Source organism: Phyllostomus discolor, chromosome 6, assembly GCF_004126475.2.
Source record: "Phyllostomus discolor isolate MPI-MPIP mPhyDis1 chromosome 6, mPhyDis1.pri.v3, whole genome shotgun sequence".
In the NCBI taxonomy this organism is placed as follows: Eukaryota; Metazoa; Chordata; class Mammalia; order Chiroptera; family Phyllostomidae; genus Phyllostomus; species Phyllostomus discolor.
The window spans coordinates 113,262,256-113,334,344 of NC_040908.2; the positions used below are offsets into that span (position 1 = coordinate 113,262,256).

At 39.6% G+C, this 72,089-nt stretch overlaps 1 long non-coding RNA gene across 1 annotated transcript; it reads left to right on the top strand.

Annotated features, from left to right (window-relative positions):
* The first annotated feature begins 15,029 nt into the window (after nucleotides 1-15,029).
* LOC118500992 lies at nucleotides 15,030-33,211 on the top strand. The gene is made up of 2 exons (XR_004903564.1): nucleotides 15,030-15,070; nucleotides 33,054-33,211. It is a non-coding gene; the product is annotated as an uncharacterized LOC118500992 (long non-coding RNA).
* The last annotated feature ends 38,878 nt before the right edge of the window (nucleotides 33,212-72,089 follow it).

Sequence of the window (72,089 nt, forward strand, 5' to 3'; positions counted from 1 at the left end):
CTACTCAGGCTAAAATGTTTCAGACCTACTTTCTAAGGCTTGAGCACTTGGAGAGTATCATTTATACTCTGACTAAGTTTAGTGATAAATTTCTGACACCTTTTCTGATCCCATAATCTTCATTGTAAAAAAATCATTATTCAGATAGTATAGATCTAGAGTAGCCTGTAGTAGCCTCATTTTGAAATTCCTTGGAATGTACTCATATGAAACATGAAGAACAAAGGTGTAGTGATCACAAATACTTGAAACTTTCAACCAATTACCCAATACATACAAGTAAAATTTATTTATAGTAAACAAGTGAGGGCTTGATGTCCACATAAAAGACAGTTCCATACTGGAGGACAAATTTTGTTGTGGGAGTAGATGTTTAACACAACAGGAGTATGGCAGTTATCTTTTCCTTTGAGAAGACAGGTTTTCTGAGTGGAGCTGAATAAACTGTAAGGATGTTGGAGAATCTCTGGGTAGAAAAGCAGCCTATGACAGAAAATACAACCCCAGTATTTGTTCCTACCCTAATTTTGTTTCTGGCTTCTGTGGATAGCCCTGTAATAATTTATGTAGAAGTTTTTTACCAAGTCCAATTTTTTATATGAGTAGATGTTATAGTCAATTGTGTGATTATATTTGATCTACTAGAAGGGTCCAGTGGAATGACTCTCTGGATATTTAGGCAGACAGTGATTAAATTTTTATCTGAAGTACTAAGTGCTACATGGGAAACCCAAGTCAGTTTGATTTAGGGCTACAGCCAAAATCTGTAAGAGTCTTATGATAGAATTGATAATTCTATCCAGAACAAAACAGTGCATGAATATACTTAGAGGAAGTCTTTTCAACATGGCAATGGTGCAGAAATTTTTTTATCAGCAATTTATGACTGAAGATCATCCAAATTTCAAGAAACAGGCAAATACTAAGTAACAGTTCTAGATAAAGAGTAATATATTACTTCCAAATATCTTGGGTGGAAGCTGTCTACATTATGTTGTTGACAGCCTGATTAGCCCTCTCTTGAAGATTGCTGTTTCTGGAGAATTCTTAAGAATTCTTACCTTGAGGTTGCCAGCTGGCATGGTCTGCTATGTTTTTTTTCTGATTAACTTTTATTTTTTATAGATCTTTGCATATTATTTATTTGTTTCTGAAAGTTTGTTTTTTCTATTACCATTTAGTTCCCTTATACCCCTCCACAATCACCACACTGTTGTCCACATCCATGAGTCCTTCTACCTTTATGCTTGATTCCTCTACCCCCTAAACTCCCCCCACCCTTAACTGTCATTCTGCTCTCCATTTATGAGTCTGTCTCTATTTTGCCTGTTAGTTCAGTTTGTTCATTAGATTCCACATATGAGTGAAATCATGTGTGGAATGGCTTATTTCACTCAGCATAATGTTCTGACTGGCTTATTTCACTCAGCATAATGTTCTCCCTCTGGTTTGAGGATAATTTGTGACTTTGTGACTATTAGACATGGATCCAAAGAACCACCCCTTGGAATTTTACTGCTTTGGTAGTTAACAGAACTTGATAATGTCCTTTTCTTTAGGGTTCAAAGGATGCCTTTCTCTGATATCACTTTGAGAAGACAAATTCTTCAGGTTTTAAGTTCTGCAGTGATTGCTGGATGGAATTTGAGGAGGGATAAATGTATCTGTGGACAAAACAGAGTATACTGCTTGAGTCCCTTGTTGGGAACTGCCCTGCCTGGTATCAGAAGCTGTAACCCCTGCCTAGGCTAAGGCTGAGGGAGTGGGATTGGACTGTAAACCAGCAAGGAGGCAAAAGCTTATCTCTCTGGCAGGAGCGCTGCTTCTGCTGCTTCATTCATAACTGAACCCCAAAGCTTGGTGGGTTAGCCAAAGACGGGTAAGATTCCCCAAGGGGGGGACGACCTAAGACAGGCACGATCACATGGGAGGCCCCCAAAAGAAGGATTTTGGGGGCTACAGCCAAAGGGGGTGATGGACCCTTGCTCCTCGGCTTTGACATAGCCTGAGTCCTCATCTGTGGGAGAAAATCTCTTTATCTCTTGGTTGCCTCAGTTCCCTTGCTCCACCTAAGCCTGAAACAATGACAGGGTGGTGCAGCTCTGTGATGAAAAGGGCGGATTCCCCGGGTGATTAGGCCTAAGAAAGAACATGTAAATTCCTGTGAAAACTTCTTTGTTTACAATGCTCTCAGTTGAATGAGAAGGGTCCAAGGAGGAAGTTAGCTTGTTCCTCAAAGTTTTACAGCTCTTTGACCCTGACTCAAAATAGACCCTCAGAGTTCCTTGTTATCTATTGTTTGATCCTTACTTCCTAGCAATGAGTAATGAGTTTTTACCTGAATTCTTATTCAAAGGAAACCAATAAAAAGCCTCTCCAGAAGGGGAATGGGGCGCTCTCCCCACCTGGGAGGGTGGCCAAGTGGCACTCTCCAGGAGAGAGGGTGGCCAAGGTGCTCCCTGCAGGAGGAGTGGCCCTGCTGTTCCTATTCCCCCACAGGACCTGGTTGTCTCTGTGTATGTTTTTCTCTCATTTCGACGAGCCATCCACAGTGTTCCGTGATCACTGCTGGCTGGTGACCCACGCATCAGTCCCTTGCAGTATTTTGGCCATACTTACTTGCATCAGGACAGAATCTAAGATCGCAAGTTGTATTTCTAGTGCATGTTTGGCTTGTTATTAAATCATAAGTGAGTGATGAACTTTTAAGGGAGTTGATATTATTGTCTTTAGACTAAGGGAAGCTCCTTGGCGCATGAAATTCGTACTTTGACTAACTTTGATAATTTCATTTGTCCTTTTTATTTTGCCTAAAATGTATGGATGCCTCAAAATGAGTGTAATGCCTTGCAGAGCTTTTTGGTGGTTGTCTTAGTGCAGTTATTACTTGAAAGGTAGTTGAGATTTCCCAAGTAAGAAACACAAATGAAGTAGCTTTCTGCTGTTAAGATAGTTGCTCGTTAACAGGGAAAAATTTTAATGACCCTGAAAGCAAGCATCCAACAACCAAAATAAAAAAAATAGAATTCCATTTTAAGGGTCACATAGACCTTAGAGTGTTATGTCATTCATGCCCCACCTTTACCATTTTGCCAGGATTATGTTTTCATAGGTAAGACATGCAGTAGAGATATCTTGAGTGATTTTCCCTGAATTCCTCCAACAGGGTTGGTGTGTAATGGTGACCAGGTTGTATTTGCTGTGGTGTGAATTTCATGAAGGACCTTAGCAGGAATCCACTTGAGATTATCTGCTGCTATCAGTCAGCTATCTTGGGAATTCTAGAGATTATCTTTATATAATTTACATGCATATAATTTCCAGTATTTGTTCTTTGTTGTCAGGGCTGAATTTTGACAATCTATGTTGGCTTATTTAAACCCTTTCAAACCCTAGGTATTTGGGGGACACCATAGGGGCAAAAATCTTTACAAGGACTATCTGAATAACATAATAATGAGCCAGAGTCTGTTAGTTTCTAGATCACTTATTTTTTATTTATTTAAAGATTTTATTTATTTATTTTTAGACAAAGGGGAAAGGAGGGAGAAAGAGAGGGAGATAAACATCAATGTGTGGTTGCTTCCTGCACACAGCCAGCTAGGGACCTGGCCTGCAACCGAGGCTTGTGCCCCAACTGGGAATCAAACTGGTGACCCTTTGGTTCACAGGCCAGCACTCAATCCACTGAGTCACACCAGCCAGGGCTAGATTATTTATTTTTAAGAAAATTTCTGTCTTCAGTAAGTATTTCCTTTGTCAACATTAGGGTGTCCAGAAGTTCCTTGACTGCTTAATCATTTTTGGTAGGAATCCATCTTGTGTTCAGAAAGAATTACTCTATTCAAAGCATCCCAGATCATGGATAATCCCAAACACCTATCATGTTGTCGGTGTATGGGTATTTTTACTTGGGGAATTCAAAATGCCATGGAGGCACTTAATTGTTTTATTTTTTAAAGCCATAACTACTTTCGGAGCCTCATTCTGTTTTTATTCCAAGACCCACTTAATATGTTTGGGCAAATACTAAAGGTCTGTTAGGAGAACTGTTTCCAATTCTGGTATTGGTTTATATACTAGTCCAGAATTTTTAGCTTAAGGCTATCATAAAAAACAAGAAGAATGAAGCAGAAGCATCTGCCTGTGGATCTACTCCCGAATGTTGGCTGAAGTTATTGAAAAAATTATTTCTAAAATCTCTGATTAAATTCCCCCCCTCTTTTTGTTTAGCTCAGAAGGCTGTGTTAATGTTTAGATATTCTCCGCTGGAATTATAACAGGGATAACTCTGAATAAGGGTTGCCCAAAATTATGTGCTTTTTAAAATTCTTATTCTGTTTGGTGGACCTCAGGAAAAAACTTGTATCTTTAGCTCTCGTCTCCTCAGCCCATTCCTTTCAGATTTTTTTTTCTTTCTTGACAAATGAGCTGAAGTCTGAGTCACCACTGTTATATATATAAAGCACATGAAGGAACTTACATAGTACCTGATATATAGTTGGCATGTAGCACCTGTATACCATTCCTTTTTTTATCTTTTAATACTCTTAGCCACAAAGCCAGTGATATTGTTCCTCACATTTTAGATATGGATTGAAATCTAAGTAGTTAAGGAACGTGTCCATGGTCACACAGCTGGTCTCTGAAGTTCATCCCTTGATGGGAATAACAGGGAGTGTGAGTACAATTCACAACCACAATGTCCTATTGGTAGTTATGAGTCACTTGGAGTGTTTATGCCAATCAGCAATGATTAAGGAGGAAGGTCTTATTTTATGTTAATGATGAAATGTGGTATTGCACAAAATTACAAATAAAAATATAATCAATGGGAGTGCCAGCTGCTTTTCATGTATTTGCTGTCAATAATGACAATTTGAACTTTGGTTATAACAAGAACTCTTTAGAGACCCATTCCACCCCCCTGCCTCAGAACTACTGTATCTCTTTCAAGTTGAAATGGTGATAATTTTCTTCTCTCTTTTTATGTAGATATTTACTTATTCAGCAAATGTGGTTTTTGAAACCCTATAATACTGTATGTATCTGCAGCTTTCCAATTTGGGGATTCTTTTCCTCAAGGAAATTATCTGACATATATAAAAAGCTTTATGCATAATGATTTTATTTATATTATTGTTTATAGCAAAGAAAAATAGAAAACTACCAAAATACCTATTATTAGAAAACAGTTAATGATACATTCCTATGACCAAATATTATGTAAACAGTTAAAACAAATAACATTTAATTACTTAGGAAATGCTTAGGATATAGTGTCAAGATGAACAGTTATGTTGAAAATTTAGAAATAGTATGACTCATCTATGTGTAATAAGTGCATAGATTGATGACTTGAGGGAGCATTCTGTGATCCGCCAGACTAGGTTCAGTCCTTCCAATATAAGCTCTCAAATTTTCCTTTATTATACTCATCACATTTGTAATTACTTGTTCAGTGTCTACCATTTTCACTAGAATACAGATTCTGTGATGGCAGAGATTGCACTTACTTCTATGTGTCAAGCATCTAGTATAATGCCTGGCATAAAAATGTAATTAAATATTATTTTAATGAGCTAATAAATTAAGAAGAGAGGGAAAATAGGCAACTAGATGAAGTGGCTGTGGACTTATGGAAGATGATTGAGTGCAAGAGCTTTGGAGTCAGATGCCTTGCTATCTGCCATTTCCTGGTGCTGCCGTCTCTAGGTCTTTTTAAGACTCTTTCCTATGTGTAAAATAAAGATGATTATAATGCTTATCTCATAGGGCTGTGATTAGGATTGTATGAGATAATTATATGAAAGCACAGAAAAAGTGTTCAGTAAATGACAGCAATTATGATCATTGTGTTTTACTGCATTTTCCTAATATTCTACAGTGTGAATTTATTCACTTATGATTAGAAAAATCAAATTTAAAATGAAAAAAATAGCAAAATTGGTATATTATGTGAGTTTTCTTCCTTACTTGTCATAGCTAGGAATTTAAAATGTGTTGACTATTCTCTGGAATGTCTTCTACTTTTTGAAAGTATTGTGAGACTTTTTCTACACAAGAATCCTCACATTTCATTGTTTGGAAGGCCACCCCAAATCCCATGTTTGCCAAATGTGTAGACAATTCATTTCTCAAGTCAAAGTTGTTATGACACAGAAAATAATTTGTTGAGTGTTTCCCAACATATACAAAAATGTGTTGCAAACCCTTTAGTCAATATGTGTAAAATATAGGAAATGAAATTTGGCACTTAGCACTCCTAAGGAATCCATATTGGGAGAAATTTTCTTTAAAATCAAATAGTGTAAGAGTTTCTAGTCAGGAAAATGGCAGCACACCTGTCTCCAGGAAATCAGTCACCTTCATGGGTTGTTAATTGTGTGTGCATGTCTAGAGAGTCATATTAGTGTGCACAGTAAAAATAAATTGCACATCAATTGTATGGTTGCATCTAAAAATAAAATTTCTGGCAAACTTTAGCTCTTTCCTCAAGACTGAAGTTAAATGTTATCCTCACTGAGAAGCCTTTCATCATCTCCATGCAGTGTTAACTTTATTTTGTTTTTAGGTTTACTGTGTTTGTGGTATTTATCTGTTTCACTAAAAATGCCTCTAAGGAAAAGTGTTTATCATATATATTTTTTAACATCTGTGCATGGCAAAATGGCTGATATGGAATATGGTCAGGAAATATTTATTAAATGAATGAATGAAGAAGTGAATTAAAGTATCTTACAGAGGCATCTTTTTAATCAAGCAGAATCTACAATCATACACAAAAGAAACAGACTTCTATGGCTCAGCACAAAAATTGCTTATGATCACATGTGTATGCCTGCAGAATGTTGATCAACACTGATGATTTCATTTCTTCCTTGTTACTTACTAAATTCAGCTTGCCAAATCCTTGAGGGCAGGAGCCATGTCTCGGTCATCTTTGGATCTCCTGTATCTAGCACTCTGCTTGGATTGTGAAAGACCTTCATTCTGCAAGTGCATTCTGCAAAAGTCCCCCTAGAAGATATTTTCTTGATAAAATGGCTCTTGGTTTTTAATTCTCAAATATGATCTCCCATTACAATGTGAGCATCTCTCATTAAAATGCTTTCCATGTGATATTCATTTAAGGAAAACCATACTTTCATCCTTCAGGCTAAATACATTTTAAACAAGTTGATGTGAGGTAAGTCTTGATTCCAGATACAGCTGGTAGATTGTCAGAATCACAAGAAATGTGCTTGAACTAGTGTCAAAGTCTCTTCCTTGGAAAATTACTTAGTCTACTGGGAAAGATAGACAGATAAGTCAGACAGATAAGTCAGTGGATGGATGCACTGGGTTACAATGGATAGAATCTATCCAGGCAGAGATGAAAAAGGGGTTTCTAAAAAGAAAAGAAATTGAGAGAGATTAAAGGCCCATTTTGAAAGACTGAGTAGTTCCACATGAATAAACTACAGGCTGTGTTTTTGGGAATGGCAGAAGTTGCAGCTTAGAGGTGGGCAGACGTGGAACAGAGATGGCCTTGTATGGCATGATAAGGTGGTAAGACTTTTTCTGAAGACCATAGGGTATCATGAATGGCGTTAAGGTAGCCTTAGCCTGTAGAAGAAAATTTATACCTTTTCAGGGGAGAAGAAGGGGAGTAAACTACCAACAAAATAAATATTATAACAATGGAATCTGTGACTATGACAACCAAACAAGCAGAGAATAATCTAGGATTCAGGTTTTGGGCCTGAAAGATTAGATGACTGGTGATGCCATTCACTCCTTTATTCTTAAAAAATCTATTCAACAGATATTGATTTAGCACCTGCCTTTGGCAGAGCACTGTTTGAAGCACTATTGATATATGGTAAATAAGTTATGGGCCTTCTAGGAGCTTATAGCATGGAAGGCAGAAATCCAGACATATAGTGACAATATGGTGTGTTAATTATAGTAATGTATATAATGTGTGTGTGTGTGTGTGTGTGTGTGTGTGTATTTAGTTACAGGTAGGGTAGTTTGGGGACTTAGAACAGGGTGTGATTAATTTTTCTTGAGGAGTCACTAGGAAAGTGTGAAAAAGGTGATGATTCTTGGGTTCAGTCTTGAAATAGGAATAGAATGCTTTAATATATGACAGGAAAAGTTTATTTCAGAGAAGAGAACATTATGAGCAAATGTGCAATGCTTCTAAGAAACCATGGGTAGCTTGGTAGTACGTAGGCATAAGTATTGCAGTAGCTTAGAGATGGTGCTGGTATGCAAGAAAGAACTAGACAGCATGACTTTAGAAACTATGCTATAGATTTTGGACTTTACCAGACAAATTAGTGGTTCTCCACTAGAGGTACTCATTAGACCTATATGAAGACTTCAAATACATTTTTGATATCAGGGCTCACCCTATATCTGAATAAGAAAGCACAGATGAGTTTCCAGTGTGTAACATTTTCAAAAGTCTGTGGACCAATACGATGCAAAACCACTGTAAAGAACAGTGGGATACCTGAAAGTTTAAGCCCTTTTCATTGCCACATGAAGTGTTCTCTTGCTTTTTTATTATTCCTGTCTCACAAAACACAAATTGGACCATAATGTTAATTGGCCAAACTTGTAATAATCAGTTGCCATTTTCCAATCAAACTCACAGAATAAATAAAATCTCATGATTATGGAATCAGCCTTCTTTGTGGATGCAGCCATGCCAGATCTGTATCATGTGAAAATGACCATGAATAAATTTTTCAAACCACTTTAGTTATAAATATCTTCCCAAAGTATGTAATTGAACAATTCAGTGGATTTTCTTTTTTATGAGAGAATCAAGTACTGAAGGGTGGTACTTGTCTTTTTTTTTACAGACATGGAAGTCAATATTTATTTAGAATGAGAAAAAGGTGAATAAAAATTACAATTTTAAAAGAGTTCATAAAAACTTCATCACAAAGACATTGTCTTTTTTACCAGTAGGAATGCAAATATTCTTTTTTTCCTGAAGTCTTAAAAAATGCAAGGCAATATATAAAATCGACTAGAACTTAAATAGTATTTTATGTCATATGTGATAAATGAAGAAAATAACACAGTAAAGGAAAAACTGGCACACAGAATTTCAAAAGAACGTTTAGTAGCCATTTCTGAAACCTCAAAAACATGATTTAGTACAGTTTACATTTAGTAAGTGCAAGCAGTCATGTAATGGTTTTAGAAAAATGCCTTTGGTTATAATCTTTTGAATGTGGCAATTTAACTTTGACATAGCTAAGAGGTAACATTCAAGTTTTCACATTTTAAAGAAATTTAAGAAACTTCACAAAATTTGGACAAATAATTTTTTCTAATTACATAACATGTTCATATAGAAAGTAATACAATAATTAATAAATAATAATACAAGAATAAACTGTGTTTTGTGTACTCACAACTGTAAACCTACTTTTGCCTCACCCTGTGTAAAAAAGGAAACTCTATCATTTGCGACAACCTGGATAAGCCTGGGTAGCACATTACACTAAACGAAATAATTAGGTCACAGGACACATACTGCATGATTCCACTAATAGGAGCATGAGGAATCTAACATAGTCAAATGCATGGAAGCAGGAAGTAAAATGATGGTTGTCAGGGATTGGGAGGAGGGGGAAATGGAGAGTTGCTAATCAAAACCTTCAGAGTTGCTATGTATAAACTTTCAGTGAAGATAATGTCTTGAGAGCTGCTATACAGCATAGTGCCTATAGTTAACAATACTGCATTGTGCACTTAAAATGTGTTAATCACGTAGCTCTCATTTTAAGTGTTTTTTATCATAAAAAAAGAAAATCCCTATATTTTAAATTGTCACTTGTCTTATTTCTTCTTCCTTTTAATTTGCTAAGTAATTAGTGGAGGAAATGTCTTCTAAGGTTTGGTAGATAGAGCAAACAATAGCAGTATGCTATCTTTTGTTGTCAAAACAGATAAGCTATCTAGCCTGAAGACAGAAAATGAAGTGATGTTTTCAAGCAGAAAAGTAGATAACCTCCCCTCCCTGATGAAATAGTAGTGAGGGCATATGAAATACTTGGGAGATGGGGCAATTCATGCTATATCACAGCTTGAAGTTTCAGCCTCAGTTGTAAAGGGCTCAGTAGGAATGCCTGAATTTCACTTCACAATTTTAAGTGGCATCAAAGCTAATTCAAATCAGCATATTGAATAGGGGAGGGAGTAAAGATATTGAGAAAGAAAACTAATCAGGTAGTTGAAGTCACAGTACATTCTGTTTACATTGCTTTGTGAACTATTGGCATTATTTGAATAAGGGAAAGAGTTACAGAATTACATGGCTAGAGAAAATAAAGTCTTTCAATTCAGTTTTCTACCTTGCACTTAAATTCACTGTCTTGGAACAACCTTTTAGTTAATCCTTAACTTGCAACATGATGTGGTGGGCAGCTAGACAGACAGGAGCAGAGCAAAGACAATGGGCCAGGTACAGAAGGTCACCAGGGTGGAAAGCCCCAGGGGCCTTGCAATGGTCAGAACTGGAAAAACAGGACCTTGCCCCCAGGGTGACCTTTCCTCCCTAGCATATTTCTGGCCACGTGGTTTCATATTGCTGGTCATGCCCTAAGGACCCTCTTCTGACCTTCCATATTCATGCGGTTTGGAACCTCCCCTGACATTTCCTTCCCTTTCATGTCACTAGTCCTGTGGTAGACCCCTTTAAAGGAGGAACAAGGGGGCCAGAGAATAACCTCAAATGACTCCTAACAAACCCTTGCAAGACCACGCCCATAAACATTAACCCCTAGAGATAACATCTAGGCCTCAGGTGTGTTTCAGCCCCAGGCCCAGAAAAGCAGCAATGCCAGGAAGAGAGAAGCCAGGGCTGACATCAGGACCAGCTGCTTTGACTAATGACCTCCTGTCCTGGTGCCAACTAATCAGTGGAGACCACAACCGTGACAGGACACACCTGGAAAGCTGATGAAATTCCTGTTAAGGTGCTCCCCTGTGACCTCCCCTAAGCTACTCTCCTTTAGAGAGGGGGTAAAAACTCTTAGGAAGAAGAGAAACAGTGTGCACTCTTTCTTCCTGGAGCACTCCCACACCTTTCCCTCTCTCCTTCCCCCAGGCACATTTTGCTTATCTTTTTCCTAAACTCTAGGGACCTTCTTTTGCCTCTGTAACTCCTTTCCTGAGCCCCCGCAGCCCCACTGGTTCACCTTTTCTAACTCTGAGACTTTCTAAATAAACTTTCTCTTACAATTGAGTTCCTTAGTTCTGAAGTCTTTCCTGGCCAAAATTCAAGAACTAAGATTGCTGAGCCGAGGTCCAACATCTGGTGCCATTCGCTGCTAACAAATCTAATTCATCTTTCACTACAAAGATGTTCAAATATTTGCAGATGATTACCATGTTATTTAATTAGGGAGAGGTAAAGAGGATGAAGTAGATCATTTTTTAAACATGAATGTTATGCCTTGGGATTTGATGTTCTCATACTGTATTTCCCACTCTTAATATTTGTCATAGTCACCATAGTGTGCATATATTTACTGAAGGGCCCTGAATAGGTGTTAATTTCTCTCTTGCATCATGCAACAGTGATCTGGTTCTCAAATAAGAGTAAACATTTATAGTAAAGTGTTCTAAGTAAATTGATTTGCCTAAAATTTGAATTAAACTTTTTTCATCATTATTAGGCCATTTCTTAATAATGACAGTTGTCTGGAGAAATTCAGACTTTCTTTCATAGTAAAATACAGCATTTTTCAGAATTTATAATCAGATAGGCTTAGGGAGTTTATAACTACTTTGTGATATAGCCTTGGGGCAGTTACTTACTCCTGGCAGCTTCACTTTTTCCATCGATAAAATGGGAGTGCTATCACATGGGATTGCTGAAATATTATGAAATAATAATAATTAACATTTATTAACCACCTATTATGTGCTAGTTATTATGCTACATACATTATGTTGATCATCCTGAATTTTAATAACTACTTTGCAGATAGAAGCTATGTTTACAAACGTACAATGAGCACAGAATTCAAAATATAATTTTCCATGGTCTTTCTTGTTGCAGAGAACCACAAGCACATTTCAACTTCGTAATGTAAAGAGGAAGTATTATGGAGTGGTTAGGAACAGAAGCTTTGTTTCAGAGAGATTGGGTATATACTGTAGCCCTGCCATATTCTAGCTGCGTGATCTTGGTCAATTATTTAAACTTTCTAAGGCTCTTGCTTATTTGTAAAGTGGGAATGATAATAACATTGATACCTTATAAAATTTTGTAAGATTAAATGAGATAATGTATTATAGTGCTTGACACATAGCAAGTTCCATGTAATAATAAAAGCTAACATTTTCATTGTGCTTATGATGCATCAGGTAGTATTTGAATCATTCTAAATATATTAACTCAATTATTTCTCTAAACAAACTTATTAGGTAGTATATTAGTCAGGGTTCTCAAGAGACACAGAACCAATCGAATATCTATAAAGAGACACTTATTTTGAGGGATTGGCTCAGTGTGATTATGGAGACTGAGAAGTCCCATGATCCGTCACTCATAAGCAAGAGGCCCAGGAACAGCAGTGCTGAAATTCCAGCCTGAACCTGAAGGCCTGAGAACTAGGGAGGGCAGGGGTATAAGTCAGAACCTGAGGGCCCAAGAACAAGGAGCACTGATGTCCAAGGGCAGGAGAAGATGGATATCCCAGCTCAAGGAGAGAGAAAATTTGGCCTGCTGAAACCTTTTTTTTTTTTTCCTATTTAGGTCCTCAGCAGATTGGGTGATGCCCATTACATTAGTGAGGGTGATCTTTACTTAGTTTACTGATTCAAATGCTAATCTCTTTCAGAAACACCCTCATAGACACACCCAGAAATAATATGTACTCCTGCAAGTATAAGAGGATGCGGCATACCATAAAATTAAGCTTATTAGATGGAAAAAAATCCTACTTTGCATGTATAATGTAACCAGCAACCATAGACCCTTGTTAGTAAAGCTGTGGTGAGCTGAATTCTGTTCCTACTCTGTGCAACCTCACTGTAGCATCCTTTGCTGCATAAATAAGGAAGTGGGTGTATGTGTGTGTATGTGTGTTCCCGTGTTCATTTTTAAACAACCACTGGTTCACCTTGTACATGCTGCCACTGAAAAATACAAAAATTAAGAAAGACACAGGACCAGACAAGGATACAGAGTAATTAATACAAAGTTAAAATAGTCTGAGTGTCCTTTTAACTGGTGCTTTCAAAATGCAGTGGTGATTCTGAAGCAGGAGAAATCCCATCCAGCTAGCAGGAAAGAAAAGGCTTAAGATTTCATAGCATTTTCTTCTCTTAGTTAAACCTGTTGGACATGCTCTCACACCTCTCCACAGTTCTTTCTTCAGAGGCAATCCCCGGAAATGAAAAGAGCATGAGTTTATAAGTCAAGATAGTTCAATTCTGATTCTCATGAGTTGTGCTTAAAATTCACAATAATAGTTGAATAACCTTAGAAAATTTGCTTTGCCTCTCTAAGCCTCAATATTTTCATGTGAAATGGGAATATTAAATATATCTCAAAGGGTAAATATTCTATAAAAATTAATGCTTGGTACATATTAGGTTAGGTGCCCCCCCCCCCACACACACACATACACATGCACCTTTACAACTTATTTTTTCTTTTTCCTTCCCTAGTTATACTTAGTATCCCATACTTTCCTCAGTATTTTGGTCTGGCCTCTGAGGCATTCAAGGCTGCACTTTTTAATCAATGTGTCCTAACCCCCACTGTTGCTCATTTGGCTTTTTGTTATCTAATTCTAGTCACTTCTGATGCTTCCATTCATATTCAGCTTTTCCCTTTGGTCTTGACATTTTTCTATTGATTGAGAATATTCCACCTCTACCAGCCATCTCCTCAGTTTAATATGTGGAGAGAAGTATTACTTCATTCACTGACTTACTTTCCGCTTATTTGTAGTTCCTTCTATCTGTGTTGAGCTGGATTTAACACAGACTTCTGTTAGTTTTTTTTTTTTAATGTCACCCCAAAAATTCTGTTTGTTGGAAATCATGCTAGATCATTAGCCATTGTATATATTCACACTTCATGTTTCTAGCCTTGTGTTATATACATTGGAGAAATACATTGTATAATACTTATCTGTATCACTAAGGGATAATAGTTAAGGGTGAGTTCGATGACCTTAGATAAGCTATTTAGCTTCTGTGTAAAATCGGAATAATAATAGCATTTTCCTTAAAGGGTTATTGAGATTGAATTAGTTAACAGCTTGGCAGAATGAGTGCTTGAAACATGTTAGCTATTATTAGGCTACTCTGATATATGGGGAATTCTAGTAATATGCAATTTTAAACTTTAGTGTAAAAATTGGAGTTACCATTTATTCAATAACTACTGTATGAAGATCCTGAACAATAATAGTAATAGCTACCATTGCTGATTTTCCACAAAGTACCAGGGGCTGTGTTAGGTGAGCTGTTTAAAACCCTTAACCAAGATTAGTTGGGTAAAAATAGCTCAAGGTCTAAGATCCTTTTAGATATTTGTGTTCCATCATTCTCATTGTAGCTAACATTTCATCTCCACCTAAAAGTGCATCTAAATTGAATGCACATTTGGTGTATCCACCAAAAAGTTATTATCTATTCATTCCCCTGCTAGTTCTCTCCAATCCCAACTCACAGAGCCTGTCTCCCTTCCACATTTCATATTCTCCTCATTAGAAATTCTTTAAAAATTTTTGTTGTTATTATATTACAGTTATCCCAATTTTTCCCCCTTTGTCCTCTTCTGCCCAGCCTATCCCCTGCTCCCACGGTCAACCCCACACCGCTGTCTATGTCCATGGGTAATTTATACATGTTCTTTGACTAACCCTTTTCCCTTCTTTCCAACATTGTCCCTTCCCCCCTCCCCTCTGATTGCTTAACTATCCACAGGATGTTTCCTCCATAATTCTTGTGAGTTAAACCTGGTGTTCCCCATAAAAACACTTTCCTTGGAATCTTCCTAGTGGATCTGCTCCTGTACTGATATGCCAAGGATTTGGAGGTAATGCCAGCATCATCCAACCTCACAGAGGTGCTTCCGGACTATTATTCCTCTGCTCTTGGGAAGAATTATCTCTGTTCTTATGAGGTAGAGATACATAGAGAGTGCTGGAGAAATAGAAGACAGGTATAATTTAGAGGGTGATAATTTCTGGTTATTGAATCAGATTTAGAAGAAAATCCTGGTCATATGTTCTTTGAATTTTGTGACCTGGGGCAAATTAACTTTTCTAAGCTTCAGATACATCATCTACAAAGTTGGGATAAAATTAATATGGACTCCATAGGGTCATTGTAAGAACAAATTGAGATAATTTACTTACAATGCTGAGGGCTGTGCTAGCCTATATGAAAATTTTTGTGTCAGTTGCAATTATTTTTTATTACAGTTTTTACTAATGTTTTAATAATTTATTGAACATCTGGCATAGATCTGACCTAGTGAAAGGTGTATTATATATATTGGTTTCTTTTTTCTCATTGAACTATAGTAGATATCTTTTTTAACTTTTTTGAGAACTTTGGTTTTGCAGAAAAGTAGAACAGTAGCTAGAAACAGATTTGGGAGCTAGAGAGGATTATTTTTATAAGTCTGGGAAAAGTGAAAACAGATTTAATGGTGATGTAAAAATCTATTAGAGAACGAGGGACAAAAGATGCAAAAGAGAAAAGAGTAATTGAGAACATGAGAGAAAATAAAATTCAAAGCATATGGAAAGGGTTGAGGGAGGGACCATTGCTAGCAGAAGGAAAGTTTCATGGTTAAATAAGAAATAGAAATGGCTGAAGATTAGGTATTTCTGTAGATTTGAGGGGAGGAAGGTGGCTTTTTAAAATAAAATAAGGTGAGACCAACTAGTCTAAATGTGACTGCAGTATGGAATCTTTGAAGAAACTGAAGAATTTTGTGTAGGGTAGGAGACAGTCTATTAGAACTCAGTAACATTGCCAGGCCATGTTGAGTTTGGGGTTGGTGATCATGAATATATGGTGAAAGCAATTTTTCCAGTTGTATGATGTTCTTTAGGAAATTCAGCTGCTTAAATGAGGCAATGAGAAGGCAGAGGGTTAGGTTCATATAGGGCTGGGATGAGCAGAGGTTAGGGAGATGGAAACAAGGGAGTTATCCATATTAGTATGAGCTTGATAATAACCAAGGGCCATGGGTTTGGGCTGTGGTCTACATGACAGAATGCTGGTAGTTAGATCAAAAGTAGAAGCATCAGTGGGTAGGTGATCTCGATGAAGCTGAATAATAATAGGTACGGGGTAGTAAAGCAAGTGAGCTGAAAAAAGGGTAGGAATTTGTGGTTGGTTAGTAGGAGATTGAATTTATAATTTTAGAGGTAACACAGTTTCTGGAAATTTTATTGTCCGGACCATATGTCAGGTGAGTGAAGTATAAAGTTTTGTTGTTGTGAAGCCCAGGGATTTAGAATTGTTTGTCCCTGCAACAAAAGCTGATTAATGTAGGGGATTACGTGAAGGGCTTGAAGTTCCTTCACGGGAGAAGTCTCTGGGGCTTCAGGAGCAGTGTTTGACAACCACTGATCCAGGCAAAACTCCTTAGTGTTTACTGAAGTCTCAGTTTCAGATTTTTTCAATTCTATCAGAGATTGAAATTAAAATGCAAATAATGTCATTCAGAGAAGTCAGGCCTTCTGCTTTGTTAACCAGTTCTCCTCCTTCTCTGTAACCTGCAGCATTTATAGAGACAGACAACGAACGTGGCGTGAGTTTTAAGTCAGACAGCCTTGAATTCAAATTCTAAGTCTTTCACTTACCAGCTGTGAAACATCAGGTCAGCTATCCTCTCCAAGCCTCAGCTTTTAATTCACAGTATAGGCTTTCATGAGGATTAAATTGGTGCAGGCATTTGGGGGTCTGTGACCCGCTGTGGTTCTTGGCTTTGCACAGGAAAGAATACAAATGGGAACCAGCATAGAGTTTAAAGTGAAAATGAGTTTACTAATAAAACAGTGAGACCATATGTCAGGCTACTCCATAGGCAGAGTGACCCCTCTGTAGTGGAATTAACTTTTTTTAATTGAGGTTCATTTAATTATGGGGTAGGGCATTCAATGAGGGTGAGGAATACTCAGAATCTTTCCAGGAAAGGAGTAGAGACTTCTCAGAGGACCACTGTTGGCTGTTTTGTGTCCTCATATGGGCTTTCTGTTTCTGATCATGGTGATTGGGGTGTGCCATTTAACATGCTAATCTATTACTGTGAGTGTATACTGTGTCTATGGATTACTGTAAAGTGAAATTAGTTGCCATGTTGGATTCAGCTGGTTCTAAGCCATTCATCTGTTGGGGGTTTTTCTTACTATCTCCTTGACAGTTCCTGTAGCTCTTATTGGTTACAGCCATTTTACCACATATTCTATCTCCAAATGATACAATTTTGTCATAGCATTGGGTACATAATATGACAGAGTAATTGTGTCTACTGTATCAATGAGGCAAGCTGCATATTTTATTCTTAAGAGCAAAGTCTGCAGAGTCTCCTGCCTGAGTTCAAATGTCAGTTTTCACCACTTATCAGCAAGTAAGTGAGGAACCATCTATCTGAGCCTCAGTTTCTTCACCTGTAAAGTAAGACAGTAATAGGACTTGCCTCACTGGACTCTAGTGAGGACTAACTCCATTAATGTTTGTGAGGCAATTACAGTCATAACCAGAACACAGTAAGTGCTACATAAGCTGTGGATATCATTTCTAATTCCTTTCTCAGCTTCTTACTTGCAGTCTTCAACTTGAGGGTACAGAAGGTTATAAATGTTAATAAAAAGTTTAACAGCTAATATAGTAAATGTTTATTTTCTTCACATTGTTTAGAGACAATTTAAGGAGTATGTTAAACCAACTGTTTAGTGTTTATCCGTCACTACAAAGAATTAACATGGATAACATTGCTTTTCTGTGAAGAGCCCCTCTGGGGCACTGGGGCCTCTGAAGAGGAGGGTCCTGTTTGTTGGGCTGTGTAGGCTCCCACGAAAAGAAGCTGCAGCACAATGTAATGCATCAGAAATAAGAGGTGCCCCACTTACATCTTTGACCAGGAAACCTGTACTGAGACAGCAGTGCAGATGAGATGTGGCTGGTGCTTATGGTAGGGGATTACTGTCCCTTAGGAGGCTGGTGACAAGTCTCAGGAAACCCAGAGAATACTTTTCCTTTCCTTTATGTTCCTTATCTCCAAAGTTTTTGGGCTAAGAGATGTAACTGAATGTTTATGTTCCTCCACTCTGATTTCTCTCACTTTTTTGTGTATTTGACCATGCAGTTCACCTGGCCTGGAATGCTCTTCCCTGTCTGAAAAACTAATTTCTCCTTTTGGATTCAGCTCCCGTATCACCTCATCTGTAAAGCCATTCTGACTTTCCCAGGGCAACTATCTGTGTACATTCAGTATCATTTCTTGTGTTCCCACTGCTTTTCGTAACCCCCCTTTGACACAACTTAATATCTTTAATTGATTCAAAGTCTGTTTCTTCCAACAGACCCTCATATCTATTGAAGGCAAGGTCATATTTATTGACACCAGTATTGTCAGCCTCTACTTCAGTGTCTACAGTACTTACTGTTTTTATTTAAAAATGTTTTATTGTATTTTATTTTATCCAGCTTCATTGAGATATAATTGACATATAACATGGTGTAAGTTTAAGGTGTACATTGTGTTGATTTGATACACTTATATATATATATCTCAATGTGATTAGCACTGCAGTGTTAGCGAATTTCTTCATCATGAACAGACCCCAAGGGCATTATGCTAGGTGAAGGGAGTCAAACAAAGACAAATATTGTATGCTATTCCTTATATGCAGACTCTGAAAAAGCCAGACTTACAGAAACAGAGAATAGAATGGTAGTTACTAGGGCCTGGGAAATGGGGGAAATGGGGAGCTGTTTTTTCATATAGAAAATTATTTAGATAGGACATAAAAATAAAATCAGTCTTCTAAAGACTGATTTTTAACACAAAAAGTTACCGAGCCCTGGTCAGGTGGCTCAGTTGGTTGGAGCATCATCCTATATACCAAAAATGTTATGGACTCATCCTGGTTAGGGCATATACCTAGGTTGCAGGTGTGATCCCCTGTCACAGTGCATACAGGAGGCAACTGGTAGATGTCTCTCTTTCACGTCGATGCTTCTTTCTCTTTTTCTCTCTCTCTCAAATCAATAAACATATCCTTGGGTGAGGATTTAAAAACAATGACAACTTCAATTATTTTTTTAAAAAGTTATGGAGAGACCTGAGAGTAGAATTCAGCTATCCTGATACCATTACTTGTTACATTAATTTTTAGACTACTTATTTAACCCATTCATTTACCAAGTGATTGTTGAATGCTTAGCATGTTCAAACCTAATGCAAAGATGCATAAGACATAGTCTCTCTCTTTCCTTAAGGAACACAGAGTCTCATGAGGAAAAGTGAAGAGAGTTCTGAAATGACAGATTGATATAGGCTAGGTTTTATAATTTAAGGATGTACAAGGAATAGTGAGTGCTCAAAGGTGAGTGATAAACTTTCCCTTCAACATGCGTAGGAAGCTTCATGAAAGAACCACACTGAATCTAGGTTATGAGAATGCTTAGGAATTTACTAGTTGGAAATGTGTGCATGTGTGTTGCAGTATGTGTGAAATTACAGGTGTGCTGCAGAATAATGGTGATATTTTGATATTGTTAGAGTTAAGGTTTAAGAATGAGAGTATGAAGAGAGTATGAAGAGTATGAAGGGAGAGTATGAAGAGACAAGGGAGGACTCAGAGCCCAGAACATGGAGAGCCTTCCATATCCTGCTTAACATTTGGATGTGATCAAGTAGTTGAGGGGTTTTAAGCAGGTGAGTGACATGTTCATATTTACATTTTGGAGCCACATGTTTGAATTTAGTGTGGAGTATGGATTGAAAGACGGAAAGGCAGGAGGCAGAGAGACCAACCAGTTAGGAAGCTGTCAAGTATGAGAGATGGTGAGGCCTTTAGTTAAGACAGTGTCAGGGGCCTGGAAAAAAGAGCAGAGCTAAGAGTGGAAGAATGGAAATGAACAGAGCTTCCTTTTGGGACCCTGGAATCGTTTCTGGAATGCTAGTGAATTTCAGTCTTGTGGTGTCATGGGAAAGAACCTTGGTGAGTCTGAGAAATTGGGATGAGACACAGATGGGCAGAGAATAAGAAATCTTTTGTGCTTAGAGGTGAGGAAGCACCACTCTCAAGAACTATCACATAAGCTGTAAGCCTGAGTAGGAGCTGTGGAATAAAAGACTCCCTGCTTATTCAGAGAGTTCATCCAAGTCTACCCAAAACCTCAGGAGAGTCAAAAGAATAAGAACCGTTGACTTGGATGTACAAGGATTGTAACCTTAGTACTATCACTGGTTTTCTGCGTGATCTTAGGTCTACTAATCAATCATGTTCAGCCTCAGTTTTTCTCAGATACAAAATAGCTATAAAAAATTCTTCCTGGTATTATGCTAAGTGAAAAATGAGTCAGAGAGAAAGAAAAATATGGTATGATTTTACTTATATGTGGAATCTAAAAAAATAAAAACAAATTTATACACACAAAGAGTAGATTGGTGGTCACCTGTGGGGTGCCAGGGAGTGAGCAAAATGGGTTAAAGGAGTCAAAAAGTACAAACTTCCAGTTACAAGATAAATAACTTCTGTGAATGTAATGTACAGCATGGTAGTTACAGTTAACAGTACTGTATTATGTACTTTAAAGTTGCTAAGAGAGTAGATCTTAATTTCTCATCACAAAAAGGATTAGTAACTATGTATGGTGATGGATGTTAACTAGACTTATTGTGGTGATCATTACATAATATGTGTGCATGTCAAATCCTTGTGTCATGCACCTTAAACTATTATAATATTTTACATCATTATATGTCAATTTAAATAATTCTCCTTTACAGACATATTGAAAGATATGGTGTCTGAGAGACTTCTCAATTACATTGGGCCATGGAGTGTGGTGGTAAAGGCCCTGGATTGGGAGGGAGAAAGTGTGGGTACCAGTCTTACCCTAACCCGAACTTGGACTCCTTAATTGCAGCTTAGTCAGGTTAGGCAGCCACACTGGTCTTCTTGAATGTCTAAATGACAGGAGAGTCAGAATCTGGTTGTTTTTGAAGCAGAGCATAGGTAGAAGTGATGGTTGGCATTTAATTTTGTCCTTGGGGCCCTTAAACATTCCAAGGACACTTAAACTACTAGTCATCAAGAGCAGAGATGGTACAGAAGAAAATAAAAAACATAGAGGATATTCCCTATTTGACAAGGGTTTTCCATATGAAATTCAGGTCAGTAGAGTAAAACTTAATTGAGCAACTGTTTTTAAGGTACCAGGAACCTAATGTGGGACAGGAACAAATAGTCCTTGTCCTAGAGAGAAGTCTTCAGTTCAAAGGAATGTTCTTAGGCCTCAAAACCTAGACCATGGACTGTGCTTTCCTTGTGCTTTTGTGTGGAAATAGCTGCAGGGTCCAATAAAGCATGCTGTATGAAGGTGCTGGAGTTTCAGGCTACTGACCACAAGTTATGACAGAACCAGAGGGGAAAAAATGTACTTCTAGTACTGAATTTCTTAGATAGACTGACACTGGATCTTTCAAGATGTATACCCTTCAAGAATAGATAATCCATTACTTATTGTGAAAGCCCCTTCCCGGACATGAGAGAGTCCCAGTTTAGGGCTTGCCAGCCCTTTTTCCTCTTTCCGCTATGAGCTTTACTTACTCTTCTGATGATAAAAATGCCAAGGCGGATACATTTCAAAGAAATGAACAATTTAAAATGTTGCCTGTTTAAAAATTAAAATTAATTTGCCCTGTGAGTCGTGAGTCTCATTTTAATAGTGTCCTGAATAATTCAGGACCTAAAGAATTTGTTTGGAGCTTGTGCTGCAGCTTTTGGCTGTCTTGCTTGGGAAGCAGCCCATGCAGAAATGCATAGCTTGTACAGAATGAATTCTCCTGGGGTCTGCATAACAGGATCTTAGGGATATTGTTATGGAAGGTGCAGCTTAGGAGATTTTCGAGAACAGACTGGAAAGGGCATGCAGACTGATCCCAAGTGTTAAGTTTATCTGAGAGAGACAAACTGGTCCAAGTTGTGATGAAGGACAAGATTCTTATGGAAAACCCATTTTGGCTTCAACCTTTTCACTGTCCTGGAGATCCACAGGATAATGTCTAAACTTCTTAGCATGAGACACAAGGTCTTGGTTTTCTGGCTCTTGCTTACTTTTCCATATTCAACTTACATACTGCTCCTTTGCAATGTGTACACCTTGGGCTGTAGACACAGTGAGTAGCTTGCAATTTGTAGAGGTATTCTGCTAATTGAACTTCTAAGCCTTACTGCCTGGAAGACATTCCCATTCACACTTTTCGTCTTGGAAAATCTTCCCTCTTTCTTTTTTTAGCTGAATTGTCATGACCTTTGGAAAGCCTTTTCTGAAACTCTAGATTGTTTTAGGTTTTGTCTGTATTCACCCCATGCTTTGTGACATGACATAAATTCTTATGGAAATAAGATATTTCCCCTCTCACAATACTTATTCTTTCATTTAGTCATTGTCTGTTTACAAGTCTACTTTTGCCACTGAAACCAAAACTCCTTGAAGGCAGAAGCTATTTCTTCATCTGGCCCATAGTAGACCCTCTTCAAATGCCTGTTGAATCGATTGGGATCACATAAACCTAGTACCTTCAGTCTCCAATTTATTTCCCCAAGGGGCAGCAGTATTGGAATTCCATTATCAAAGAGTTACTGCTTTTTGGTTCAGCATTGCTGTTTTTGTTCAAATGCTCCTGGTAGCTGTAGAGCCTATCATGGAATATAAGACCTGGAAGACATCCTGAAGACTCTTCAGATCTTTTCTCTGTTTTACAAGAGAGGAAATAAAGGTCCAGAAAGAAAAAAAATGACTCACCCAGAATCACTCAGCTTATTAATGATAAATCCCGAATTAAAGCCTGGGAACTATGACTATAAATTGGAGACTGCTCATCACATGCTGGTATGATTCTCCCATGCTAGCGGTTAAGGGTTCTGGAAGTCTGTGGTAAGGTGGTGGTTCAGAAAAGAAAAATAATATATTAAAGAAAAAGTAGAGAAGCCTGAAGACAAACTGCAGGTTTTTCATGAAAAGAGCCCTTGAAGCCAGTTATACCTACTGGCAAGTATGCCATGTTATAATTTGTTGGTTTATATCACTCTCAAATTAGAGCTACTGACACAGGAGTCAGGAAATTTGCCTTATTTTTCTTTGTACTACCAGTACTTACTTATTTCCTGGCAATGAGTACTTGCTCAACAAATGATTAATTTCTGAAGATAGGATCTGAGGAAAATTTAGTGCATGATTGGTCTGTATTTCTTTTAATCCTGAACATAAAGAGAAAATTCGTTATTTTGGTTCTAAGTGTTTTACCTTAATTTAATAAGTGTATCCTTCCCCTATTTATTCATATCCATGCCTGTTATTAAGGATTTGGAATTAATTCTCTTATGCAACCACTTAGGTGCTTCCTTTGTCCTTGTCCTTACAGATGAGACTGATGCTTTGTGTAGTTCTAGTTCGTAGTGTGTTTCTTCAGGAACCCCAGTTGGTGGTAAAGAGTACCCTCTTTGCTCCATTACTAAGGCAATATCCTAAGAAGGAGCCACAGTCTGTATAAGTTAGATATTTCTCAGGTATTAAAGCTTTTTGATAAAACAACACAACCTCAGAAAGCCTCAGTTCAGAAATATTAAGCTAGCAATTCAGATCTGTGGATTTATTCATTTATTTTTCTTTAAATAATTGTGATTCCAATACAAGCATGTCTTTCTTGGGGAAACCTTTCCATTTTAATCAGTTTTCTTTCCTAGAGAACTTGCCTCTGAAAGTCGTGTCCAATTTGTGATGCAGGCAGAATGAAAACAAATGGGGAAGACAAGAGCTGCTACACTGAGGATGTATTTGTTTTTTAGACAGTTGTTTGGTTCCTTTTGAATTACTGAGGAGAAAACATTTCACTTGTCATTCTTATTTAGGAAACAATGTTGTGATTCTGAAGCCTCTTTAACCCTAGTTATAGTCTGAAATTTTAAGTTTTTTCTGTGAGTATCTCTTAAAGACTTTGGAAAATTCCAGGATTGTATTTCTTTTGGTCAATTAAAAACAAGTTTATTGAATCCTACACAAACTATTATGTCAGTAAATGGTGTATAGCTGCTAAAAACAAAATGCAACAAAATACCTGTAACATCTTAGGCCACATTAATTTTGATAGTGTTTAATGGGAAGGTGGTGATGGTGCTTTTTGACCTTTTTCAAACTGACCACAACTTTGATCATTGCATTTATCTCTGGAAGCTACGATTTTAAAAAGATGTAGCATATTCTTTAAGGAACTCCTTCAGGGGTAAATCATTATAGTGGGAGAATGCAGAAGGTGGCCACCTGAAAACATTTGAAGAAACTACATTTGTATACTAAAAAAACAATCTTACTCTCTGTTTTGCTTTTGAAGGAGGTCTATGGAAGCATCAATTTACCAACATTCCAAACTTGGAACTTAGAGATAGGTGGGTTGCATTCACATCCATCTCAGTCTCTTCTAATTTCCTGCCTTTTTATACCAAAAATTTCCAAATCCTGCTGAATTCTCCAACCTCTCTAGCTGGGCAGCTTCTATATACTCCTTTTACATTCACCTTGCTCCTTTAACTCCTCTCCAATCAGGAAATGTTTATGGAACATCTTCTACAAGCTCCTTTGTGTAGGAATCTCCAGATAGGCTGAAAGGAGGCACCGGGATACAAGGCACTAGGTATATAGAAGTTTGGATTCTAGTTCTGCTACTTGGTAGCTGTGTGACCTTGGGGCGCACCTAATCTCTCTGAGTCTGCTTCCTTATATGTAAAATAGACAAAATAACGTGTTCTGGTTAAGATTAAATAATACAACGTATGAGAATGTAGTTGGCTTGATAAAGCTCTAGTTTTCTTTTTTAGTTGCACTGTCTGCTATCCAACAACATTCGCTGGATGACTGAAAAAAAAAACCCAAACAATCCTTTCAATTTCTACCCACTTTCTTCTCTTAAAAACACCCCCTTTTAAATAAAAACATCATGTCTCTGTTTCTTTAAAATTGTATTTATTTTTAGTTTTATTTTTATAGAGAGGGGAAGGGAAGGAGAGAGGGAGAAAAACATCAGTGTGTGGCTGTGTCTCACACATTCCCTACTGGGGATCTGGTCCACAACCCGGGTATGTGCCCTGACAGGGAATCGAACCAGCAACCTTTTGGTGTGCAGGCCTGAGCTCAATCCACTGAGCTACACTAGCCAAGGCTCTCTGCTTCTTTATAATATATTACATTAGTCATTTATTATAGTTGTTAGTAAACTATTCTTATTTACCAGGGCTAACTAATAGCTTACATTTATTGGGATTTACCTACTTTGTTAGAATTTGTATAGTAACTGTGAAAATTAGGTATAGTATATTGTTTTGACTGTTTTAAAGGAGAAGTGAGGGCTTCAGAGCCAGAATTCAATGCCAGGACAGTATGGTTGTAAAAGCCATGTTCTTTCTGTAGCAAGATAGATTTCTGAGTCCTAGGGGACAGAAACTTCATCTCAAGCCTCCTTGTAATCCCATTACCTAGCAGAGTGCCCTGCATGAAGTAGGTGTTCAATAACAATTTATTTAATTGGATTGAATTGAACCAAATGATTGATTTATTATCATCTTTGCTTTCCTGTTGATAATTTTAGTTGTGTATATCTTGACTTCATTAATAACTAAAAAGGTTCATTTCCTAGAACTTATCTGAAGTCAGGCTATCTATCTGTTAAAAATATTTTCTACCTTTTCAAAGAGATTGCAATAATTTTACAAAACCTTTCAATTAAATTTATGAACTGTGTTAAAAAGAACTTTTATGTTTTAACATTTAAAAGCAATTGAAATAATACAATAGATTCATGCTGAGAAAATATTAATTGGGACATATATCATAATGATGAGGCTCTTATCAAGAGGTTTGCAGGTGGTTTCTTAGAACTTATGGAATCCTATGTATTTTTCAAGGAGATTCATATTTAGGGAAAGCATATATCTGGAATAAATTTTAATATTACCTTTCAATACTGACATGCCTCCCATCACTCAATAGATGGTACCACCCTACTTATATTCCTTCTGTCTGCAATATGGAGGTCATTTTCTTCTGAGGCAGTTTGGCCCAGAAGAAAACCCACTGATGTTTACATCAAAGAGGTCTGAATTTTAATTCTGACACTATTTTTTTGTAAACCTTCTACCTGGACTTCATGCATTGGTCTCTACTTGCTTAATCTCTTCCCTATATTGCCTTGAAAGTGGATTCCTTTAAACCTCAAGTATAATAATCTCCCTCCCTACTGCAAAGCTTCTTATTTTGTTCTATTTCTATAGAATGAAGCTCAAAGTTCATAGGCTGATATTTGGTATCTTCCATAATTGGAGTTTAACCTTTAGTTGGCATAGCAGTTAGAAAGATTACTTTGGCATCAGTCAGATATGAGATAGGGTCTAGGTTGTTGGCATTGAACAACTTACTGAACCTCATGAAGCTTCAATTACTCGTCTGCAAAATAGGGGTAATATAGCATCCATCTCACAAGCCTGTTGTAAAGAACAGATGAGGTACTCCATGCATTCAGGGTCATGATTTTATTCTACTAATACTCAGAGAATATAGACTTTATTTTTTGTAACTGATGTAATCTTCCTCAAAAGCCTGATTAAGGGGTTGTTACTGGGAAGCTGGAAAGAAGTGTGTATGTGAGTGTGAGTAGAAGCCTCAGACTTTCTAATTACTTATCTCTCAGTCTTTTCCAATTTAAATAATGGCTTTGGAGGATTTAGTCTGTTTGGTTAATGATCATCCCTGTTCTTCTCCAAGATGTTGTCTAAGTTTGTGCGATTGGGGCTGGTGTCACCTGCTGTAGTAGCTGGAAGGGGCCCAGGGCCCCATGGCCCCTCTTACTGCCCTCTGGCTCTCCTCACTTCCCTGGCAATGTTGTGGTTGTTTTCCCCCACCATTGGCACAGAGGGCAAGGTTTATTATTGGTGTATTCCCTGGTCTCTGGCAGGGTCTGGTCGTTCTGCTCCCTTGCTGCCTCCATCCTTTTCACTGGGGCTGAGGATGCTCCTGCCTAACTCTGTTGAAACTCTCATCTACAGAGTCACTTTGCTTTAGCCATGGCATAGCCCATGGGACAAGGGGGAAGCTTCTGGATTTCTCACAAGATTGGAGTTGGGGGAGCTTTGGAAATTTGGTTCAGGCTTTCCTAATTTTGGGACTATTTTTACCCTATGTTGCTAAGGGACTACCTTGTGTGCTGCCTCTCACACTGTTGTCTAGTTGTAATTGGTGACCTGGGAACAACTTATATCTCCTGCCCCTGAGAGGTTGACTTGTTGACATGCAATCTGCCTGTTTCCCCTTCCTTTTAAATACAAGTCCCCACTCTCTTACTATACTAGAATGCTGTTCTTTCTGCCCTGGGCTTGAGGAAACTCTTCTGAGGTTCAGGCTTCCTCTTTCCCTAGGTATTATAAGCGGAAGTGGTATTTTCTTTATTATGGGGAAAAACCCTCTGTGGTATAGGTTGAATCAGTGTGGTTCTTGATATAGGGGATACAGAGCAATTAAGGACTAGTAGTTACCTGTGCTTGGCATACAGGCATTATAATTGCTCAGAAAATTTTGGTTGCTGTTGGCTTTTTATCACTTTCACCTTTCAATGCACTTCACTCTATTTTCTTGCACACAAAAACACAGTAAGTATTTTGTACATAAATCCAAATTTAATTTCATTTTATGCTTTCAATAAAGGTGGCTTATTAAACAGGCCACAGAAAGAATTTAATTTTTATATTCTTAAGGATATGAAACAAATTAAACCACCAGGGAAAAGCAATTTTTTCTAGACAATGATAATATTAAAAGTATCTAACATTTTTAAAAGACTCTACAGGTTCCAGAAGCTTTATATTTATTATCTCATTTAATTGTTGCAGTGATTCTCTGAGACAGGTACCATCATCATTTCTATTTGGGATGTAACTTAGGTTAAGTCATGTTCTCAAGGTCATGAGAATAGGAAATGATAGAATCAGAATTGAAACCCAGATTTTCAGATGGCAAAGTTTGTGCTCTTGACTGTTATGCTTTATTAGTTGCCAAGTGTTCTGAATTTATTCAGGATATATGCTCACCCTGTAATCCATGTACTGTTTTGACCTCCCCTCAGTGTGCATGGAGGCCTGGGCACAGATGACTAATACCTGTCCTTAAATGCTCCTGATAGTCCTTCATCAATGTGGCATTGTTTAATTTGTGACTGTACTTACAATGCCATCCTCCCTGTCCTCACCACCTCCCTACATCTAGCTGAATGTCACTTTCATTTAGATTCCCACATATAACTTTCAATTAGTATTTTCACTCATACCCTATATGATATATGTTTGTACCCCTATCAGGGCATATAACTCAGTCTGCTTTCCATAGTGGGTACTAGGTATGTATGTGAGTCTCTAAATTTAATGAAGGGTGCTTCTTTTTTTCATTGTTTAAATAAGTGGAATCAAAGACAATTCTATTTTTAATGTTAATCACACTATCCCTGGGAGAAAAGAGAGATACTGAACCCCTGATGACTGCCTGTAGACATATCTGGCCAGAACAGCCACACAATCAGGTCATGTGATGGTGGAATGTTTGAAATAAAATAGAAAAATGAGGGTACATAGTCTCACTAAATAACATGAAAGCCCAAATTCCTCAACTTGGTTTATAAGCCTTCTCATCTCATCCCTGTCGCCCCTTTGTTTCATGTATGCTGCTCTCCCTTTTATACTTTGCACTTCACGTATATTGGACTGGTTTTCCTTTCCTTGAGAAGTCTGTGTTACAGATATCTTCTCTAGACTTGGGTTTTTATGTACTATTTAATCCATGTGGAATGCTCTTCCCATTCCCATCTTTACTTGGCTGATCCTCACATTCTTCATTTAGGCTTTGGCTTAAACATGACCACTTCTGCTTTATCAAGGAGGATTTCTCTGACTCCCTGGAAGAAGTTAGGTCTTCCTGCTAAATACTCCAAGGTACCTTATAAATCCTGTATGAAAACACTTCATACCCTTTAATGTTAATTATTTGTTAAATTCTTGTATTTCCCATTATGTTTTAAGATACAGGACTGGACTGTGTCTGTCTCTGATTTGTGCCCAGGGACTGAGCAAAACTTGTGAAAATAGAAAGTACTCCATGTATATCTTGAAAACCAACCAACCAACCAACCAACCTACCAAACAAACAAATTAATGAACTTCTCATTAAGCCAGTCCTATCAGGTACTTTCCTGTATACCAGGATTGGGCTTCCTTCCTGACTTAGGTTCAAATGGTAGCTCCCAAAGAGTGGACATGCAATGCAATGTCAATTTGATGTGGAGACAGACTCAGGAAAGCTGGGTGGTATCTTCATGGTCACAGACACATTGGGAATCTCACTCTGTGCTTGGGAGTAGCTCTGAGTACAAATCAACTTGCACATGCATTCCATAAAGCATTCCAGTCTTCCATCAGAGGCTGTGATTCCCATTCCCCAGAACCTGGGACTGCTCTTTCCATTCCCAGGAGTGGCTCAGGAATCCTTCAGGGCCAGAATACATCTGCTGGAAGGCTGCAGATCAAACTGCAAGATAAATGCAGGAAAGGACTTCTGAACTTTCTGATAATTTCTCAGACCCAGTACCTTTTTGCCCAGGCTATTCCTTCCTAAAATTCCCTTCTTCTCCCCTTAGACCCTGCTTTCTGTGTCCCCATAGCACTCTGTCCTTACTCCCCTCAGCACGATCCTTTAGCACATGTTCTTCTATTTGTCCCTTTTAGGTGTTTCCCTCACCAACTGAGTGACTGACCTGAATGAAGGACATATGGACCTTACATCTGGATCACAGTCAGCTCAAGGCTTTTTTAAAGTGAAAAAGATATGCTAAAAATTAATTAAAGCACAATGTAATAAATGCTTTAATAGAATTAGAAGTAGTAAAGTGTGTTGTAATGGACATTAGGCAGATGGGTGCTGGAGTCTGACAACCTGGATTCCAGTCCTGGTTTAGCCACTTACTACCTCTGTGATTTCAGGAAATGGAATAATATCCCCATGTTTTGCTTTTCCCATCTGTAAAATGGGAATAAAATAATATACACTTCATTGTGTTGAGAAGGTTAAATGAGATTAGCTTATTAAGGTGATTAGTGCTGTAGGTGGAACATGGTACGCATCCTATAAATATTAGCCATGGTGATAATAATGTAGAGATTTGAGCTTTAAAATGTTGAAGTGACAAAATGATGTTGAGAAAAAGCTTCACAAAGAAGTTGATTCTTGAGTTAATTCTCTTTCAATGATTTTACATTTTCTAAACAAAGAAGCTGTGGTTTAGAAGAGTGTGAGGAGTTCCATGCAAATGGAACAATATGTGTAAGGGTATGGAACTGTGAGAGAGCTTGGCAGTTTTGAAAGTCTTAAATTAAATTTTTGTATCGGTAGAAGAGAAGGTACTTATGGGGTAGAAGAAGAAGCAAAGGCTGATGAGCTAAAGGTAGGGGCCAACTCAGTAGTCTTGTTTATATACTAAGAGATTAATAGTTGATTTAGTATATAATGGAAGTATTACAGAATTTTTGCTGAGGAGTATCATGGTAAGGTAGTTATAGAAACAAATTCTGGTGTTGAAGCCCTGAAGTGATAAAGGATCTGAATTCAGGAATTGGCATTGCTGATGGGGCAGGACTGATGAAATGGGACTGGCCAAGGCTGACAGGTTGATGAGACATGGGGTTGGAGAAAAGAGGAAGACCACCCGAGTTACTGATCTCAGTAACCTGGATTTAAGAGGCAGAATCTAACAAACCTGATGTATTTTGCAGAACCTTTAAAAGCCAATAGGACATGCTGTCAGGAGTGTTTGCGTTTGTGGATGAAATAGTACATATAGAATTGAATTTTGTATTGAACAATCCAAACAACTTTAATTTAGAGTCTGCCAAAGTACATTATTATTTTTCTGCTATGATGCTTGATGGGGGAAATCAGTCAGGAAGTACCACTGCAAACCAACACACATCTTGAGTACTTACTTGATCAAATGTAAAGAGTGACAAGAGAGAGCAATCATTGAAATGCTATTTCATTCTGTAGTGATACCCATAGAACACTCATCTGTGAGTACACACATATGCACATGCACACAGAGACATAAACAGACTTTAGAAAAGGGCCAGTTATTCAGCAAGGTAGCCTTGGTAATAAATCTCTCATATCTAATACAGTATTTTAAAGTTAATATAGCACCTTTATATTTTTCCCTAATAATTCTCACATCTGGTGTGTGAGAGAGACAGGAAGATGTCCTATTTTTCAGATGAGGAGATTGACCATTAGGAGGATTAAAAGGTTTGTCCAAGGTGGCAGAGCAGGTACGTAATTGAACTGGCTCTTGAACCAAGTTCTTTCTCTATGCAACTGAAGTTAGAATCATGTCTTTGGAGGCCATGTCTAGTGCTTTTTACTGTTGCATAGTGTCAGTAGTTTCTCAGTCTGATATTCATCATGTAGTTTAAATAAATGATTCTTTTTTAAATATTTATTTAGAATTGATTGGAATCTATTACTATGTTGATATTATACCCATAGATGAACATGTGGATATATCTATATTTGACAGAAAGCTATATAGCATAATATTTGTCATAACTCTTTTGGCTGGAATTATAATAAGTTTTTGGCTGGAAGTGACAGGAACTGAAATGAAATATATTTAAAAAAACAAGAGAATGAAATGTTTCATGTAATTAAGAAGTCTAAGGTGGTTAGGGTCCACTTCAGCCTTGACTAGATCCAGGAAATCCCAATAATTCCTCTTTATCACTTTCTCCCTTCCTTTTCTTCCTCTGTCATCCCTTCAATCTTGGCCTCCTTTTACCTCTTACTTCATTATCTCTCTTTTCTTCTGCATTGGCTTCCATTTCCAATGAATGTTTCTTTCTCTTTGGTTTAAAGGATAGTTTTGGAAGATTAAAATTTATATGCCTCTTAGTATTTACAATGTCAGCAATAAAAAGAGGCACTCTTTCCTAGCATCCATGTCAATAGTCTGCTTTGTCTTGCTTGAGTCATGTGTTTTCATGAAAGCATAGCTAGTTTGAATAGGGCACTCTGATTTGGCAACAAATCATTGGATCAGGGGCCCAGTGTTATTGTGGTGGAAGTGCCTCTCTCACTAATTTCTCACTTTTACGAAGACTGTATGGGATGGGAGGGTATTGTTCCTCCAAGAGAAATTAAGTGTTACTATTAAGAAACAGGAGACAAATAGAATTCTGCATAGGGGAAACCCAGAGATAGTACACTGTGCTCAGAAATTCCATAGATAAGACAGTCTTCTAGATGAGTAAGATAACTGAGGGCTTTCTCCCCTAGATCTTCTACTCTGTGTTATGTCATTTTGAGAAGTCACCTTTGTCACATTTTATTTTTCAACTATAAAATGAGGATAAATCTAGTTGTCCAACTATTGCACATGGCTACTGTGAGTAAGTGCTCTGTGTACATAGTGTCCTCCTCAGGGATGTGAGTTCCTTCAGCACAAGTCTCCCTTCTATCTGCAATCTCCTGGGCATAATGCACATATTCAGAAAATGTCTGAGGTGCAATGGTCACATTTCAAGAGGCCTCTGATATTCACCATGTGAATATGGAGAAACAATACTTACCTAAAGGAATATATCCCTAATGGTGGATTTTGAACACTCCATTGGGGCAATATTTAATGGCAAGGATGCCTTCAAGTCCCCGTCTATGTGATGTCACTAAGTCATTCCTTTGTTTCACTCTAGAAAGCAGCCCAGGAGTTCCAGCCACGATGGAGACATAGGTAGAAATGCTTCACCTCCTTGCACAACCAAAAGAAGGACAACGACAGATTTAAGAACAAAAAATAAGCAGAACTGCAGATATTCAAACTTCATGGAAGCCTGCCAATCAAGGAGTTAAAGAAACATTCATCCTGACTGGTAGGAGGGGCAAAGACAAGCAGCCAAGGTGGAGAAGACACACAGCCATGGAGGTGGCTGGTGAACCAGTTGCTCCCACATTCATGGGCTGATAAGCTGGGAAGAACCATTGGAAGTGAGACCGACTGCAGAACCCAGGGTCTCAACGTGGGAAACTACAGACTCAAAACCTCTGGATGTAAAAATCTTGCAGGAGTTGTGCAGTGGGAGAAACTCTCAGGATCACAGGAGAGTCCTTGGGAGAGGCCCACAGGGTTCTAGAACATACACAAACCCACCCATACGTGAATCAGCATCTGAAAGCCACAATCTGCTTCTGGGAAGTGAGGGAAGTGACAGAAAGTAGGGCTACAGTAGAGCCAGCAAGTGTCATTGTTCCCTCTCTGACCCTACCTCACAGACAGTGCCACAACAGCAGCAAAGAGGGTTGCCCTGCCCTGGTGAATCCCTAAGCCTCTGCCCCTTCCAACATAACAGGTGTGCCAAGACAAAGAAATATGGCCCAAATGAAAGAAGAGATCAAAACTCCAGAAAAAGAGCTAAGTGCTGAGGAGATAGCCAACCTACCTGATGCAGAGTTCAAAACACTGGTAATCAGGCTGCTCACAGAAATGACTGAGCTCGGTCGCAAAATGAAGGAAGAAATGAAGGTTATACAAAGTGAAATAAAGGAAAATATACAGGGAACCAAAAGTGAAGGGAAGGAAACTTGGACTCAAACCAAGGATTTGGAACAAAATGAAATAAACATCCAGCTGGGACAGAATGTAGAAACAGAATTCAGAAAAATGAGGAGAGGCTGAGAAAGCTCTGGGACAAATTTAAACCTCCAATATCCGAATCATAGGGGTTCCAGAAGGAGAAGAGGACAGCAAGAAATGAAAAACTTATTTGAACAAATAATGAAGGAGAACTTCCCCAATCTGGTGGAAGAAATAGACTTCCAGGAAGTCCAGGAAGCCTGGAGAGTCCCAAAGATATTAGACCCAAGCAGAAACACACCAAGACACATCCTAATTAAGTTATCCAAGATTAGAGATAAGGAGAGAATCTTAAAAGCAGCAAGAGAAAAGGGGACAGTTACCTACAAAGGAGTGCCCATAGAATATCAGCTGATTTCTCAAAAGAAACCTTTCAGGCAAGAAGGGACTGGAAAGAAATATTCCAAGCCATGAAAGGCAAGGACCTACATCCAAGATTACTCTATCCAGCAAAGCTATCATTTAGAATGGAAGGGCAGATAAAGTGCTTCTCAGATAAGGCCAAGTTAAAGGAGTTCATCATCACCCAGCCCTTATTATATGAAATGTTAAAGGGACTTATCTAAGAATTTGAAGATGATCAAAAATATGAACAGTAAAATGACAACAAACTCACAACTGTCAATGACTGAACCTAAAAACAAAAACTAAGCAAACAACTAGAACAGGATAGAATCACAGAAATGGAGATCACACGGAGGATTATCAGTGAGGAGGGGGAGGGGGAGACATAGGCGGGAAAAGGTACGTGTGAGTCAGAAGTATAATAGGTAGGCACAAAATAGACAGGAAGAGATTAAGAAATAGTATAGGGAAATGGAGAAGCCAAAGAACTTATATGTACAAACCGATGGACATGAACTAAAGTGGGTGGGGGGTAGGGGGGGAGTGCTGGAGGGTGGGGGTCGAAGGAAGGAGGGGATAAAGGGGATAACAAAATTGGACAACTGTAGTAGCATAATCAATAAAATATACTTTAAAAAACAAAAAATAAAAGTTTGGTGATGATTTTAGCCCCCCCCCCCCCCCCGCCCCTCACAGAAAAAGAAAAAAGAAAGCAGCCCAGTGTAGAGAAAAAGGAAGGGGATTTGGAGTTAGAGAATTGGAGTGTGTGCTAGTTTGGCACTTACCAGCTGCATGACCTTGGATTGGTTATGTATTTGAGTGTCATTTTTCCTGTCTGTTAAATAGTGATGCTAATGAATGATACCCGGTCTTTTCCTAAGAGTCACTGTCAAGAACAATGAAACCGGTGAAGGGCCTAGGATGAAGACAGAGCTGTGTTGGAGCCCTATGTCTACTCATGCAGTGTATTCGGTTGGTGCCCTGCCCAAGACCTCTCAGATGGATCCTTTCTATAATTTCCATGTTCCTCTTCTAGATTTGGTCTGCTTTTGTGACTACTGACCTTCACCTGTGACTCTTCTTCAGAGGACTGACACTTTGCCCAGTATTGGAAGTACAACCATCCAGAGGCCCTTAACCAATGTCGGTGCTAGCCTGGGTCCCTTGTCCTGGGTGGTGTGACTGAGACAAGATCAGCTGTGCTGTGCTCTTCTCTCAAATCCGGATCTTTGCTAAAATCTCACCCTACTTGTTCTTGCCCTCTTCTGTCTCCTGTTACTGGTTTTTCCTGGAGTTCCTCCTTCATAAGTACTGACACCTAATTCTTATCTCAAGATGAGGGAATTTGATCTAGGGCAATTTATTATTGTCTAATTTCAGTAATGTGACTTACTTTCCTCATCTGGAAAAAGAAGATGGTAACATCTACCACCTATGAGTATTGAATCATAGTCATTATTTAATAAGTGGTAAGTTATTTCTAAGTACATTTTGAGGTCTTCTGCAAGTAACAAGTTTAAGGGTAACTTTATTTTATGAGATATGAGAGTAGCTCAGAGCAGTTCAGCCTGGTAGTGAGGTCTAGCTCTCTATGCAGCTGACTATTTCTTTACTTTAAAATTCCAAGATCCATCTCTTCTTGTCTGCTATGTTTCCATCACCTGCCTTTGCCATGCCCCTGGAGTTGTGCCTCTGGACTCTCTCTGGCAGGTCCTCTGCTTAAGGAAAGGCCTCTTTGAGCCATTTGCAGAAAGAGCCTTTACTCCCTGAGAAGGGATCTTCCTTCCCTCATTCCCAGATTCAGTGCCTGCTGCAGCTTCCCAAGTGAGAGCAACGACCAGATTGACCAGGCACGTTTATTGCTGTGGATGAATTGTGTCAGGCCAGCTGGGGATTGCCAGGCTGCAAGAGCTCCCACATGCACAAAGCACTCAGACCCTTTGGCTCCAATTTGCTTTTGGCTCATGGGGAAATTGTAACAAGAATGTGAGTGACTGTTTGAACACAGAGGGAGCTCTGGACAGAAGGGCTGGAGAAATCTTTGTCTGATCAAACACTGTGTGTTGCTGCCCTGCTCAAGGTGGGAAGGTTAGAGAATTTGCCCTTTTCACTCAGCAACATACATTGCTTGGGGCTATGACAAGCCCTTTCTGTAGCCCTGTGTCGGAAGTGACAGCTGCTGGAAAACATCAAATGAAAAGAAAAGAGCAAACTATTTCTCTAAAGGAGGTGAGCAGGGTTTGAAAGCTGTGCTTAGTATGATTAAAAAATAAAGACAAAAGAATAGAGCTCATTTAGAGGGAAAGGAGTCCAAGAGATCATGCAATCCAATTCAGTACTTTTCAGACAAACTCTTGACCAGAGAGGACAAGGTTTTGCTCCAAAGTCATACAGCTAGTGTCAGAGGGTGTGGAACTCAAATCTAGACAAGTGGGCAACTAGTTTTTCCATCACCCTTCTCTGCTTGGTTACTGCTTTCATTTTAGTGCTCCTGTTGTGGAGATGTTTCTTTTAGAACTACTTTAATCTTCAGCATATATAGTTTGAGCCCCCACTGTGTGCCAGCTTCACACAATCTTATGAACTGACATTGTTACTCTTGATGGTATTGTGAGAGATAACACTTGTCCAGGGTCACACAGCTAGTGTGTGGGCCAGTGTCTGTCTCTCTGGTAGTGAATCCCCACACCTTCCAAGATTTAGTGTTACCTCTTGAGGACTGGCTCCTGGGATCTTCCAAGAATATTGATAAAAATTGGAAAGAAAGAGAAACTCAATGGGGCTAGAGAGGAGGCTGAAATGAAGTAGTTGAGAAAGTACTGGCTGACAGTGGCCTTTGGTTTTCCTGTCAGCTGAACAAATATGTCAGTGGGATTCCTTAGAAATAGCTTTAATGTATGATTCATGGGCAATATTCTTTGTTTAAAGTAGATTTACCAAACTTTAAAAAATCTTGCCTATAGTTTCTGCAAGAGAAAGGCTGAGAGACACTTGGAAAAACATGTAACATTGGCTCATATTCTTACAGATTATGAGGCCATGGGAGTTTGGCCTTTGGAAAAAGGAAAAAATCAATGTAACCTCTTCTGACTAAAAATCTTGATTCCCACTCAAAGAAAAACTGGCAAATCTTATATTTAGAATGTAATTTTATTTCCAGAAGTGGCTAAGTATGACAGCAGATAAAGTGCTATTATCCATGTGACCATTATTAAAATGACCAATATGCATAAACGGTGCCTGCATCCCATGAAGTCTCCCAATGAGTTATGAAGCAGGAGATGTGCAGAGAGAAATATTTGCAATTCTTGGGAGCCATGAATCCTTAGTATACCAAATTGCCCTGTGGTTGAACAACAAAATGAATACAAGTTCCAGAAGAAAGATGAAAGTGACTTTAACACATTTTCTATGGTTATGATAAAAGCCTTTTATTTACATTAGATTGTATTTCTCATATTGAATTATTAGAACCAATACATGGAAAATAAGTAAAAACACTCATAATACTTGCACATTTTATATCACTTTTAACATTTTGGTTTGTGTTTCCAGATTTTTAAAAAATTTTATGCTTGTCCTCTGTATTATTGTAATCTTATATATAATTTTATTCATGATTTTTCCAATTAAAATATCTTAAGCAATTTTTAGTTTATTACATGGCTTCCAAAAAGGTGTTATTAAGGGTTCCCTATACTTGCTAAATGGATAGAGAATAATTCTTAACCTTTTTACTACTATAGAACAATTAGGTTGTTACTATGAATGGTATTAAATTTTACTAAAACTTCAGCATCTCATATTGGCATATTTCTTTTAATCAGACAATATAATTAATAATAATAATAATGAATTCCTACCTGTAAACCATCCTTGCACTCATGTTATAGGTCTACTTTATTATGACATATTCTGAATTCAATTTGGGGTATTTCTATCTATATTCATAAATATAATCAACGTCAGAAACAGCGAAGAAGCCTGTTTCCTGGAAAGCTCATGGCACCTTTGTCAGGCAGATCTGGTTTTAGACCATCCATTTCCTAGTTTCATGCATTTAAACAAACCTAGGCTTTATTTTTATATGTTCTTTTTTTTATTTGGTTGTTACTCAAGGGATACTATGCTTCCCTATGACTAAGCACTGAATTCTGAAAGGTAATTTGAATGTTCTCGCACCCTCAGTCACCGTTCCTGGCATTCCGCTCGCCCACCATCCTTTACCTTGGGTGCCTTTTTTATTCCCCTCTGTTTTCCCTCCCCCGTCTTTCCAAAGCTGGTTATTTTGAGCCTCATGCGGATTCTTGTTCCGTGAGTATAGGCCTAGTACCCGTTATGATTAACCTGGTGGAACCTAAAGCCTGATCTGCTGACTGCTGGTGGAATAGGAAGGATTACCAGGCCTGCCCACCTGGAGAAAACCCACACTCACAGGCATTTTCAGGTGCAACTCAGTGGCAGTGGAAAGAGAAGCATGTAGATTTTTTGGTCACACTGGGTTTCAAAGCCCTGTTATTTGTTGATCTCAGAAAAACTTCATAACCTTTCTGGACTTCAGTTGTATTAACTGTAATGGAGGTGTTTACAGTGTTTAATACACTTATTACCAGGTTACAAAGTGTCCTTCATATAGTAAGTATTCAATGAATGGCCACCATTATTATCATGCTATTCCCTTAATGAGTTACTTCTCCCTACATGTCACTGTTTCTGGTGGGATAGGCAGGCAGCTCACAGTTAAGGTAAATAATTGTCAATTGCCAAGCAGGATAGTTAGTTACTGGACAATAGAAAAATATTGCCTGAGATTTATAAACTTATCCATACATGGGGGTTATTTAATCACTTGATTGTTAACTCAGTTGAAATACTTGTGTTAGTATCATTATAGGGGGTGCATATTAGCTTAAATCTGGTTCTCTATTTATGTCATGGCATACAATACTGCATTGTGATGTAGCATTAAAATAAAACAATATTATGTTTACAGAGATGACTCACACATACCAGGCAATGCAATGAAAGGAAATAGAAGCTGCCACATTTGTCAAAATAGATCATAAATATCTTAAAGTGAAAAGCTGGAGTGACCAATTTATATATTTGAAATATTGCCATTTAGATGCCAGACAATGCTCTCTCTCTCAATTCCTAATACAGGATACTTCCTTCAGCTAAGAAAAAGATGAAGTTATGAGGGTATTGCAAATGTAACACCCATATTCTCCTGTTTGCATGAAAATAACATTGTCAGTCTTAAAGGATGGAAAGGCCACTATCCTGAGCATACTTTATGTAAAGGAGAAAATTTAGGCTCCAAACTTCATTAGGACACTGAAGAAAAAAGGATGAATAAATATGGATTATTGTTATATAACAAAGTAAATACTTATGTGGTTTTCTCCCCTCTCCCAAAGTTGTAATAAAGTGGTGTGGCTTATTAAACAGGCAGCATATTAGAACCTAGTATGGTATGACAGTGTTTGACATTGTGATTTATAAAAAAGAAATATTGGCTTGGTCTTCCTTTCTGGCACAGAGCTCAAAAAACAAACAAAGCAACAAGGCCTTGAAATTTCCCTTTTTAAAGAATATTAAAATTAGATGGATAGCACACATTTTGCACACTTAAATATTTGAATAAATCCGTATAACAAAATTTACTACTTAAACAATTTTAGGTGTACATGTTCAGTAGTGTTAAATATATTCACACTGTTGTGCACCAATTTTGCAGAAGTCTTTCATCTTGCAAAACTGAAACTCTACCCATTACATAGTAATGCCCCAACCTCTCTCCCTGTAGCCCTTGGTAACTACCTTTCTATTTTCTGTCTTTATGAATCTGACTAGCTACCTCATATAGGTGGACTCATACAGCAGTTGCCTTTTTGTGATTGTCCTTATTTTACTTAGCATCATTTTCTTCAAGATTATCCAAATTGTCGTAGTGATTGTGACGGATTCTTTCCTTTGTAAGGCTGAATAATATCCCATTCATTCATTCTTCAGTGGATACGGGTTGCTTCCACTTTTTGCTATTGTGAATAATGTAGCCATACATATGGGTATACAAATATCTCTTAGAAACCCTGCTTTCAATTCTTTGGGTATATCCAGAAATGGAACTGCTGGATCATATTAGTTCCATTTTTAATTTTTTGAGGGACCGTCCTACTGATTTCCTCAGTGGCTGTGATACAGGGTGTAGCCAAGAAGGGGGCCCCAAAAAGGATTTGGAATGGGGTCAAGAACTCAAGGTTTCTAGGAAATATTAGGAAGACACATAAGATGTCCTCACGTCTTCTCCCCTCAGGTGTGAGTTGGGGGAAGGGACACATGGAGCAGGAATATGCAGAGCTGTTTTGTACAGCTACAACTTTGCTGCTAATCCATGGCATGGTCATTTAACATATCTATAGCCTTTGGCTGGTTGCTTAGATATGTTAAATAGCTGTGGGTGCTCTGAGCCAGGGGGATGGAAGGAACTCCCCCCCAAAGATGTAACTGGGGGGCAGGTACCCAAAGTTACAGCACCTGTGTGGGAGCTTGGAGAAGATTGGTTTCATGACATGGGGCCACCCCTGCCCAGACTTACAATGGCAGCCCAGTAAACTTGGAATAATACAGGAATTCTGGCAGGTGTAACTGATTGTAGGAGGAGTCAGAAATGGGGGTACAGAGGAAGATTGGTGTGGGGATTTAAACCCAGACATGGCAGCCATTAAGGAGAGAGCCACAAGGTTTTGGCCAGAGTGGGGACCCCTGCAGCTTTAGTGGAGAGAAGAACCATGCAGTTTTGGCCAGAGTGGGGACCCCTGCAGCTTTGATAGAAGAGGACGATACAGCTTTGGGGTGCTCCCTTTGACCATGTGGCTTGGGAAGCAGGAGAGACTTTGCCTGGAAGGAGGGTGAAAGGACTCTTGCCAGTAGGCCATGCCAAGGCTTTGGATTAATTGGAGATCCTGCCTGGATGGTGACACACCTGATGGCACTGGGAGCCTGAAACATGGACATTTGCTTCTTTTCCTGAGTTACATACCCTGAATTAGGGCAAGGGGAGAAGGAAGCAGTGTGGGCGTCATTGGGTATTCTAAAGGACTTTGATATTTCAGTGAAGACATTAGGTCACTACTTGAAGTCTGTATGGCATTAAATAAACATTTCCTTTCCTTTTCACAAATCTCTGGCCTTGAGAGATGTCTTTCCTATAAGGCGGACAATCAAGCCCAGCAGGGGATTCTTTTGGTAATAGTATATTGTGCTCACCCCCCTTGGCCCCTTGTGTTCTGTAACAGTTTTTGGCATCCCTGGGTGGGCCAATAATTGTGTACCCCTCCCCCCCTGCCCCCGCATGTCTGTTCTGTAACAGCTGCACCATTTTACATTCCTACCACAGTATACAAGGTTCTAGTTTTAAAAACTGGATACATTAAAAAATATTTATTTATTTATTTATTTAAGAGAGAGAGAGAAACAGAAACATCAATTTGCTCTTCCACCCACTCATGCACTCCCTGGTTGACTATGTGCCCTGACAGGGACTGAACCTGCAACCTTGGCATACGGGGTGACTGTCCAAGTAACCGAGCTACCCAGCCAGGGTAGTTTCTCCACATTTTTACCAACCCTTGTTATTTTGTTTTTCATAGCAGCCATTCTAATTGGTGTGAGGTAATATCTCTTTATGGTTTTGTGCATACACTTTTTAAAAAGAAGCATCTCACCTCTGATGGTGGCTTTGAACCTCACTTCAGGGATATCCTCAGTTCTCAGCCCTCAGGGAGCAGAGGCAGGGGGGCCTCCAAGCCTAGACCCAGAACACAGTAGGTCTTCAGGAGTTGCGGCTTTCCTCCTCCTCCTCTTTCTTTAATCTTGCACTCAGCATCTGCTTTGCCCTTGGTGACCAGAAGTTTTCATCTCTTATAAATTCAAGTGATGAGAGTGATAAAGGTGTCTTCTATTATGTTAATGATGTGACTTTTAGAATGCTCCTACACTGCCTAAAGGTGGGAGTTAGTCACCAGAGGAATGAACCAAATAATTAGAGCAGGGGTGTCCAACTTATTTTCACCAGGGGCCACATCACCCTCAGGTTGCCTTCCAAGGGCTGAGTGTAATTTAACTCCATAACAGTTAAGGAGTAGTTACATTTGTACAGTTCTAAAATTATTTCAGCCCTTTGAAGACAGCCAGAAGGCTAATGTGGCCCCCGGTGAAAATGAGTTTGACACCCCTGAATTAGAGGGTTGAGACTTTAAGTGCCACCCCCCTGACCTTTGGGAAGATGAGAGGGGCTGGAGGTTGAATTCATTACCGCTAGGCAATGATTTAGTCAACTATGCCTATGTAATGAGGCCTCCATAAAACCCAAAAGGACAGGGCTCAAAGAGTGTCTGGGTTGGTGACTTTGTGGAAATTGAGGGGGAAAGCACCGCTCTTCCCTCAATTTCTAGTTTAATTTTCCCACAGAGTGTGGAAGCTCCGAGTCCTTTTCTTATACCATGTCCTGTGCATCTCTTACTGTTACAGGGTGCAGCCAAGAGTGGGGGGGGGGGGGGGGGACGGACCTCAAATAGGCATTTGAAATGGGGTCCAGAACTCAAGGTGTCCAGGAGATTTTAAGATGTCTCCACCCTTTCCCCCACAGGTGTGAGTTGGGGGAAGGGGCACACAGAGCAAGAACATGCAGGGCAGCTTTGCAGCTAATCCATGGCATGGTCATTTAACATACCTGTAGCCTTTGGCTGGTCACTTAGATATGCTAAATAGCTATGGCCATGCTCAAGGCCAGGGGGATGGAAAGGGACCTTCCCCCCAAGATGGGACTGGGGGGCAGGTCCCCCGAGTTACAGCACCTGCGTGGAAGCTGGGAGAAGGTTGGCTCCATGACATGGGGACACACCTGCCCAGACTCATGATGGCAGTCCAGTAAAGCTGGAAGGATATGAGCTCTGGCATGTGAAGCGAGTGTGGGAGGAGTTGGAAATGGGGCTGCAGAGGAAGACTGGCACAGGAATTTAAACCGAGATGCAGCAGCCACTGAGAGAGAGAGAACGACACGGCTTTGACAGAGTGGAGACTCCCGCAGCCCTGAGAGAGAGAACCATGCGGCTGTGGAAGTGCAGAGAAGATCACAGCTATTGGAGAGAGAGAACCACACAGCTTTAGCAGAGTGAAGACTCCTGCAGCCCTGCAAGAGAGAATCACCATGCGGCTTTAGCAGAGAACAGCCACTCGGCTTTGGCAGAGTGGCGACCTCCCCCCCCCCCCCCCCCCCCCCCCCCCCCCCCCCCGCCTTGCAGCCATTGTGCAGGGGGAGAATCATGTGGTTTTGGCTGAGTGGGGACTCCCGTGGCCCTGGGAGAGAGGACCACGTGCCTTTGGCAGAGTGGGGACTCCTGCAGCTTTAGAAGGGGGAACCACCACCTGGTTTTAGCAGAGATCCTGGCGACTCAGCCGAGGGTGCCAGGAACCCAGGGAGGTCTCCCAGTCGAGATGGAGTTCTAACTGAGAAGAACCAGAGGACTGCCTGAGCCATGGACTTCTATTTCCTTTCCTGAGATACGGTACTCTGGACTGGGCAAAGGGGGAAGGAAGGAAGGACTGTGTCTGTTTGTGGGTATTTTAAGGGACTTGAGGATTTTTGATAAAGACATTAGGCCACTACTTTAAGTTTGTATAGCATTAAATAAACATTTCCTTTCCTTTTCATGAATCTCTGGCACTGAGAGACGTCTTTCCTCTGGCGGTGGACATAACAGATCTGGGGGCTTCTTTCAGTAATAGTATATCATCCCAGGCCCCCCTTGTTTGTTCTGTAACATTACATCTGGCTATTCCTGAGTTATGTCCATTTATGATAGATTGGTAATCTTGAGAGTAAACTGGTCCTCTGAATTTTGTGAGACACCTTATAAAATTAATCAAATTAAAATTAAAATTAAAATTAACCCAAGGATGGAGACATGGGAACCTCTGATCTATAGTCAGAAATGCAGGTAACACTCTGGAATTGTGACAGTGTCTGATGTGGGTGGGGGGCAGTCTTGAGGGACTCAGTCCTCAACCTGTGAAATCTGAAGCTATGTACCAATAGTGTCAGAAGAGCTGAAATATAGGACACCTAGCTGGTGTCCTCAGCATTGCTTGTTGGAGTGGAGACCCCTCCCTCCACCAATCCCCAACACACACACACACACACACACACACACACACACACTGGAATTAGTGATCAGAGCACCTATTTACAGTATAATTAGCTGATTACTTTAGCATCTGTTCCTGGACTCCTATGACAGGCTAGGCTAATTCTGCTGAGTAGCAGTTTGCTATTTTGTACTTCACCGTAAGTCTGGGTTTTGTCCACATGGGAGGGCTTGGTATTTTTTCTTTCCTGCTTTAAAGAGATAACATAGAAGTAGAGAGTTATTCATGCTCGTAAGCACTACAAATTCAAGCGAACTTTTTGATCCTATTGAATTTTTGTAGAGTTGCAGAGATGTAAGTGATGTTAGCATAAAGCTTAAATAGTAATAAGTGTTTGCATTGTTTAATGCCTTGTCTCTTCTGAAATGCTAGTCACATGTGCAATGTGTAGGGTGATCCTGTTTAGAAACCGCAGGCACCTCAAAGAGCTCTGGCTGTCAGTTCCAACTTCAAAACTTGCCAAGGAGGCTTCTCTAGTTAAATTTTAAGAAGAGTTTGAGGAATCTGGTATAAAAATCACTCCTTCTTATATTCCATAGCTCCTATGGTTATGGAAACATTAGACATTAAAGTAAGACTTTATTTTGTTTGTTCATTTGTTTTAATTTTAGTATTTGGTCAGTGCTCCAACTAGAGAGGGACTGGTTAAAAATGTTGAGTCCATTCCACTGACGGATGCCTCCCTAATTATCTCTGTTGGAATCCTTCATTCTGGGACCTTATACAAAGAGCAAAGTATTAGCTAACAAGTTAATATAACTGAAGTGAGCTGTATTCAATATGTTGATAGCTTTAATAAGCATCATTAACTGTATGTATGTTCATAGTTCTCTATAAAGTAAGAAAAATAAAAGGAGTATCTACAATGTTCTTTCTTGCCTTTCATTTTGGTGTTAGGAAGGCCCTTAGGGCTGGCCTAATGTTTTTTCCCTTGATATGTTGGTTCTACACTTCCAACACACACACACACACACACACACACACTATACATAGAAATACTATAAACATATACATATATAATATTATATATGTATATTATACGTATGTACCCACAAACCTACCTACTATGTATTTGCCCATATCAGGCAACTGTCATGCTCACATCTTATGCAATAATATCAATAGTAGAGGGTGTTTTGTCTCATTGGGAGTCATGGGGTATAGGGCAAAGAGTATTAGAATTTAGTCACGTAGACCTATATTTTAATCTGCCCTTGTCTTGCATTACCTGTGGGATACTAGACAAATTACCTAACCTTCAAGACCCTTAGTTTCCTTATCTGTGGAATAAGGTTAATAACACCTGCTTTATGGATTTACTGTGATAATTAAAATAACATTTAAAAGCTTAACATATAGTGAGCCCCAAATAAATGTCCAATCAACTTCCATTACATGATTCCTTTCTTCTCAGACTATAATAGATCAAAGTTTATTTTTTAGAGCAAGAGTTCTCAAAATGTGTTCACGGGACCACCAGCATCAGCATCACCTGGGAGCTCGTTAGACATGTGAATTCTTGGGCCCCATCACAGACTCCTCTATCAGAAATTGTGAGGGTACAGCCAAGTAGTCTGTGGACTTCTCCAGGTAACTGTGGTACATGATAGAGTTTGAGCACCACTGCCCTCAAGTATAGGCTTCCTGTTTAAACTAGAGCTCAACAGTTTTGCTTCTATTATGTTATTTCTGAACATGTTACTGACATCCGGCTCTCCAGCATAAAGCCCCAGCATGCCCTGTGTTCTTGCTGTTGTCCTGGAGAGAATGGGGCTGAGAGGGCACGGAGCAATAATGGTGGCTGATTCCAAGATGGAGAGCCAGCCCAGAACAAAAAGTTTCTTTGTTCTATTTCTTCAGCAATGCTTGGACCACACTGGCTTCAAATTTTATAATTTTGGCCAATTTAAATGATGTGAGATTATACAAATTTCTGGGTTAAATTTACATTTTCCTAACTTCAATGTTCATTGTCTCTTTAATAGTTGACTGGCTGCTTGCTTGCACTGCCATGAAATGCTGGTCATGTCTGTTAGTCATTTTTCTATAAGTCTACTTAGCTGTTTCTTTTTCTTTTCTACTTTATGAAGATATAATTGACACACAACATTGTGTAAGTTTAAGACATACAATGTGTTGATTTGACATACTTCTATATTGAAAATTATGGCCACCATTATGTTAGCTAGCACTTCCATCCCATCACATAATTGCCATTTCTCTTTTGTGATGAGAGTATTTCATGTCTTTCTGAGCAACTTTGAAGCATGTATACAGTGTTACTAAAGGTAATCACCATGTTGTACATTAGATTCCCAGAACTTTTTCATCTTGTAAGTGGAAGCTTGTACCCTCATCTGTAAACTGACTTTTGTCTCACCCTGCATATATATGATACCTGAGTTGTCTTTCTGGGTTTTTCGGGTTTTTTTGGTAGCTCTTTGAGTTTGTTTAAAACAGCTATTTTAAATCTTTCTCGGGTAAATTGTGTGTTTCTTGTCTGTGGGTTCAGTTACCAGAAGATTAACTCAGTCCTTTGGTGGTGTTGTGTTTCCTCGATTTTTCATGTTGCTGTCTTCACATTCAAAGTAGCAGGGTCCTCCTCCCATTTGCTGACTTCTGGCAGAAATAGCTTTTATCTGTTCTGCTAGCTTCTTTCTTTTTAACCAATTTTATTTTATTTTTCTCAGTTATTTAAATATTTTTTATTTTCAATTACAACTTATATACAATAATATATTAGTTTCAGGTGTGCTACATAGTGATGAGACATTTATATAGCTTATGAAGTGATAACACTGACAAATCCAGTACCCATCTGAAACCATATGTAGTTATAACAATATTATCTATATATTCCCTTTGCTGTACTTTACATGCCCATGGCTATTTTGTAACTACCAATCTGTACTTTTTAATTCCTTCCCCCTTTTCACCCATCTACCCAGCCTCCATCCCATCTCCATCTGACAACCATCAAAATGTTCTCTGTATCTGAGTTTGTTTCTGTTTTGTTGTTTCCTTTATTTTGTTTTTTAAATTCTACATATTAGTGAAATCATGCGGCATGGGTCTTTCTCTGCCAGACATTTCACTCAGCACAATACTCTCAAGGTCCTTCCGTGTTGTTGCAGATAGCAAGCTCTCATTCTTCTTTCACGGCCAAGTAACATTGCATTGCATGTGGGAACCACTTCATCTTTATTTATTCTTCTACTGCTGAATACTTAAGGTACTTCAATAGCTTAGCTATTATAAATAATGCTGCAATGAACTTACGTTACATATACCTTTTTGAATTAGTGTTTTGGATTTCTTTTGATTAATACCCAGATCTGGAATTGCTTGGTCTTTCTTTGTCTGTTTTAACCTTTGTTTTAGAGTCTATTTTGTCTGGTGTAAGTATTACTATACTAGCTTTTTTTGTTCGTTGCCATTTTCATAAAATACCTTTTTCTACCCCTTTACTTTCAGTCTGTGTGTGTCTTTTGATCAAAAGTGAGTCTTTTGTAGCCAGCATATGCAAAGGTCAGCCACCATTTACATTTAAAGTAATCATTGATAGATACATATTTATTGCCATTTTATGACTCATAATTTTGATATTTTCTTCTTCTTCTTAAGGAAGTTCTTGTAATATTTCTGATAATACTAGTTCGGCAGTGATGAACTCCTTTAGTTTTTTCTTGTCTGGGAAGCTCTTTATCTGTCCTTGGATTCTAAATGATAGCTTTGCTGAGTAGAGTAATCTTGGTTATAAGCCCTTGCTTTTTATCACTTTGAATATTTCATGGGCCTGTTGAGTCTTTCCTTTGGTTATGTCATTTGTGGATGGTGCTCTGGTGTGGTCTGAAGCTGGCCACTGGGTGTGTTGGTTCTGGGGCCTCTTGGCGGGGGCTCTGGTGCAAGCCAAGGTCAGACGCTGCCTGTGCCATGCCCAGGGGCATTTGGTATGAGCTACAGTGATCTGCAGATGGTTGCTACTTTGTGCTGGGCTTAGAGGTGCCTGGGGGAGGCTAAGCTGAAAATGTAGGCTGGCTGCTACTAGTGCCAGACATGTGGCTACTTAGAAAGAAGTATGGGGTACATCAAGGCCAGATGCTACTTGTTTGGAATTTTATGAACCTTCAAAAGATTTTAAGAAAGTCTGTAGCATGAGCCATGACATGCCATGTACATGGAAAAACCACTGAAAGTGGCTTGGGTGGGCCTGCAAGTTGGGTGGAGTGGAGACTCAGGGAATTACCCAGCTGGAGTAAACAGTGTTAGCTAGGTTTATGGAGACTCAGATATGTTTTCCACCTGCTGGCTCTGTGGAGGGAGGGTTCAGCAAAAGAACAATGGCCTCCACCAGCACTTCTGTCTGGGAGAAAGCTTTACCTCCAGTCCTTGCCCACAAGTCAGACAATTCAGTTCCTCCCATATGTCTCTGATACCTTCTAAGCTGCTGCCTCAGTGCAGGAGCTCAGAGCAAGTGAGTCCATCATTAAGTCTATGTGTGTGGGCCCTTTAAGAAGAACACCTAGTACTCCAGATGCCCTGAGTGCCACTCAACCATGATCCCTGCTGGTTTTCACAGCCGGAGTTTTGGGACTTCTCTTCCTGGCCCTGGAACCCTGGGCTACGGAACATGGCTGGGGATTGGGAGCCCTCACTCTTCAGTGGGAATTTCTGCAGCAGAGATATCCCTCCTGGTTTTTAACTGCCATGTGTGGGTGTGAGACCAGCCCATTCAGCATTTCCACCCCTTCTACCAGTCTTAAGGTGGCTTCTTCCTTATGTGCTTGGTTATAAGACTTCTGTTCAGCTAGACTTCAGGAGGTTGTTAATGATGGTGGTTCTATATTTTAGTTGCAATCTTGATATGGTCTTTGGAGGAGGCGAGTACAGCATTTACCAGATCCTTCATCTTGATGGCCCTGCTAGGTTCCGAGGCTTTCTCTGGCCTTTTATAGACATACGTGCTCCAGGCTCCTTGCACCCTCTTGTGGCAGAATTTTTAAAGCTTCTCTGTATCCTGTAACACACTAGGCACTTGGGAGTCCTGACAGTCTGTCTTTTGTTTTCCCAGAGGTGATGCTACAAGTTTGCGGTCTCTCTGGCCCACAGATTTAGGCATCCTTCCTCCATGCTGACTAGTTTTCCAGGGCTCCTTAGGTGCCATATTCAGGAAGGCAAAAAGGTAGCTGGTAGCAGATGGGTTTGTGTGTAGAAATGGTACATGGAGTGCCCAGAATGTGTGGATCAGCTGGGGTTTTCTCAGCAGTTTGTGGGCAGGCAGGCTACTTGGTGGATTTCCTCACACAGTTAGTATAAGCTGAGTCCCTTTAATGTCCTCTGGGAACATTAAGTCTTATGCACTTCCCCTGAGTCCTCTCATTGCTTCCCCCAGTCATGGAACACCTGGTTTAGTATTTAGGATGGAGTGAGAGAGACACGAATCTCTTTGGCAATGTCAGCCCAGTTGGGGATGCTGGCTGCTCACTCACATGCTCTCTCTTTTCCCCATAACTGTGGCTGCAAAGCTCTTTCTTGGCCCTAAACTATGCAACCCACACCAATGCAGCTAAACTTTTTTTGTATGCTTTTACCCCAACTTAGTGGTGGATCTTCTCTTCTTGAAATCTGGACTTACACAAAGGCTCTCTCGCCCATGGGTCTCAGGCAGTTTTCTCTAGGGGTTCCTGGACTTTAGTGGAGAGGGGCTAAAGCTGGTTCACAGGTCACATCAGGATCAAAGCTGGGCCTGAGGTCTGTCTGCCTATTATGTCATGCACAGGTGGATGCGACCTCTCCTGGGTCCTTTGGCGTAGGGTGTAGCACCACATTTTCTTTATTGGTAGACAGCTAAGACATGTTGCCACGTCTTAACTATTGTAAATAAGGCTTCAGTAAACATAGGGTTGTATATATCTTTTCAAATTAGTGTCTTTGTTTTCTTTGGTTAAGTACCCGGAAGTGGAATGGCTGGATCATATAGTAGTTCTATTTTTAATTTTTTGAGGAAATTTCATACTGTTTTCATAGTGGCTGCACCAATTTACATTCCCACCAACATTGCATGAGGGTTCCTTTTTCTGCACATCCTTTCCAACACTTGTTATCCCTTGTTTTTTTGATAATAGCCATTGTGGCAGGTATGAGGTGATAGCCTGCAGTTTTGATTTGCAACTAATGTTCTCTTTTTCTCAGTTTTACTTTCAATAGATTGTTTTATATTTTATACACAAATAAATATTTTTCTTTAGGTATTTATTTGACAAGTACAATATTTATAATTGATCCTGGTGTTTCTGTTGGATTCAGGTCTTCTGATAGCCCATTCTTGGCTCATAATTCCAGTAGTAGTTGTTGCTTAGTGGTCTTCTGTAGTCCATCATCAATCAAAATTTTGTTCACTTATGGAAATTCAGTTGAATTTTCTTGTTTCTAAGGCCTTCCAGATCCTTTTGACTAGAAGCAATTACTCTTTAATTCTTATACTACATTTCATTGGTATTTCTATTTAGCCCTTAGCTATTTCTTCCTTGTTTACCTATCATCTTCCACATAGTTTGTGAGGCCCTTGATAGTAGCGATGACATCTTACTTCTGGACTCTCCGTACCAGTCTGCCTCCTGTCCAATACAGAGAGACAAAATTGGGTAATGAGGGAACGAAAAGTTGGAGTCAACCAATGTTTGAAAATAGCTTTTACTGTGTGACCTTGGCCTAAGTACTGAACCCACATCTCATGAACATTAACACAGGATTAAATGAAGCAGTGTGTATAAAATGGCCAGTACATAGTAGACACTCAGTGTGTGTTTGATGAATACACATGGCTTTCCCCAATAGAGGAATGTGTTTATGGTGATTATTCTGGTATATCATTTATGAATCACATGAAAAGTTACACCTATTTTTCCTTTAGGGCCACAAGTAAGGAAAGCTTGTCCCAGTCTGCACTTGTCAAAGAAATATCAGCTTCAGGCTATTTGGAAAAGATTCTTTTCTTAAAAATTTTTTTATTATTTTAATTGTTGTTCAAGTACAGTTTTCTGTCTTTTACTCCCATCCCAGCCCACCCCCCCAAGTTCTTTCCACCTCCCTCCCATTTCCACCCCTCCTTGTTTTTGTCCATGTGTCCTTTATACTTGTTCCTGTAAACCCTTCCCCTTTTCCCCTGAAATTCCCTCCCCTCTCCCCTCTGATGACCCCTCTGGTCATCATCAGCCTGTTCTCTATTTCAGTGTCTTTGGTTATATTTTGCTTTTGTTTGTTGTTTAGGTTCCTATTAAAGGTGAGATTATATGGTATTTATCTTTCACCACCTGGCTTATTTCACTCAGCATAATGATTTCCAGTTCCATCCATGGAAAGGATTCCTCGCAAAGCACATTCTGAAGGGTTCTTGCAATTATTAATTATGTTGTTTCTTTCTGGGTAATAATCATATTATCACATTAGTTTTGCTGAGACAGATACAAGAGTCCTGCCTGGTTATTCCGTCTGGGGCTCATTGCAGTGGGACATGGAGGACTTGCATCCCAGAGAAGGGATGGAAGAACTCGCTTCTCAGAGAAGATCAAGGAATTAGCATTTGTTGTACCTGGAGACATGATTTGACCAAGAATCCTAATGCCATTGACTATTAGGTATGGAAACATGTGCAAACATTTACATAAAGCATGACTAATTAGATCAACACTTGCATTGTGAACAAGTGATATATAATTTTGAGAGTGTGGCTTAGGAAAAACACAATACCAATATTCCTTTCCTTAGACCTTTTCAGTATCTTCCAATAATCACCAAAGAAAGCCAAAATTTTTAAGCCTGTCAATTAAATCACTACATGACTCACCACACCCTACCTTACCAAACACTTCTCCTGCTGTTTCTTCTCTAATCATCCGTGCTCCTGCTTTCCTCCATATTGTGCTGCTCCCTTCCCTGCTTGGAATGTTCAAGCTTAACCTATTTGTCTACACCCAGCTCAAATATTACCTTTTCAGATGGTCTTTCTTAACCAACAATTAAGAATTCGAATTTCACTTAGTTATTGAATTAAAAAACATTTTTATAGTGCTACTGTGTATCAGTTATTGAGCTGGGGTATAAATCTGATTACTTTTAATAAGCTCAGGCCTGTTGGGAGATAAGAAAGTGATATTATCCTGTCAACTGGTATAGTAGTTCGATGAAGTACTATGAGAGTGTGGAGAACAGAAAGCCAGTCTAGCTGATCTGTCGAGAATGCCTGCCTGTGGCTTCTTCAGTCTGGTTCTCCCCATGGGCTAGTTTGGGATTATTCACAGCACAGTGTCTGAATTCTAAAAGTAATTGCCCTAGGAAAGCAAGGGGAAAGGTTATGGCACATTTTTAGTGGAAGGGCACATAAAATCATTTCCCTGTTTTCTATTGTCAGTCAGTCACAATGAGCCAGTCAGGTTCAAAGAAGTGGACACAGACCTTGCCACTTAATAAAAAGAATGCCAAAGCCCATTTGAACAAGAGTGTATGGGCCCAGAGATACTGCTGTTGCTATCTTGGAGAATAAGTACTGCCACATGTCCCCATGTTATCTTCTGTTTACTTACCCATGCATTCCCTAAGGAAACCCTTAAAACACCAAGGGCCTGTGAATTTGTCTCAAAACTTGTAAGAATTGGTGTGCCATGGAGATCATGCACATTTTGGAGATGGATTTGGGGGCGGAGACTCCTGAGGAATGGGATGGGTGGTTGCAGCCTACAGGAATGGAAAAGAGTACCAACTCCCTGGGCAGAGAGGGGGAAGGGGAGCCCAGAGCAGTCTAGACCTGACTGGGGGTTTCTGTCAAAGGTTGGTATATTAAGCATTATTTATCTTAATTGAGATGTGAATAATTAATTGAATGATAAAAAATGAATTTTTGCTTAAGTTTTTTGTTATACTTAAATAATCAATCTGAATAAATAAAGCTTAAGCCTTACTGATTAATCTTTACTTACACTTGAATGTGAATGGGCTTAAGTCTGCTTGCTTGTGACAGGAATTTAATGGTTCCTAGTGAGCACTGTAGCTCAAGGGGTAAAGGAAGCGTTCAGACTATGAAGTTAAGTCTTTTTGGGTTTGGATTAGGGGCACAGGGTAAGGTTTTGACTTCTGAGCCCATTAGTAAATATTTTACTGTTTATATTACTTAGTGATTCAGTATGTAATACTCCTAAGGGTCCAAAATTTGTTCATGGACACGTGAGTTTTAATTCCCTCTTCATTACTTAATAGCTGAGTGAATTCAGAAAATTATTGACTTTAGAACCTTCATTACCTTATTAACAAAATGGGAAGAATAATAGTATCTCTCTGAGTTCTTATTAAGAATTAAATATGATCAGGTCATAATGTTCCTAGTTAACACTACTTCTTGAGCTTTTGTTCTGCATTCAGCAGTTTACAGTTTATCTCCTTCACAATTTTGTGCAGGGTGGCCCAGATTCTCTATCATCCTCCAGGTGGAACTCTTACCCTGGGAAATAGTTTTCATGCAGACAAAAAAAAAAAAAAAAGAAAGAAAAAAAAAGAAAGATATGTGAGCAGAAGTTTCTGTGAGACTGTGAGAGGAATTGCACTTCGGTCAATGAGTGGTTAGAAGAATCCGAGACCTAATAACTCAAATGTATACAAGGACCCTCCAGTGTACTCAAGTGCTCCTCTGCGCCTCGAGTAATTTGGAGTGCCTGACGGCTATGTGGCTTGCATTGTGATGAAAATGGAGACACTGGGTGTACTCAGTAGTCTCTTTCTGTAGGTTTCTGCCCTCATTTACGTCTAGAAGAAACTTTAAATCTCTAGACTTTCCCATAGGTTCAGCACTTACTGCAAACCAATTCCAAATAGCACAAGTATCCCAGAAATAATGCTGGAGAGCAAGGTGGGGCTGGGGAAGGGCAATGGGAATTCCTTCCCTTTGCTTGCTGGATCCTGAGCACATGGCTTGGCCTCTATGAGTCTGTTTTCTCCTCTGTAAAATGAAGATAACATAATAATACCTCCTCACAGAATTACTGTAGGATTAAATAAAGGACCAGCACAGAGCTTGGTGGAGCTTAATGTTATTTTTCCCTGGTTTCCTATTCTCTTATAGAACAGTCTTCCTGACAATTATGCATAAAGTAGAAACTTCCTAACTTTAGACACATCTGGAGCTGGAAGTTGTCAAGTAAGAATTATCTCCACCTATTAGTTTTAGACTGTCCTCTCAGCTTCTGCTGGTTGTGGAGATGTGTAAAGCCCAACTCTTCCTGCATACTCAGTAGATTAATTTGCAAAACTTTGGAGGAAGAGCATAGATATGAAATGCAGGAGAAGCAGTAGTCTGAGAAATACTACATTTCTTGGGAGCTTGGTTTAGGTAATGAATCCACTGCTAGTAAGAAAAAGAAACTTTTTGCTTGAACGTTTTTTTTATCGGGGAGGGTAGGGAACAAATTAAACTCTTCTTCTCACCTTGTGATACACTTTTAAGATGTTATACCTTCCTGACCTGCCATTTTGGCAGCCTGAGAACTGAATTTTCACTTAAATCATTCAAAGCCACTCAGTCAATGAATCCTTCCTGCCTTCCTGCCTGCATTCCAGCTCTTACTAATGGTCTTTTATGTCTCAACTGTGTTACTCTTGGGACACATTGTATGACCCAGGCAATGCGAGACCATGTGATTCCTGTTAGTTACTGTTTGGTTAATTGAAAAAATTGCTTAAAGTACCATTAAAATGATGTATGTATACTTTGAACATTTTATTTTAACTTGTAATAGTCAAGAAAATATTTCATCATCACTCTTTTAATGTAGAGTCACATATTTTTTTTCTTTGACTTTGAGTTTCCAGATATGAGGCCCCGGTCCTCTTACTTACATGAATCCCGCCCATACTGCATTGCTGACAATGTCCAGATTCATTTCTTTAAGTACTTGAAACCAAACCAAACACAAAATTTTCAAAACTTTTTATAGTTTTGCCTGCCAATTTTTTTAAACATTTTCTCTCATTGCTAGTTGTATTAAAAAAGAATTACTCAGCTTCTATTTAGTGTTATTGGTATAACAGCTCTCTTTACACACTCATATTTAATGGGTTTATATCATAGTTAATTAAATGACGTGATTACAATATCAACTAAGGCAGAAAAGGATCGGGGAACAAACACCACTGGTAAATTCACAACCTAGCTTTGGAAGCAGAAAATGTATCAGCAAGTTTCGAGCTGCCTAGTGCAGTCCTAAACTGTTGGATTCAGTGGTCCTCAGTCAGCAGGCTATAGAGCTGAGTGCTTAATCCAGAGAGCTAAGGAGAAATTGGTAATAAGAGTGGGTGTTAGGTGAAGAGAGTGTCGAACAAGTACACAGGCAGTTTTGATGCAGCATGTGTGATAAGCTAATTTAGACATATGCTCGTTTCTGTGGACACAGGAAAGGTGGCTAACTCAACCTGGGGCACCAGGGAAAGACCCAACACAGCACTTTATGCAACAAAGGCACTTGTTTAATGTCCGCCAAAGGAAATATCAGAGGATACTAGTCCTTGGGATTTAGGGTTTAGTGTGACTCAAAGAGGGAATCTGAGTCACTCTCTCTAAGATTCACACAGAGTTCAAGACTTTCCCTTCTCATCTGTAAATTAAGTGATTATATGACAATTAGTAATCCTATTTGCTAAGACTGTGAAAATGTAGCCCATACCATGCCAAGTTTGAAATAGTCACACAATTAGAAGTGGGGCTATGTTTAATAATACTGGAGAAGAAACATCAGGTGACCGGTGACTGGGAGAGGCTCTGTTTTGACTTCACGTGCTAGTAAAAAAGCTAGCTTCGTTGCTCACTTTGACCTATCAGAAAAGAGAGTAAAAATGGGTGCAGCATCATGGCATATAACTCAGAATGTTCAGACAAGAAAATGATGTGAAAAATGGTTTCTAAAAGTGGCTACTGCTTTTAAAGAATTTATTACATGTCCCAAACTGTATTAAGTACTTTATATACATTACTTAATTTAATCTGCACAATACCCCACTAGATAACTACTATTATTATGCTTGGTTTAGAGAAGAAGTAATTGAGACTTAAAGAAGTTCTGTAATGAAGGACATGTTGGACCCAAGTCCTAGACTGATGTCTTCCAAGGGTCTGTTCCTTCCAACACATTTCACAGCCTCCCAGTGCTGAGAAACTGGCAAAGACACAGCCCCCAGTGCCTCTTCTTGAGGTAACAAGTTAAGTTGAAAACAGGGAGCAGGGAGAACTTGCTTGAGGGTTGGCAATGCTGAGGAAGGGAATTTTAGGGAAATTTGGGGCAATTCTGGTATAGACTACTCTTTAGCAAGAGAAAGATCAGCAATGAATGCACAGAGAGGCAGTGTGGGCTGACTCCCAATGACTTTTAATCATCGTGGCGATAGTCTGTGTAGTCTTTCTGAGACATGTATGTATGAACACACATGATATGTGTACCTATATGACATATAACATATATGGTATCTCACACACATGAATGATAAGAAACTATACATTCTCATCCCAGTAAGTCATCCTTAGCTAATACTCCTCCCTTGTTTCAAAGTGCCATCAGCAGTCCTTCAAAGAGATGTCTGAGCTGGATAAGGCCCACCCCATTTAATTCGCCAAGCTTGCATTGACTGTTTATTATGTTCTAGGTGCTAAGGTCTCAGAGAGAGGAAGGGTCCTCTGCTTCTAACTGGAGAGACAGCCCCTTACATAGATCATTTCAATGTATTCTTCTAACAAAAAGATTTTGTTGCCTGGAGAATCATGAAGGTACCTACTAAGCCTCTTCACTACCTTCATTCAACAAATTGTACATTATAAAACCACCACACTGGGGCTGCTCAGATATGGTCAGTCCAGCTGGTATGAGACATCAAACTGTTGAATTCGTTCTATTGCAGGAATGACAGCTGGATAACTGCCCTCAGCAGCGTGTCACAGGCGCGATTGTGCCTGCTGCTATACACCGCCCTTGAGTCCTCTGACCTCATGATCATTCATAAAACAATGTTATTTTGCTTTTTGTCATTTAATAAAGTCATGCAAATTGCCTTAAACTGTCATAAACTACAGCATGATGCTCCTAAACAATAAAACAAAGTTTCTGGTTTGGCCAAGTTTCCCCCACATCCCCTGCCTCCTGAACTCTCTTTTTCAACAGAATGAAACAGAAATTCATCCAGATTACAAGCAAAGAGAGTTGGCTTTATTGAATTGTTAGTCTCTAATGCTGTAAGGGAATGAGTTAAGGATGTGTTGCCAAGAAATAAAACAGTGGAACATCACAATTAGAGGTATGAATTTCAGGCAAGAAAGAATTGTTTTACCAATTTTTACATGGCTCACCACCTGGCATTCACCAAATCTATTTTGAGACTGTCCCTTGCCATCCATAGGTATTAAAACAATGAGCAAGTAGTTGTTTTTTGTTAGTATATGATCCATAAGTGCTCATTGAGTGGAGGAGTTACCAAACACAAAATCAAGAATCACAGTAAGTCAGATATTCCACCCTGCTTCTATGACATGGCTGTTATTTCAGGGGGTGTCTTCAAAATTTTCATTATCCTGATATTGGGTTGGCCAAGAAATTCATCTTTTTTTTTCATAAGATGGTGCTACTAGCACTTTGTTGTCTGTAGTTTCATTTGAAACAATTTTGTTAGATTGTATTGTGATAGATGTCACATCTGCATGTATTTAAAAAGCCTCATCAAAATTGGTGAATTTTTGTGTAGCCATTTTAATATTGAAGATTGAATAAAATATTCAACATTTTTGGTGTTTTATAATTTATTATTTCAAGAGAGATAAAAACACAACTGAAACACAGTAAGAGATTTGTGCAGTGTGTGGTGAAGGTATTATGACTGATTGAATATGTCTAAAGTGGTTCATGAAGTTCTGTGCTGGAGATGTCTCACTGGATGATGCTCTGTGGTCGGGTAGACCAGTTGGAAGTTGATAGTGATCAAATTGAGACATTAATTGAGAACAATCAATGTTATATCATGTGGGAGATAGCTGCCATACTCAAAATACCCAAATCAATAAAGTTATTGGTGAAAATAGAAATTGTGTCTTTTATTTTATGGACAAAACTAAGCAAACTTTTTGGCCAACCCAATATTATAAGCATTCCATCCAAACTCTGAAAATGGATTTTGAATTAACGTGGTTGCATTTGCCAATAAGTATGAAGTCTTCCATGATTCAAAAGCTTTCTGTTCCAAAGACATGGTTTAGGTGTGGTGCTTTGTTGTTCTGATTACTCTGAAATTTCTGAAAAGGACAGTCCTGTGTAATAAGTGCCACCTCTGGTGTAGTAATCAATTCTGTGTTTCATGTAACAGGCTCTTTCTGGAATGAAAATGCCTGAGGGAAGAGATGTTTTGGAGAGGAATCTGTTGTGCTGCCTGCCTGCCAAGCATACAGCCTGCTGCAGATGGAAGCAGCCTTGGGGGGAGGTAGTCCCATGCAGAGGTAGAATTTTGAATCTGAGGTCCTGGCCATAATTGAATGGACAAGGGGTAGGTATCTGAATTGTGGCAGCCTGGTGTAAGAGCTGTTCCCTATTTGGGTGATGGTGATTATCTTTGACAATGATAAACTGAACTACAGAGATCTTCTCCACTGAGGAACTGATTATGAGATGGAGAGTCAGCAGCTGTCACCGGAAGCAGAGAACAAAAAGAAGACATAATGAGACATATAAACAGGCTTTATGAAATAGTAGAAGTCATAAGCAAGGAGCCATGAGTAAGTAGAAGCTGTGTGTAAGCAGAAGCCTTGAGAAAGCCAGGATGGGGACATAGTGTCAAAAAGGATGGCAGGAGCAGTGAAAAAAAAGAGTGTAAAGTCACTCACAGCCCAGTATTGGAGTCAAAGGGCCTGGTTACTGACAGAGTGACAGGAAACCTTGGTTGCTGGGGCTCTGTTGAATCTTACATGACCTAGGTTTTCAGCAATGTTCTAGGTGACGTCTGGTTCTACTGTTGAAATTCCCATATTTCTTATTTACTTTTGGGGTTAAGGTAACTAGAATGAACTAAAGTAGGGGACCTAGCTAACACAGGAGAAAGGTGGCTTGAATAATAGTTGAGTGATGAGTCAGTTTTATTTTATTCCTCCAAGTGGATATTGCCCTTCCATTCTAATCCTGCTTATAGCATTCTAAACAACCTTTTGTACTCCCAAATAATCTACCAAAATTATTAAAAATAACAGCAATAACAATAATAACATAGATGTAGCTTTTTAGTGGAGGTTGACACAAATGACCTCTTATGTCCTGCTACTACTGACTGCTGTCAATATTTATAGGTAGCCAATAGCAAACCAGGTGCTTTATATTCCATATTGCTACTCCCACAAGAATCTGCAAAGGTATGTATTGAAAAAGTTATATTGCATATTGAGGGAGCCCTTAGAGAAGACTAGCGAATTATCTAAGTGTACCCTACTGTTAAGAATCAGAATGGGGGTCCCTTATGCAAGTCTGCCTGGCCCGAGGTGATGTGGACCCTGGCTGGTGGGGTCTGCCACATTGTGGATGGGGGAGAGACATCCACATGGACTACTGAGTCCTGTGGAGGAAAAGGGCAGGCGGCTTCGCTCTCAAGGGAAGCAAAAAGCCGTGGCCTTCACCATGACAGGCCTTTATTTCTTTTTCTCCTCATATTACATGAGAGTCCTCACTTACTATGCACAGGTTTGATTTAGGTGGTTACCTTTTACAGAAAACAAAGGAGCTGATGCCGCTAATCACATCACAGAAGAGGGATATTTGCAAATGAAAAGGCAAAAGTGGTTGAACCGGTTATACTCCATACTGGGGAGAGTTTTAGCATGGATTTTAGGGTTACTTTGCAGTAAATGTTTGCTGCAAATCAGGGTGAGGGAGTTTTTAGCAAAAGCAAGACTCAAAGTGGCCTAGACACATTGCAGGCCTGATTCCCCACGGGAGACCCTATCTGTGGGCGTGGGTCCTGTGCATATCCGAGTGGGAGCTGGGCCCACGCCATGCAGAATGGTCTCCTACACCAAGGTGGGTGCTCTTTCCACTACATTTTACTGCCCAGCTCAGACTAGACTCTCTACAAGGCTTGGCATCCCCCCAATAGTAATGCTCCAAAGAAAACAGTTGTGTAGGACAGAGAGGAAAGGAGACATTGCAAGGACCACTGAGATCAGCTCCAAGTTGGGAGCAGGCAGGCGGTGGGGCCTGCCATTCCTGACAGATGACTGCCACTTCATCTTGTGCAGACACGGTTATCCAGAACAGGCTGCCTTTATAGAGTCGCACAGCTCAGTCAGGTGTTTTATTACCAGTATCAATTTAATTTATATGTAAAAACACAATCAGTTTCCTTTGCCTTGTGAGAAATCTGACAGAAAAAAAAGTGACAGATGGCAGGTAGAATGTTCCCCAATTGTAGTGTGGATCATGGAAAATTGGACAGTTAGTCTATATTGGTATTTCCGGCAGAAATCATGGGAAAGAGGGAGTTATACACTGAAGCCTCATTTGTCCTGTTCTTCAGAATAAGCTGTCTCAGGTGGAGGGAGGCTGGTGGAGATTGGCTAGTGATGAAATATGCCAGTGCGTTCATCAGGATTGACAAGGGTCTCCATGACAGAGAATGTGCTTTGATGGGTCTGTGGAATTGGTCGAAGCTTCTACAGGTCATGAGCCTTTGTTTCTCTTAATCAGAGACTGCTAGATTTTGGTAATTTGGGGCTAGTACCAATGATAAGAAATAGTGTTGAGTAGGGGAGGACAGGTGTGTACCAGGCTCTGCTCTAGGTACTAGAGACAAATGGTTGCGGATCTTGGGACTGGCAGTGGGGAAACTGTATGAAAGGGACAGAGCACTGTTAGTGTGATCTTAATTCTCCAGGGGGAACCAGCCTTAAGAAAATTCAGTGGCCCAGATTCAATTAAAGATCTGTATTGTCAAGCCTTTTTCACCCCCATCGACAGTTGGGAGTAGAGCCTTTACACGTATCATAGACATGGGGCAGAAAGAAAGCAGCCTGAGTCTTTTCTTTGAAGGAATTCACAGTCTAGTAGGAGTGATAGACAATTAAGCCTGCAAGTATAATACAGTACGATGAGTGTTATAATGGAACTACTGAGGAGATTTCCCTTGGGGTGCCCCTAGCAGGCTGTGATTACTGCTACCTTTGCTGTCTTCTTATCAGCCTATCTTCATTTCACCGCAGGCTGGATGGCTAACCTCCCAGACCTCTGCACTGAAGCTTCTCTTTGCCCTGTCTCCTGTCCCAGCTAATTGCTTTAATTAACTTGTGTTATCTCTACTATTCTTACTGAGAATCTAGGTCTCACTGAAGTATACACTAAAAGTTTACTTTGTCTTTCAAAAATAAAGCCAAGGTGTTAAGCAAATGTCTCTGATATTAGAAGGATAGGGTCAGCAATCTCTTCTCTTGACCCTTTCATTCCATGGAGTGGACAGTACAAAACTGGCAGGTTGCTGATGATGTTTTTTTATGAAGCCTTTCTCTTTGAGTTAGGTTTGGATGAGGACCTTGCCCATCTCCTGTGGAGCACGTATATGCTTGTATATGTATGTAGGTATGAATGTATGCATCTATGTATCTATCCATCTGATAATGTAATTAATAAAATCTTTATTCTGCTTGCCTCATAGTAAGTTGTTCCTGGGCCCTAAATGCAGGGTCATTTAGGTTCTGTTAGTGGGCACAGATTCTTTACCCACTAGGTGTGTAGTTCAGGTACTCACCCAGGTAGTAATATGCATGAAGATCCCTAGTAGCAAAGATTGATTTGGAAGTGGAAGAATGGGGCCATCAAAACAACTCCTACTTCTAATTTTTTCCTGAACAAGTCCACTCACATATGCTTTGGGTAAAAGGAGGAAAGGAGAGAGAAAGTGGGTGAACCTTCAAGTTCCCCCTGAGGTATGAACAGTTGCATATTTTTTCTGAAATGCCAGGGCATTTAAGACCAGAAAAAAGAGCTTGTAGCCTATTTCTTCAAGGAAAAACATGGAAAAAAGACAGCAGGCCTTTTAGCCACTTAGTTCGTAAAATGAACTAATCCCCGACAGGCCTCCCTGTTGGTGCTCATGGCCAGAACAGAGCTGTAGCATAGCAGAGACAGTCCCAACAAAGAAAAGTATGAGAATTGTCCCAACTGGCTTATTTCTCTCCCCTCGGTTTTTAAAATAGACAAACCATATGGTTCCATATGATAGGACATCTTTACTGGAGTGTTGTATATAGTCTCTTTCTTGTTAAAATTAAATTTTTTATTTATTTGCATCTTTATCCCCAATAACTGATGATGTATAAGTGGGAGGCCAGAGTGCTAATGCCAGCAGACAGACAATTTAGCATGAAGAATTTCAAAGCATGAGTTCAAGTAGTAGCAGCTTATTAGCATTTATTCCTCAATATTAAAATTCACACATATTTTGTTCTAAGGACAAGGCCAGCCACATCACTTGTGGAGCTCAATGCAAAATAAAAAAGCAAAGGCAAGGCAGACTAGTCACTCTTCTCTTCTCATTGATCCCCTGCCCCGATCCTTCATTCAAATGGGCAACACTAAGGATTTGCAACCTCCTCAAGGGAGGTGAGCCTGATGCTGGGATTGAGGATGGATGAGTGGCCCCTTTTGAACTGCCCACAAAACTCACTGTGGTGGTGTTAGCCCTTGGCAGGGATGGGTGATATTTTGCCTCAAGCCCAGGTCATCCACTATTCTCTCCTCCCCCCACCTCCCCTCCTTCTGGGCTCTAAGAAGGAGGTGAAGCAGGAAGACTGAAAAACAGGGCCTTGAGGCCCGGTTTGTGATGCTCTGGGTGGAGGTCTGCCTGCAGCTGGCTAGAGCAGGGAGGGAGGGACCAAGGTCAGAAGGGTGGGGTGAGAATGTGGATATTGGGGAGGGAGACTAAGAGCCTGGTGGCAAGAGGCAGAACCCTCTGTGAGTGGGGGTCTTCAAGCCGTTTCCTTCCCCCGTGCTCCATTCTTCCATCAGACATCACTTATAAAACATAAATTCAAAGACAAAATTAGTAAGAATTTTATGTTGATGACTGCAGAGCATTAAACTCCAAGTGCAAGAGCCCTTCTGAAAATGGAGCTTCGCACAGAATGCACAGGTTGCAAGCTCATGAATCTGGTTGGCCCTGTTTAACCAACTATCCTTGAGTGTTGACCATGAGCCAAGAGGAGTAGGGTTCTCAGTGAAGAAAATGAGCACTAGTAAAACAGTTGCTAGGCTTGAGGACACATGTGGGTGGAGCTCTGGCTCCCATATATCCTGGTATCCAGCCTCTGACAAGGCCTTTCCCTTCTCCCAGTTGCAGCTTATCTGAACCTCTAAAACGGAGAAGTTGAGAGGTGGAGGATTTAAGTGTGTGTCTATGTGTGCATGTTTAAGGTCATGCAGTGAAAAAATGGCAGGAGAGATTCACAGTTATGCTGAATAGCTCCAAAATCCACACTATGTGCCTGTGTGATTTTGTCTGAGGTAATGGTGGCAGTGGTTCATGCCCCTCTAGTGCATTGGCACTTGATAAACTAGTGAACTATGTAAACACGCCACTGAGAAATTTAAAAAAAAAACACATAAAAGCCACTTTGCATAGAATTGCAGAGGGTTCACAGGGCACCTGAAGCCTATCAAGGCACCAGTTTGAGAGCCCCGACAACATAAAAGTGCTTCCCATATTGCCTGGTGGATAACAGGCCTTCCATCAGGATGTAATGAGTTTGCAGTGGCTGCCCAGCAGAACACAGCATTCTCATTCTTCTCTTACTAATTTAACAGGCTGTCTTGGCCAAAGCATTCTTTTCTGGCTCCTGCTTTTTTTTTTTAAAACTGCCCACAATTTTGTGGTACAATCACATCTTCACCGTATTTGCCTTCCATGGGGAGATCTCCCTGCCGTATGGCTGCTCAATTAGAAACAAGCCAGCCTTTTTGAAGAAAAACAAGAGCAGTCTTTTGATATGAATCCTTGTAAAGGACAGCTGGTGTGACGTTAACTTTCATTCTTGGCTGATCCAGAGAGCCACAGTCACACCAGGCTTTCAGACAAATGCTGGGACTCACTGCAGGTTGTTCTGGACTCCGGGAGCTGCTGCTGGCAGCACAGGGCCCGGTAGATGGCGCCAGTAGCCCAGAAATGGACCTGCTGCAAAGGACAGTGTGTTAGGGTTGGTCATGTATTATTTATGAGGGGAAATTAACTTTGAAATCTTCTTAGTTTGCCCCCAGCAATATATGCAGTAAACATGATTTCTCAGTACGAGGTAACAAATAGTCTTTCTAACAAATTAGATGAATTCTGATGTCTGCTTTCTGGTACTTTGGAGTTATGTGTATTTGGCTTTTTAAAATTATTAGCATTCAAAATGCCTCTGCTTTACAGAGAAGAATGTCCGTGTGATCCTGCGAGGTCTTGGGGAGAAAAAACACATTACAACCTTAATAAAATGCAAAGATAGTCTGGAAGTTGTTGTTTAAAAGGTACATTTTTTATTGGACTTTCATGTGGTGGGAAAAGCATCCTACTGTGGAATCAGGTGGATATGACTCTGAATTATCTGCCTTTTGGAAGTTGTGTAATTCTGGCTGAGTTACATTTCCTGAAACTTATCACTTCATCTGTAAAATGGGTTTACGACACCTATTTTACAGAATTGTTGTTTATGCTACATGAACCATATGCAGTTGTTGATGCAAGGGGAACATTCATGACTAACAGCTCCTTTCCTCTTTTTAACATGGTGCAGTAATAAAGGTAATGGCAGATGACCTATGGTGTTTGTGAGAGAGTTTTCAAGTGAGAATTTGTCTGAAGCAAGTGTTTTACCATTACCTGAGAAGACAAGGATGAAAAGAGAAGTAACTGTTTTCACAGAACAATTAAAGCTTTATGAAGTGGCAGGTGAGAATGGGAGATGAATGCCATATGAGTCATGGTGGCTCTGGAAATTGCATCCTGGGGACATAATGTCACAAATGAAACAAACAACTGGGAGTGACTCTTATTAGAATAACAGCTAAATTTTGCGCCAGGGTAGAGCAATCACCTGGGATTGGGTTGGATCTCAGGCCGCAGATTGCACATAACTCTCTGAACTTCAGTTTCCTTACAGTAAATGTGGATAGTATCACTTACCTATCCCATGATAATAGGGTTGCCATGAGGGTTAAACAAGTTAGTGCGTGAGAGCAGCTTAGGTCAGTGCTATGCAAGAGTAAACGTGGCTGATGATGTTGATGTTGCTGTCATATGTCAGGAGGTTGCAGTGGTTGGGCCAAAAGATCTTGAGCTGGAGAATATAGGATCAGGTTCTTGTTCTGTTACTTAATGACAGTGTGGATTTGGGCAAATCACTGAGTTCTCTTCTTGATAAATGCTAATGAGCATGGTAATAATCCCTGCACTGGACACCTTGGAGGATTTGTCTATTGGATATGCTCTAACATGGCTGTAATTCAGAGATATGGGTAAAACCGTAAAATCTTGTTAATGAAAAACTATGCCAGAGGAAGCTGAGGTGACTGTCCAGAGAAGAGGAACAGCTGTGGAGGAAGAAGGTGGCAATGAGTGAAGAACAACAGGGTGGCCTCAGAAGGAAGAAGAATTGCAATTACCCCTTGTTTCTTTTACAAGGAGAATATGAAGCGGCAGCTGCACATTCCAAATGACCCATGGACCCATGTATATAGCTGAGGTCGTGTCACCAATAGTAAGCAAGGAGACCTGTGGGAAGAGGAATATAGATGGTGTCTCAAACTGAGGCTCTGAGAAAATGACCCAACAGGCTGCTTCTCTCCTCAGCTCTCTGAGTGAAGTGATGGGTAGCTACAAGTCAAAATTTAGGCAGAATGGGGTGAGGGGAGTCTTAGGGTCTGTATGACACCACCAACTTGATTATTGTTCTTTATGATTTCTGAAATTTAATTATGTTTGTGTAGAGGTAAATTCGTAGCTAGAAGAGATGTGTAACTTGTCAGATATTTCTTGGAGGGTCAGATGTGGCAACATTGACAACACAGGTCATATGCCATACAATTAACATCACTAAGCCTTGGCCTTGCTGTGAGATATCAGCGCTTTGTAAATGGTGAAGTGGCATGGAAATGCTCGTTGTAAGCATGGCTGTGCTGTAATTACTATCTCATGAGTGGCAGCATGGTAAAGTGGACAGAATGTAATTATGAAATCCAATGTCTTTGGGTCCAAAGCTTGCCTCAGCCACTTACTAAGAGGGTAGAAGTAGGGAGGAAGTCACCTCTAGGTGATGGAGCAGAGTACAAACAAGAAGGGAAAGATGGTAAGTAGAGAGAAGGGCAGCTGCTTCATATTCAGGCAAGTGTCAGCAGTAGGGAGATTAAATGGGAAGTAATCAAGGTTCCTCAAGCAGTGAGAATGTAAGAATAGGTGATCTACAGAGAGCTGCACAGAGGGGACGGTACTCAGACTCCAGAAGGTGTGTTAGGTAGCAACTCTCAGCTGCCTTCTGAGAATTGGGGGTAGGGGACTCAGCCTTTGGTCTAACTAGAAAGAGCAAGGGAGTGTCCCAATTCCATTCTTTCACTCAGGAGATGTTTATGTGTGCTGGCTACGTGCCAAGCATGACTTTAGGTCTTTGAGATATAGAAGTGTAATGACAGCAAAGAGCCCTGCTTCTACACCTGAGAGGGGAAACCAAACAAAACTAAAAAGGAGAGGTAAGGAATAACAAATTGTGGGGTCAGTGGACAGGCCACCCCCACCCCATGACTGAGGGCTGGTCAGACAGCCACTGGCCAGAAGGAATGTGTATTATTTTGGGAATAGATTGTAACTCCCTCCTTATCTTCTTGTGGGAGAGGCTTCTTGTCCTGTGACTGCTTCTTGACCCTTTCACACACTGAGGCCATATAGTTTAGAGTCCCTTATAGGACATGTGCCTCCTTTGTCTGGGACCCCTTACAGTGAGCCTCAGACTGGGGGTGGGGGTGGTCTCTCTCACACCTATGCGCCACCATCGGTGCACTCCCCTGTAATGCGAGTGATAAACAGCATGCCCACACCTGTCCACATTGGCTAGTCCTCTGGGTGGTTTTTCAGAGTATCATAAACACTTAAGCAGCTCCCTGGTTTGAGTTTAACACTCCTGTGCTACACAGATATATAACTAACATAGCACACAATCCTGGGGAAGAGACTTTGGGATGAAGATTTGCTTGTGGGACCACCTACAGGTAGGAGGGTGAGGAAGGAGTGAGTAGGGGGAGAAGTTTCATTGAGACCAATTATAATAGAGGCCCTTGGTCAATCCTACCTGATGCTCTAGAGGGGGCATTGTCCTTCACAGATGTCTCACATTGCAGCTTTTTACCTTGCATCACGTAGTCATTGATGTGGGCAGGTGCTAAACCAGGGAGGGGCATGACAATTGGGTGAGGCAGCTCACTGTAGTGGACGGCAATTCCTGTGGTGGGACTCAACTGTGAGCTACCAGGCCATCCACTGCAGTTTACCACTGGTGCCCCTCAGAGCCCACTTGCTCTCTGTGGTAAATTAATGGGTGTTAAAACATCTGGTAGTCTTTTTCCTACAGACACTGGTCCAAGATGTTGGGAGTTTAGTTCCCGCAGAAAAAACATTACATCCCATACTTAACAATGAACCCTCCTTACCATCCAGTGCTTTCAATTGCTGACTTGTTCATGTGTTTTTATTTTCAGGTTCTGGATGATTCAAAGGGCAGCCATTTATTGCTGCTATTGTTTGTTTTGAATCTCTTGTGTCTAGCAGAAAATACCATTTGTCCAGTGTGTCCAGCACACACTTGGCACTCAATGAAGTGTTCTCAGTGGTAGAAAAAAATGACCACAGGGAAATGAATGAATCACTTTTGCAGATACCTTAGTTGTACATCTAAATATCCAACCAAATTATTGAAAACAGTAAGACAGGAGACACAGGCTACACAACAATCCTGCAACAATTAAGTGCATTTTAGTGCACTTAGTGCAATTAAGTGCATTTTTACTTATATTCTATTAACATAAAGCTTAGAAATTACTGAAAAAATACATGAAACTAGCCAATGCCCTCACATCCCACATTGCCTGTAACTTTTATATTTATACATTATATTTTCTTCCAAAACACAGTAGGTTATTTTTTAATGGAAAAGAGTTATGTAAACTCCATGGGAAAAGCAAAAGAAAATACGAATAAAAGGAGAGCTCTGCCCTGTTCCAGACTGGTGATACTAATTATCATAAAGATGGTAATATCCTCTAGTTCATATTTACATCTATGTAATGTTAGGACCTTTGTAGAATATTCCATAGATCTTGAAAATTTTAATATGCAATTCTTATGTAAAAGTGGGCAATACCAAAGGCTTACATTTTCTTTAAGACAATAACAATGTTATTGCTACATAAAATTTTAAAACATTTTGAGAATAACAATTATCAAAACCACATGATATGGAGTTGAAAATTTGATAAATTGAGAACTAGATTTAAATTACTTTAGTAGATTTAATATTTGTTTAAGAAAAACTGAATTTATCTAGTGCCTCAAGATTTAACAAAAGTAATATAATAATGAGAAAATAAATAATTACTGCATGTTCTATTGCGTATTTGAATACCAGTATAAAATATATTAACTCAAATTTGTATTTTATTCTACACACAAAGATAATGTTCAGTGGGATGAAAGAGTTAAACATTTTTTTTTTTATAGCTTGCAAAAATTTAGAAGGAAGTGGAATCATACACTTATGCCAGTTTCGAATGGAAGATCCTGGAATTATCTTCTGGAGGGTGGGCCCCATGTAGTACAGGCTTCCTCAGCTAGGTGGGTTCTAGAAACCCATCTGTATCAGTGTTACGAGCTAGTGTTGTGAGAAACTGCGTTTGGTTTCTGTGAAATTCTTTTGAAGACTGAACACGTTTGCCCATTTCTTGATGGGTGATTTACAAGTGTACCTGCCCACATCACACTGAGTGTTCAGCAGTTTCTGACCAAAAACGACATGACCCCCATGCCCCACCCTCCCTATTCACTTGATCTTGCCCCTAGCAACATTTTTTTGTTGTTTCTCCAGATGAAAAAAAATCCTCAAAGGGAAATGTTTTGCCGATGTGAAAGAGGTGAAACAAAAAAATGGCAGAAGCACTAAAAGGCACCAAAATCGATGAGTTAAAAAACTGTTTTGAACAGGGGAAAAAAATGTCTCAATAGACAGATTGCATCAAATGGACAGTACTTTGAAGGTGGCTGAGGTTTAAACTTGTAAGAATAAATACAAAATTTTTTATAAATTCTGGTTTCTTTTGGTTGCCCTCTTGTGTATTTTTGCAAGTCAAAATATAATAGAGGAAATATTAAAAAGAAACTAAAGGATAGAAAACTGGATATATAGCAGTTGGATGAGTAACTAAGAAAAATGAATGGATTATGAAGCAATAATTAACTTCTACCTGCTTAACAGCTTCCAAAGAGTTTATGTACAATACTTCCTTAGATCTTCTACAACCTTCCTACTCAAAGTATGGTCCTCAGACGGGCAGCATTGACATTACCTGGAGCTTATTAGAAATACAGAATTCTCAGCCTGGCCTCAGACCTACTGAGTCAGAATCTGAAGTGTAACAAGATGCCCCAGTGATTCATATCAACTTTTAAGTTTAAGAAACTGTATTATAAATAAATTATTAAGGAAACTGAGGTTTAATAATTTGTCATAATCACAGAGTTACCAAAAAGAGTGGGCTTTGATTTCCTCATCTTTTAACTGCAAGTAAATTTTCATTCATTTATTTATTTTTCAATGGATAATATTAATTGGTACTTGTGCATGGGCAGTGGCCAGGGCTGGGGATACATAGTACCTGTTTGATCTGCATGGACCCTTTTCTCTGAAGCATCACTGCAGAATGAAGGTACTTTTTAATTAATTAATTGTATATCCATCAGTACTTTTCACGTGCCAAGCATTTCTCTTGGTCCTGAGGTTAGTACTTTGTTTATTTGAAGTAACTCTTCTTTGCACATGGACTACTCTCTAAATGGATCACCTTTCCTCTCTTTGTCTGCCTTAACAACACTATTTACCCTTTTGGGCTAGGCTCTTTCCATGTGCAGGCTTTCTTGGCCTCCCCAGGGAGTGTGAAATGTGTCTTTCTCGGAAATCCCTTAATCTCTTACAGCTCATTCTGTACCACAGGATGTACTCATGTACCACATTGCCATGTTTATTTACATCTCTTTTTTACTCTTTTTGCTCCGTACCTATCACTATCTGTAAACTGTAAACATCAATGTTAGGAACTTTGCTCCTTTATTTCTTCATTTTTGTATTCTTGAGCCTCGCCACAGAGTCTATTAAAAATTGCATGTTTAATACATGTTTGCTGAAAGAGTGGCCAAATATGTTATGAAAACTTACAAAATTCTAAGGTCCTAATGGGAACAAAGCCAGAGTTTGACACCCAGGTATCCAGTCTTAGTATTTTGTCAAATTTGCCAGATACACATTCACCAATCTGATTTTTTCCTAGTATGTTTATTCTTGTATATGCCTGGTGAGGCAAAAGTGTGTTTACAGTTTTGAGTGCCCAAAACATAGAGTTTATTCTTGTATTATTATTTATTGATTATTGTATTATTTTCCATATAAACAACTATATACCTCTTGCCCAACCCTGTATGTTTTCTCTCTCTCTCTCTCTACATTGACATAACCTGGCAATCAAAGAGAGTGGACTGGAATGGGCATGCGTGAACAACAACTTCATTGTACTGGTCAGTGGGAGTGATAGATGCATTGAGTGAGCATGTGCACTGTGTGGCCATCACATTCAAAATGACTGAATGAGTAGAGCAATGAATCTGCATCAAATTTTGCATTAAGCTTGAACATTCCTCCACAGAAATTATTTAGATGATTCTGAAGGCTTTTGGGGATGATGCAATGAATACAGTGCAAATAAAAGTGTGGCACAAATTCTTCAAAAGTGTTCAAGAATCTGTTGAAAGTGAGCCATGTTCTGGAAGGCCTACAACAAGCAGAATACCTGAGAATGTTGAACATGTATAGGATGTAAGTGGCAAAGATCTGAAACTGACAGTGGTATAACAAGAAGCTATCTGGGGATTCCAAAAACTACTGTGTGTCTGAGATTTTGATGTAGGATCATGGCATGAAATGTGTTGTGGCAAAATTCATTCTGTGGCTTCTGCTACCAGCGCAGAAGGAACATCGTGCTGTAGCTACTAATGACTTGATTCAAATAGCTACTGATGAATCAGATTTCCTCAAGAAGGTCATAACTTTGAAGAGGACTGAGGCATCATTGTGCTATGTACAATGTTTTTTGCATCTTGTATCTTCTTCAATAAATGTCTCTATTATTCATAGCACATGGCGGGATACTTCCTGGACAGACCTCCATATTTGGGCACTTACCATGGCAGGAAAACTATGGGAGAC